The following is a 72,089-nucleotide window of genomic DNA, read 5'->3' as shown; positions in this document are numbered from 1 at the left end:
AGAGTGATCACTCTCAGCCTGTATATTAAATGTATTTTCCCTTTGGAAAAAAAACCAGCCAAAGTTATGTTTCTACATAAAGGCAGTCTGTGTTTCATAGCTATTCTAATTTATGGGCCGTACATTCCTGTGATTGTCTTGAACTGAAGAGCCAAGTAAATAATCACGGAGAGCCACAGGTAAATCACTTGGAGGTGAACTGAGCCTGTCCAGGGCCTCCAGAAATAGCACAAACATTTCCTAATTTTGTAGATTTCTTCATCTGAGCCCAGAAAACGCCTTCTCTTGTTGGCTTTGAGGTCTGACTTTTTTTCCACTTACATCCTGAAGAGACAGCAGCAAGGTGAAACGTGAGACGTGTTAAAAGCATTTTCAAAGAGTCCGCTTCTAATTTTCCTTCTCAATTTCGAGGCAACAATGCCATTCGCTTCACTTCCACAAGTATTTATCCTGCTACTACAAGAGCTGGAAATGGGAGGCCGGGAGAGGAATCCAGAGTGGGGAGACATGGACCACAGCCTTCTGCAGCTTGGGACCTAGCTGATTATTTTAAATTTTGTTAAAATGCATGCGACATGAAACTACCATTTTAACTGTTTCCAAGTGTACAGTTCAGTGGCATCAAGTGTATTCATGTTGTTGTGTGATCATCAACCACCATCCATCTCCAGAACTTTTTCCTCTTTCCAAACTGAAACTCCATTTCCATTAACCAATGACTCCTCATTCCTTCCTGCCCCCAGCTCCTGCCACCATCATGCTACTTTATGAATTTGACTACACTAGGGACCTCATGTAAGAGGAATCCTGCTGCATCTGTCCTTTGGGGACTGGCTGATTTCCCTTAGCATAACGTCTTCCAGGTCCATCCATGTCAAAGCACCTGTGATTTTAAGAAGGAGAATATTGAACCAGTGGAAATAGTGGGTTGACCCAAGAGTTCAGTCGGGTTTGTCCATACGATGTTATGGAAAACCTGAACAAACTTCTGGGCCAGCCTAGCAAGTCGACCAGAGCGGGAAATGCATATTCAGTCATTTGTGGTTGTTATAAGGAACTGTGAACCTAAACTGCAATGATAAATCGAATGTACTTTTTGAGCTAATACTCTGGGCAAGGCCTCAAGGGGTAAAATGAAGCAACGTCCTCAGCTGCATGGATCGCATCCAGCTCTTTGTGACCCTATGGACTGTAGCCCACCAGACTCCTCTGTCCATGGGATTCTCCAGGCAAGAATACTGGAGTGGTTCTCTATGCCCTTCTCCAGGGGATCTTCCTAACACAGGGATTGAACCTGGGTCCCCTGCATTGCAAGCAGATTCTTTACCATCTGAGCCACTGTGGATGCCCAAATGAAGCAACAGAAGATGTTTTGCAAGGAGCTTATATCTAGCACAGGAGACCAGGGTGCAGATTCAAATTCAGATGTTAAGTGATAATTAACCTCAGAGTACAAATAAAAACACAGAAACATGGTTTTAGACAGAGAAGCCATTTCAGACAGATGTGATTGGAGAAGAGGTGGATCTTAGTGTGACCTTGAAGAATAGGTAGAATTTAGTACAAAAGGCATGGGGAAGGAGAGAGAAGACATTGCAGACCAGCATGGAATGAAAGTATGTTCACTGGCAAACTGCGTCTTGTTCACTGTTTGATGTCCTGTGCCTGGTACAATGTGTGTGTCCCAGGAATGAAGGAATGCAGAGCCCAGAGGCTGGAAAGACCAGGGTGAGTTTGGGAAACAGTGAGTACACAGTCTGCCTTGAGTAAAGGGTCCCGTGGGGGAGCTAAGGTAAGAAAGAAAATGTTGGTAGAGATCAGAATGTAGAGAACTTTGACTGTCAGACTAAGGAACTAGAACTTTCTTCTGTGGGAGAAAGGGGGCCATTGAAGGTGGTTGTTCCAAGGGAGTTCATAGTGACCATTCCACACCAATTCTGATCATAAGTGTCATCAAAACACAAATTCTCCCCGAGAAGCTAAAAGTGGCAATAGCTGGGTAAATATCAATAGAGCATAAGGGTCTTCATTGGACATATACAGACTGGGTAATGTCTCCTTTAGAAGTATCAGTTTTTGGAAGCATTTTGACAGAAGGTAGAGAAAGCTGGCAATCACGAGTCTAGTAAGGACAACATTCCCCTAATCAAACATAAAAATGACAATTAAACTGTTGAGATTAAGAGGGAAAAGGCAGATCTTGAGGCCATGAAAAGAGAGAGGATTACAAAATTAAGGGATCTTGAAATTCCCTTAGGAGGATCAGAAGCCAGAGACCATGACAAATGGCAGGCTGGCCAGTAAGGGAAATTTCAAAAGGAAAGAAGAGAAGGAAGGTTTTTGCTTTATAGAGTGCAAGGTTGGGATGGTTGCCCAGCTTTCATATTGAAAAGAGAAGGAGAGCTTCAGGATGAAATAGTTGGAGAGAGTTGATCTGAAGCAAGGCAAATGTGGATAGTCTCAAGGCATAGTCATAGGGTCATAAGAACATAAAACTTAAGGAGAGGAGAGATGTGGACAAGAGAGAGGGAAGGAGAGGAGAGAGATGGGAAGGAGGAGGCTGACTCTACATTTAACAAGAAGTCACTCTAACTGGTTAAAACAAAAAGGGACATTGATTACAAGGTCACAGGGGTGTTTTATGGACTCTAAAAGGGCAGCCAAGATTGAGAGAAGAATGAAAGCAGGGACTGGAGAGCTGTCCAGAACCAGCAATGACCCTCTTTGTCTCTGTCCCTTCCAAGGCCACCTGCATGCAACTCTCTGCCCGCCTCTCCACTACTTTATTCTTTGTTCTCTCTTCTATGCTTGATAGCTGTCCCCATGACCACCAAGATGATTTACCCCCAGTTCAAAAGGCCCACAGAAGCTAACTAGTGGCCCTAACTCCCTTTCCAAATATCTGAGGGAGAAAATATGATTGGTCTCTTTGTGCAGTACCTGGTTCCGTCAGCTATAGGCCAGGTGGGTAGAGGCACTCAGTGTAAACATGGCTCCTGAGACTGGGATGGCGGTTTTGGAAGGCATGGGCCAGGCTAGGCAGATTCCATAGAAAGTCTGGACTAAACTGAATTGATCAGGAACCATGGAACCCTGTTAGGTAGGAAAGGCCTGAAGGACCATGAGCTGTTTCAGTCTAGAGAAGCAAGGGCCTCAGTGGCCATGAGAACAGCCAGATGAGGAGCCTGCAGGTTTGTGCATGGCTCTGCAGTGACAAGGCGGCTGATTCCAGTAGAAGAAGGGGGTAAAAAGCTACAATTTAAAGCCCCAGTGATTTGAGGCAGTGTACAATAACAGTGAAATAGAGATGGAAGTAGGGAACAGAACTAAAAAAAGGAGAAAGCAAATATATTAAAAAAAAAAACAGTGGGTTCTACCAAGCTGCTATGGTTAAACTTCAAGTTTGATTTTGATCTCCCTGGTGGCCAGAGATATCTGTTACCATTTGCAGGACTAGAAGAAGCAGCAATTCCTCAAGACATAGGAAGTACTTCTGACACAGATTCCTTAAGGAAATTTCTCAACAAAAATATCACAGAAGTAAATATGATAATAATGAGGAGTAATAACTACTACTTGTTCAAAATTACTTTGTGGCAGGAACCAAGCTACATTATATATGAATTATGTATAATTATATATATGAATTATATATATTATATATAATTCATTCTATCCTGACAGGACTCCACTGGGTAGTCACTATTAAGCTCGAGTGACTGGTGAGGAAAATAAAGGGGCACAGAGGGGCCAGGAGACTTGCCCACATTCTCACAGCTGGTAGGAACGGTAGCAAAGGCACTGCCAGACTTTAGGGCCATACACTCAGCTACTACAAAGAATACTGTTCTTTAAAAGGAAAAGGTGAGACGTGAATGAGAAAAATTTCAGCCATGACCAGCACTCTCAAGTAGCTTTCAAGTAGTTGGTGGAAAGAAAGACATACACAAATAAAAAGCTAAAGATAACACACTGTTGCCGTTTTTGAGAGAGAACATGCAGTGAGTCAGGCTTTGTTTTATATGTTTCTTATATTTTATCTCTTGATTTTCTAAATAAGCCTAAGAAGTATGTATAAGTGCCCTGGTCCTCTGTGTTTAGAGACTAGTTCTAACTGGGCCAAGTCCAAAATTCTTTGTCTGGCTGTCAAAGTTCTGCACAATTTAGCCTTTTTGTATCCAACATAGTTTCTCATGACTGTCCTAAAAGTGGCAGCCATATAGCGAATGAAAAGGCACAGAATCTCAGGCTCTGCCATTTTCTTATTGAGGGAATTTGAGTGAGTTCTTTAACCCATCTGAGCTTCAGTTTCTTCATATGCTCAATGGAGAGAATGATAACTATTTTCAAGATTTTTAAACGAACAAAAGGTTTAAGAATGTATCATCCAGGGGATCACAGGATATCTGAAGGAAGGAGGGACTGGGGATGAGGAGTTGAAGGAACGATCTGTCTATTCATTTCTTCATCCCATCAATATTTACTGATACTGGACATAATTACTTCTGTGTTTGGTACCAAAGATCCAAAGGTGAAAGGGATGTGTCCACCCTTGAGGAAGCTACAGCTTCCTGGCGAAGGAGAGGAAGGGCACGTTTAACTAGTGACAGCATCATGCATAGCGAGAAGTGGTTAGTGATGAAGATCTGGAACAGACTTGCAGAAATACGAAATTTATTTTATTTTTTCAGAAATATGAACTTTAAAAACAGAGAGCGAGGGAGAGGTTCTGATTCAAGACGGTGGTATAGGAAGATCCCGAACTCAGTTCCTCCCATGGACACAGCAAATGTATAGCTACTATGGAACAATTTCCTCTAGAAAAGAACCTTAAAAATGGCATATCAGGCCCTTCACATTGAGCAAATGAGAAGTAAACCATATTGAAGTGGGTAGGAAAGACTGAAATAGTATCAAGCATCCTTTTCAGACTATAATGGTATGAAATTAGAAATCAATTACAGTAAGAAAACTGGAAAATTCAAAAATACATGTAGACTAAACAATACACTCCAGAACAGCTAATGGGTCAATGAAGAAATCAAAAGTGAAATTAAAAAAATACCTTGAGACATATGAAAATGGAAATACAATATACCGAAACTTATGGGATGCAACTAAAGCAGTTCTAGGAAGGAAGTGCATAATGATAATGCCCACCTCAAGGAACAAGAAAAATCCAAATAAACAACCTAACTACACCTCAAGGAACAAAAAAAAAAATGAAGCCCAAAATTAGCAGAAGAAAGGAAATTACAAACAACAGAGACAAACTAAATAAAATAGAAACTAAAAACGGAAATAAAACAAAGAGCTGGTTCTTTGAAAAGATAAGCAAAATAGACAAACATCTAGCTAGACTCACTAAGAAAAATGAAAGTTCACATAAATAAAATCAGAAATGAAAGAGGAGACATTACAGTTGATAACACAGAAATTCAGAGGATCATAAGAGAGTACAACAAACAGTTATATACCAACAAATGGGGCAACCAAAGAGAAACAGATAAATTCCTAGAAACATATAACCGTACAAGACTGAATTATGATGAAATAAAAAATCTGAACAGATCAATTACTAGTAAGGTGATTGAGTCAGCAATTTAAAAACTCCCTACAAACAAAAGTCTAGGACCAGGTGACTTCACTAGTGAAATCCACCAAATTAATAGCAATCCTTCTCAAACTCTTTCCAAAAAGAGAGGAAGGGGACATCCTTCCAAACATAGTTTTCAAGGCCAGCACTACTCTGATACCAAAACCAGACAAGAATATCCAACAAAAAAAGAAAGAAAAAAAGAAAATTCTAGGCCAGCATCCCTGATGAGAGCTTCTCTGGTGGCTCAGTGGTAAAGAATCCACCTGCCAATGCGGGAGACATGGGTTCAATCCTTGGGTAAGGAAGATCCCCTGAAGGAAGAAATGGCAACCCACTGCAGTATTCTTGCCTGGGAAAGAGGAACCTGGTGGGCTACAGTCCGTGGTGTCACAAAAGAGTCAGACACGACTTAATGACTAAATAATAACAACATCCCTGATGGACATAGATGCAAAAATTCTCAGCAAAACATTAGCAAACCAAATTCAACAATACATTACAAGGATTATATGCTATTATCAAGTAGATTTATTCTAGGGATGCAGGGATAGTTTGACATATGCAAATTAATCAACATGAAACACCACATTCACAAAATGAAGGATTAGAATCATAGGATGATCTCAATATATGCAGAAACAGCATTTGAAAATCCAACATTCATTTGTGATAAAATTCTCAACAAGGTTAGTACAATGGGAACATACCTCAAGATAACAAAAGCCACACAGGACTAGCTCACAGAAAACATCATACTCAACAGTGAAAAGCTGAAATCTTTTCTTTAAGATCAGGTACACAGCAAAGATGTCTATTTTTGCCAATTTTATTCAGCATAGTATTGACTGTTGAAATTTTATCCAGATCAATTAGGCAAGGAAAAAAAAAAAGGCATCCAAATTAGAACAGAAGAAACAAAACAGTCAGTATTTCAGATGACAGGGTACTATATATATAGAACACTCTAAAAACTCCAACAAAAAATGATTCATACGAATAAATGAGTTCAGTAAAGTTGCAGTATGTTGTTGCTGTTTAGTTGCTAAGTTGTGTCCAGCTCTTTTGTGACCCCATAGACTGTAGCCTACCTTGCTCCTCTGTCTATGGGATTTTCCAGGCAAGAATACTGCAGTGGGTTGCTACTTTCTTCTTCAGAAAATCTTCCCAACCTGGGGATCAACCCCCCATCTCCTGCATTGGCAGGCAAATTCTTTACCACTGAGCTACCAGGGAAGCCCCAAAGTTGTAGTATGCACAGTCAAAATACAGAAATCTATTGCATTTTAATATAATAATATCAAACTACTAGAGAAATTGAGAAAACAATCCCATGTACAATTGCATTAAAAAAAATAGCTGGACTAAATTTAAGCAAGGAGGTGAAAGGCCCTGTGCACTGAAAACTATAAGACACTGATGAAAGAACCTGCAGAAGGCACAAATAAATAGAAGGATTTTGTGCTAGTAGATTGGAAGAATTAATATTGTTGAAATCATTACTACCCAAAGCCACCTGTAGATTCAGCACAATTCCTATTAAAATTTCAGTGACATTTTTCACAGAAATAGGACAAATAATCTTAAAATTTGGATGGAACCACAAAAGACCTCTAATAGTCAAAGAATCTTGAGAAAGAAGACTAAAGCTGGAATCGACATGCGCCCTCTTTGCAAACTATATTACAATGCTATGATAATCAAAGTAGTATGGTACTGGCATAAAAACAGACACAAAGATCAATGTGACAGAATAGAAAGCCAAGAAATAAACCCATGCATATATGGCCAATTAACTTCTGACAAAGGAGCCAAGAATGTAAAATGGGGGAAGAACAATCTCTCCAATAAACAGTATTAGAAAAACTGGACCGCTGCTGCTGCTAAGTCGCTTCAGTCGTGTCCGACTCTGTGCGATCCCATAGACGGCAGCCCACCAGCTCCCCCATCCCTGGGATTCTCCAGGCAAGAATACTGGAGTGAGTTGCCATTTCCTTCTCCAATGCGTGAAAGTGAAAAGAATGAACAGACCGCTATCTTACACCATACACAAAAATTAACTCAAAATGGATTAATGACTTGAATGTAAGACTTGAAACCATAAAACTTTCAGAAGAAGACCTAGGCAATAAGCTCCCTGACATAGGTCTTAGCAGTATTTTGGGGGATTTGACACCAGAAGCAAAGACAAGAAAGCAAAATAAATAAGTGAGATAACATCACACCAAAAGCTTTTGCACAATGAAGGAAATAGTCAACAAAATGAAAAGGCAATTTCGTGAATGGGAGAAGATACTTTCAAAGGACATATCTGATAAGGGTTGATATCCAAACTACAGAAAGAACTCATACAATTCAATATAAAAAGAATGGAGAAAGACAATGTGGTATACACACATGCAACACACATACATGATGGAATATTATTCAGCCATAAAAAGAACAAAATCTTGCTATTAGGTTGGTGAAAAAGTAATTGCAGTTTTGGATCATGAATTTTAAATCATTAGAACTAGGCACAAATACATCTGTATTAATCAAAATAGGAACCATTATAATCATCACGTTTTTGCTAATGAGAAGTTTGTTTATTCCTGTAGTGTAAAAATCCATGCTTCAGGATTTGACAAAAAGTTGGAAGGCATTTTCGGCATCTTGCTGATTGTGGAAGTGTTTCCCTGCAAAAAGTTGTCTAGATGCTCTTGGTTGGTGAGAGGTCAAGTATATATGGTGAATGAGGCAAAATTTCATAGCTCAATTTGTTCAACTTTAGAAGCATTGGTAGTGTGACGTGAGTTGGATGTTGTCATGGAGAACTGGGCTCTTTCTGTTGACCATTGCCAGCTGCAGCATTGCAGTTTCATTGATTTGCTGAGCATAATTCTCAGATGTAATGATTTCCCCAGAATTCAGAAAGCTGTATCAGACCAGCAGCAGACCACCAAACAGTGACCAGGACCCTTTATGGTGCGAGTTCGGCTTCGGGAAGTGTTTTGGAGCTTCTTCTTGATCCAACCACTGAAGTGATTTTCACTGGTTGTCATATAAAATCCACTTTTTGTCACACATCACAATCTGATCAAGAAATGGTTTGTTGATATTGTGTAGAGTAAGAGAAGAGGAAGCTTCAAAATGACGATTTTTAAAAAAATTTTCAGTCAGCTCATGAGGCACCCACTTATCGAGCCTTTTCACCTTTCCAATTTGCTTCAAATGCTGAATGACTGTAGAACAGTTGACACTGAGTTCCTTAGCAACTTCTCGTGTAGTTGTAATAGGGTCAGCTTCAATGACTGGTCTCAGTTTATCGTTGTCAACTTCTGATGGCTGGCAACTATGCTCCTCATCTTCAAGGCTCTCGTCTCCTTTGCAAAACTTCTTGAACTAACACTGCACTGTATACATTTGTTAGCAGTTCCTGGGCCGAATGCGTTGTTGATGTCGCAAGTTGTCTCCACTGCTTTACAACCCACTTTGAACTCTAACAAAAAAATTGGTCAAATTTGCTTTTTGCCTAACATCATTTCCATTGTTTAAAATAAATATGAAATAAACAGCAAGTAATTAGCCAAAAAAATAAAGTGAGAAATGCACATTAAAATGATGTATAACATAACCACATTTAAGAATGTATTCCAGTATCATATATAGCAAATTTCAACAATGCAAAAACCGCAATTACTTTTGCACCAATCTGAATATTTGCAACAGCATGGAGGGACCTATGGGGAATTCTGCTAAGTATGTCAGACAGAGAAAGACAAATACTATATTATCTCACTTACATGTGAAAGCTCAAAGAAAAAACAAAACAAGCTTATAATACAGAGAATAGATTGGTGGTTGGCAAAGATGGAGTAGGGGATGGGCAAAGTGGGTAAAAGAAGTCAAAAAATGCAAACTTCCAGTTATAAACTAAAGAAGGCCAGGAGATATAATGTATAGCATGGTGATTATACTTCATAATATTATATTGCATAATTGAAAGTTGCTAAGAGAGTAGATCTTAAAAGTTCTCAGCACAAGAAAAAAAATTCCGTGACTTTGTATGGTGACAGATGTTAACTAGACCGACTGGGTCTAGTTATTGTTATTTGTATATATTGCAATATATACAAATATTGAATCATTATATGGACTGCCTATAGCCAATATAATGTCAGTTATGTCTCAATAAAATGAGAGAGAAAGGCACCTTACATGAGCAAAACTTTATTGAAAATGCTGGTAGCACTTGGTATCTGAGTAAGTCCAAGGGTGAAGAAGATGGAGAAAAGCCTGGGAGGAGGAAATTAGATGGAGACGTTGGTTTGGTTTAGTGGTGAGACATTCATTCAAAAAATATACAGGTGGCAATGACATGGACCAGAACTGGGTGTGAGGAAAGAACAGGATCAAAATTTAGGAATAAGAAGTAGTGATGTGATAATTGTAATCATAAAATGTGGCTTTCTGAGGAACTGTATAAGATATAAGAAGAGAAGTTTAATGAAATAACCTTGGAAACGTGAGGAGAAGGAGAAGCCAACAAATAAGGGAATAGAGAGGTAGGAGAGAAGACAGTTGACTCAGTATAGTGCAATATCCCAAAGTCATTTGTGGAGAGTTGAGAAGAGCAACAGAATTACCTAAAATGTTTCGTTTTGTTTTGTTAATCAGGATAAGAAAAGGTAAAATTTTTTTAGCCACAAATCAGAAAGAGCAATCAGTAAAGAAAAATCCAGATTGTAGAACGTTTGGAAAGCTACAGGTAAAGATAAAAATAGAGGTAGTTGACATTAATCACTCATCTGAGAAATTCTACAATAAAGGAAGGAAACACACAAAATAGTGAATAAATGGGCCATCAGGGTCAAGTGAATGGTTCTTTTCAATTGAGAGAAAACTCCACTGAGAACAAAGCAACGCATGAGAGATATTTTGATGTAGGGTTTGGGAAATGTTCAAGAACTTGCACCAGGTAGGCTAAGTCTTCTCATATAAGATTAAACCAGAGAGTTTCTGATTGGAACATAGGAAGGGGAAATATTCTTAATCCTGGAAAACAAGTTGAATTTTGATAATATGAACTTTGGGGTGCTAAACCTTCATTTGTCTCTCTAGCAGGACGGCAAGAACCGAGGGAGACAAGGAGGGCTGGTGACCTGGGTTTGGGGTTGACACCTATTTGAAGCAGGAATGAGAATCTGGAGCGTGGGCAAGGTTAGGTGTCTAGGCTGGATAGTGAGGGCTGGGTGGGGATGGGAGCAGAGTCAACAGAATGAAATGGGTAAAGAAGGAGGTTTTGAAGGCTCTGGCTTAAGTGAGGTTTTGGAGAAGTCAGGGGAAATGACAGGAGAGCTTGTTTCCCAGGGCTGCCTTCACAGATTACTCCAAACCTGGCTTAAAACAAACAGAAATTCATTCTCTCCCAGACCGGTAAGCCAGAAGTCTGAAATCAAGGTATAGGCAGAGGTGTGCACCTTCCAAAGGCCCTAGGGGTGAACCCTTGCCTCTTCGACCTGCTGGTGGCTCTGGGCATCCCATGCTTTGTGGCTGCATAACTCCAGTCTCTCTCTGTCTTCGCGTGACCCTCTCTTCTGTGTGTCCCAAATCTACCTCTACCTTTCTCTTATTAAGGATACTTGTCATTGGATTTAGGCTACACCTGATAATCCAGGATTATCTCATTTCAAGATCCTTAAATTAATTGCATGTGCAAAGACTACCTAAAGAGACTTGCATTCACATGTTTGTGTACATACATCTTTTGGGGGGCCATCATTCAACCCACCCCAACAGGTAAGGAGGATGTAATCAGAACTAGGAGCCCACCCTGAAGGAGGGCAGAGTTGCACCAGTGTCTTTGGGTCTCTTTTGGCATATATGACACATATGCTGATATATGGTGCAGAGGGGGATTGAGAAGGTCAAGTTGGGGAATAATGATATTAATAGTTGTGACAGCCAATGTTTCAGGAATGGATTCCTTGAGAAGGATGGATGAAATGGTTAAAACTAAGTGGCCAGTGGCAGGTATTTCTCTAAAGTCAGTGAATTCTGGAGGTCTTCTGCCGAGGGTGTTAGGAGACCAACTACCAAGACTTTAAATATTGATGAGAGAATGACACTGCAATGATCTGGAAGTTCCATTAAGACCCAGGAGAAGGCTGACCCTCTTTTTTTATCCCTCTCAGCCAGGGAGCATGGGACCTATGTGGGAAGATAGTTTCTTTCTCACTTCTAGATACTACTCATGGTTTCTCTACCCCACAGAGAAAGTACCCCTCCACACACCTCAAAAAAATTCTTTAAGCCAATGGAAGATAGGGCAACTGGATTTCAAAATTTTTACCTCCCCCCTTTAAAAAAAAAAAAACAAGACAAAATTTTTCTTTTTTATGTTTCTGGATTTTCTTTCTTTCAGATAGCTACATGTCTGTATCTATCCAAAATAGCTTGCTTGAGAGCAGGGACCATGTCTATTTGCTTCTTCTTTTATCTTTGGAGTCCAGCAAAGAACTCAATTAGCAGAGTTTGTCAAAATGAATGAGTGGATGAAAGAATATATAAATGAATGTGTGAATGAAATTGTGTTTTCCTAGTTTCATATGCATGGAAACCACCAGCAGGACTGTCTTTTAGCAAGTGTTGAAGATGGGCTCACTTGATCTGTGTCCCGTCCTTGAATTCCTGTACCAGTATGGATAATAGCTCAGCGCCTTGTCAATAAGTACAGCGTGTTCCATCCGCAGCTGCCAAACTCTTAACAAGCCATCTGACGGAGGTGCTTGTGTGAAGGTGACACTTGCTCCCACCAATGTCATCTAAGGAAATACCCATCTTCCCTTAAGTGTCTCTCCTCCCTGCCTTCACATATCAGTGCACTGTAAATGATGATGAGGAGGGTTTGTAAATCAAGAAAAAGGCCCTGCTTTCAAGCACTCCTTAATTAGGTAGGATGGATACAGCATCCTAGTTCATTTGGACGGGACAGTGGGGAACCGTTCCATCTCTTGCACGTCCCCACCTGGGCCCTGCAGTGTTCCCAGGGTGATTGCTCTGTGCAAGAAGTTTATACCTTCTAAGCTTCTTCCTTCTTATGCCAGGGCTGGGAGGGGTATCATGCAGGTAAAGTCTGCCACCAGTTTAATGAAAAGGTTTGGAGCTTCAATGTGAAGTTAAACTTTCGGTTTATTTAGTAACATATATCATCTGTTTCTGAAAACAAGTAAAAGTTTCTTCTAAGATTACATACATTAGGTCAGGGGAAAATAAACTATAAATAGATGAGAAAAAAGAAGTAGAGTTTGGAATCCAAAACCAAGCCAGGAAGGAGACTATAACACAGCAATGCCGACTGAAAGCCCTGCATCCTCTGTCTGTGTGGGATTCACATTTAGATCTGAGTGTTCTACAACCAGCACGAAAGGGAACCCTGATCAACCATACAATTTACAGCATCCATGACACAACGTGCTCACAGGTCAAATACTTAGTAAAACTCAGTTAATTCTGACCTGGGACCAGGCAGGAATTTCTCCCAGGGCTCCTCATAATGAGGGCACTCTGTGATGAAATAAAACACGTCAATAAAATCTCCACACAAACAATGCATTCTGCACAAAACTATTCCTTAGTAGAAACTCACAACATCAACATCCGCCCAAAAGGTGAAAACTATAAAAGCAATTCTTTGTGGACCAACATGAGGGAACCAGTTCAGTGCTGGCCTGGCTTAAACTGGGAATAGACTTGAGAGAAGCTTGACAGCTGGATCCAGGTAAAAGTGAATAGGTGGTTCAATGAGTAAAGAATCCTCAATTCAGGAGACACAGGAGATGCGGGTTCAATCCCTGGGTTGGGAAGATCTCCTGGAGAAGGAAATGACAGCTCACTCCAGTATTCTTACCTGGGGAATCCCATGGACAGAGGAACCTGGTAGGCTATAGTCCATGTGGTCAAAAAGAGTTGGACACAATTTAGAGATTAAACAACAACAACGAAAAGTGAATTTTAATCATTACTTAATTAGCTGTGTGCTCTCAAGGTGTCTGCACCTAGGTTTACTTATCTATATAATGGTTTGATATGATCTCTTTTGTGCAGACTGTTGTTAAGTATGAAGGGCAGTGTAGATGCAGGGCCCGGCACAATGTCTGAAACAGAACAAGTCCATAGAGAAGACTAGCTATAAAGGCTTCTGTTGTGTCCTTGGGCAAGGTGAATTTCTTGGGTCTCGATTTCTTCATCAGAAACTAATGGTGTTGATTAGTTTGCATCTCTAGCATTCTACTTTATGATTCCATGAAATGTAAAATATAACTTTATATAAAAAAACAGGAATACTAAAATTATGTTGTTGCTTTTGTGCAAATTTTCTCCATTTTAATAACAGTTCATACTGTACACATGTTCTCAGACCTACTATAGAAATGTGATAATATCAAACAATTTATTAATGCATGATATAAAAATAGGGAATAGAAGTTGGTAGAAAAGTCTTAAATGCAGGTAACTACTGGACTCCTATCCCTACTGCTTGCTGGATAGAGTCTCATTTTCTTAGCAGGGACCTGGAGACCCCTCAGCATGTGGCCACTGCCCCATCCTCTGGCCTTGCCCCTGACCTTGATCAAATGCCAGTGGTGGTCCAAACCCACCCAATTTCCTTAAACTGTGCTTTACAGTTTACAAACCAGTTCTTCTGCCTCCAGTGCTTCATCCCACCCTTCCCAACTGGCATCCAGAAATCCACTTAAAGAAATTTCTAGATGGCTAATACTAACTCCTAAGTTATCTTCTTAGAAAGATAAAGTGTGAAGGAACAAAAATAATATCCAGTGCTGCGGTTTCTGTTTCTCATTGTGCCAATAGCAATCCTAAGATTTGTTAAGTACCTACAATGTCCCAGGCACTGCCTCATATACACTGTCTTTTCATTCTCATAGCATCCCTCAGAGGTGAGAAGTGTGCCCATTTTACAGATGATGAAACAGAGGCTCAGGGAAGTTAAGTAATTTTCTCAAAATAAAACAACTAGATGGTTTGGGAGTGGAATTTGAGCCCAGGTTTCTGAATCCAAAGCCAGTGTTCTTTCTGTCCCACCATACTCCCAAAGGAGCGAACACCATCTCAGGTGGAGCTCTCTACACAAGAAGTGGGGCAGTCAGATACATGAGACACAGTGACTCCTGAAGGGGTGGAAGGTAATTTGACAGTCTATTCTATTGGCTCCAGAGGGGACTATTCTCAACTGTCTTTCCCCAGTACACACACTCTCTCATACACACACACACACATACACACACACACACACACTCTCAATCTCTTCATCAAATCAATTGGCAGTATGTACAGAAAGTCACAGGACTACCCACGTGGTGCTCCTGATAAAGAACCCACCTGCCAATGCAGGAGATGCCAGAGATGTGAGTTCAATCCCTGGGTTGGGAAGATCCCATGGAGAAGAAAATGGCAACCCACTCCAGTATTCTGGCCTGGAGAATTCCATGGTGGGTTACAGTCCATAGGGTCGAAAAGAGTTGGGCACAGCTGAATCAACTTAGCACACACATTCTAATTTGAGAGCTTTCAAAAATCACGATGACCCAATTACTTTTCTTCTTCTTGTAAATTTAAGGAAAACTTAGAAATGCTAGGACATGAGACAAGGCACAGAAAGGCAAGGAACTGAGGGAATAGGAAATATGTATCCTGACAAGAACTCATGGCATGTCATCTCTGTTTTAGGCAACAATTGCAGAATTGCCATTGGGGGGCCAGAATATTGTTTTTCAGCAGAAAGTAGTTTTCTGTGTTTGAGCATCCAAATGCAAAAAGAAAAATACCAGTACCACAGGCCAAATACAAAGAGGGGGGGATCCAATTTTAAAAATGCTCATGGCAATGAAAAACTATAACTTTCCATGTGAACCAATTCATTGAGGCCTTAACATTCATTTGTTGGGAATGGAGGGGGCAGTAAAATCTGCCGTCGGAGCCAACTGGGGAGCGGCAGGCTGGAAAGGTCAGCTCTGGCTAGGGATGCGCAACTCCTCAACTTTGTTAAAATGATGGTATTCGACAGAAGTTACATCTGAGGTCAAGTGACCGCAATAACAGGGGACAAGGAGTGCTCTCAAATCATTCTCAGGGATGAAAATGACATGAAACTGACATAATATCTGAGGTGAGATGAAACTCAAATCCTCAGCAGCTGAACACTTCACCTACTGATGGGCAGCCTGACCCTCACCAATCTCATAATCATATCCGTGTCAAGAGGGGAGCAGAGTAACAGAAGGCGTCGCTCTGGCATTTTGGGGGAGGGAAGGCTTTGTCTCTCTGCTTCTGAAATGATGTTGTTAAAAGTTTCAATACTCAGCTCTAAACCTTTCAAATCAATGTCTTATTAGAAAAATTGGATTCCACATACACATATGGAACCTCTTCCCTTATGTAATATTTCTTCACTCTGGGTATTTCTTGGCTAGAATTTTCAGCAATAAAATGTGTGTTTTAGTTCAATGACTATCTTGATGTCATTTAAAGATTCAAGCCAACGGCAGTCAAATCAGGAGGACGATCTCTAATCTGGCTTAATCTTCTAGCTTCAAAACTACTGTGCACTCCGCAGCGCAGTGGGTGCAGGAGGGGTGGGGTGGGAAGAAGATAATTATAAATTATAATCTCTTTGCCCCCAAATAACTTGTGTGAAAGGAGGGTGTTCTGGAGACTGTTGAATATATTAACCCATGATAAAGGACTTTAGAAAAGGGAAGCCTAAACCACATTTGAATTTAAAGCAAGCATTAAAAACCCAAAAGGAGAAATATTACATTTAGTCAGATGTTACAAAAAATACTTCATGCTCTGCCATCTGTCCTGTACTTGCTGTAATGTGAGGTTCAGTCTCACAGACTGTACCCCCATCTATCGGTGTGTTTAAAAGAAGTTTTGGTGTATGTTTGTTTTTTTCCCCTGAGGAGAGAGAGGATGAATCAAGGTGTGGCTGATTTGCATAAACACAAGGGCTCTGACTTCCAAATACACCCTATCTGTTCCCTGCCAATGAGAGTGGGCTCCCCCAAAGCCAATAAATACAGTTGTCAGCAAGGGGATGAATCAGCATGTATTTAAATCAAAGACAGCCACGAAAGACTGCATTAGTTCTGTTCCCAGGACCTGTCAAACCACAGAAGAGATTAAACATCTGACCCTCTTCATCCCCATCATTGCTCCACAAGAGACATTTCTGTCACTATTCCTGCCACTTGGGTTTCAAAGATGCCACAAAGCCTAGGGCGACCTCTGCTACATTTCAGTGTTGTTTATTGATTTCTGACCCAGTGCTTAATAGTTTTCCCAGTCCCCCTGAATGGCTTTTGTAAGCAATGGGGTTTGTACATCTCACCGATCAATACCTTTTATATTTACAATAAAATTGAAACGGCTTCTGCTGGGGGCGCAGCCCAGCATTTGTCATCCTTCAGCGAGGGAAAACTATGTCATTATCTGAATTAAAACATTTATTTCTGATTAAGAGAGTGTCCTATCTCATTAATTTTTCCCTTTCCAATAGAAGGCGAATAGAACCCTATTGATTTTTGCACTTTTACACATCTCCACTGCTGGGAAGATAATTGAGAAGTTAGCCAGAATAAATGAAGTTTCAAGTCTAGTGGGCCAGCCAATACCTTCCAAATTCAAGGTGTTTTTATGAAGCTGGATTTTAATTTGTTGGCAAGCTGAAGCAGTGGGACTTATTCGGCTGAGTAAATTGGATTAAGAGTAGAATCGGCTCAAAGCATGTCTTGGGGAATGCTGAGGGCCTGACTCCCCCCTGACAGTCAGAGCCTTGCTTTAGATTTATGCTAAGACAGCTTCCAAATTGCCCTCCTTCAAAAATCCCAGCTCGCTTCAGGAAGTGTGGATCACTGACCTAAAAGCCTATTAACTCATGTTTCCCTTCTTCATGCCCATCATCTTAAAAACAACCAAGATCTAATCGGAGGTTGAACTAGACCTTTGGATTGTCGGCACCAATTGATTACACTTTATTAGAATAATGGGACTAAATCCAAGTTTCATTAAAAGGAATTCCCTTTGCTTAGAACCCTTTTTTCCGAAGACCTTTCAATTATAAGCCCTTTTGGCACACATAGGGAATCCTACTCACTCTGATATTTTTCTCATTTAGGAATTAACAGTCATTTGTTCTTATTTCCATATGCAAAACCCAAGCATTGTTTCTCCTGGAAAGGACAGAAAATGTACCTGGTCTCTAGGGTTAGAATACAGGGGATACAGACAATTTAAACCATAGCTATCTTTGTTAATGCCTTAATTCATTACCTTCTCTGTAATTTATTTATCATTGGTCCATTACTTTTAGCATTCACATTCACTTCTACATATCTTTAGTCCCTCCAGGAAAAACAGGTTTCATCCTCACATTAAAGGAGAATGAGAACGAGGTTACAACTAAAGCTCTTCCAAGTTATAGCTAAAGATTCTTCAAAGGAAAAAAAGTTGCCAGGTGACCTGAAAATAGAGATATGCAGAGGTAAGAGCTCATCTAGAAACCAGGTTGAGAATTTGAATTCGTGGTTAGAACCCCGCAGTTTGAGGGGAACATGAAAATCATGCTTCCTTTTAGAAGTAAAATGAATCAGTGAAAATTAAGGAAACTTTTACAGAAAAGATTTCCTGGATTTATGAAGCTGAATTTATGTAACATAGGACAGCCTGAATTTGGTGGCATGCTCTTTGGTATATACATACACACACGCACACCTGCAGCGAAAAAGAAACAACCAAGGAAGCACTTCAAGAAGGCTTTATTGAAAAAAAAAAAAAAATCAACACAGCAGATTAAAAATGCTGTGAAAGTGAAGAACTTAATTTCTGACTGCATTTTAATGCATAGTTCGAAGTACCAAAGTATGCAAAAGGTTGAATACATTCATCACAAACAGTTCTGTTTTCTCTCTTTACACCAATGAGGAATTACAGGATTACCAATGACCTTCCTCCCAATGAAGCTCAGTAATTATGGTCATTTATTATACAACTGAGATGAATGGATGAGATTTACATAGAATAAAAATATTATTTAACAGCTGTGTTATTGATGTGTGAAGTGTAATTTTAATTTATTTAAATGCTATAAATATATTGTTAACGTATTCTTTTCAAATTAACCTCCTGAACCACACACTGGCAAAACTTCAATTAATAGTGTGCTAAAATCTATTTTCTCATGTTGTGTGGAACTGTGTATGGGTAAAAATATGTACTGCTGTGATGCCTCGGCATACTTTACCAGTGTATTTTACTTTTCTCCTTGATTCATGATTTCATTTTGAAATTGAATTTCAATTGGAATCATTTAGGAAAATATATCTTCCCTTAAATAAAGGGTCCCTATTTAACTTTGAAATTGTTTTTACTATAAATTCCAAATGCAATGATTTGAGAAAAATTCTATATATTTATGTTCATTTGGCATATTGCAATATTTTTAAATATTTAGCATATTTCCATTGAAATGATAAAATGGGAAAAATATTTGAGCCAACAGCTCTATCTAATTTACTTAGCATGTTAGCATAATCTCAACAAGCCTGCAAAGAAACCACTTGCTATATTTTATGTTGAATCACTTGGTACCAACAGCATATTGTATGTCTATATGCAGAGATAGACGTATGTATTTTACTTCTAGGTTTATCTCTTTTGTATTCTGTCCATTTGCCCCTGGCTGTCATTATTCCATGCTCATCGACAGAAGAGTTATAGTTTGCAAAAACCTATCAGGTAGGCTGGACACTAGATAATTGAGGTGATGATCATCCCCAGCAAAAGACAATTGATAGTGATAGTGTCAGAGGCTGCACCTAACAAGATCTGTACCCTCTGTCTCCTTTAGCCTTTCTCTGGAATGGACCGAATATGGAATAACATGGACATGGCTGATGAGCACCCCGAGGTAGACGGCAGTGCATAATACTTCCTGGAACTGCAATAGGATGGGGGTGTCTTTTGACACCGAGGCAGGTTATTAAATAGAAGTGTGAACTATTAAGAGATGATCTTGACCCTCGGTACATTTTTATCAAGTCAAAAAATATTTGACGCCACTGAACAGCTTACCTCTGGTACAAGGGGAGAAATGTTTTATTATGGAAATTCGTACTCCGTTCTTCAAAAAAGAAAAACTCAGAATACATACATTTCTAAATTTAAAACAGCTTATAGGACTTCCAATAATTAACAGTAGTCATACATTAAGTATGCTCTGGAGTGATGTTTGTAAGTGAGATGGTTGACCAACCTTAATAAGAACTTCCTAAATTGAAAATAAAAAATTTTAAATTACGTTTTAAAATAAAGATGATTTTAAGTCTCTTTTGTGCTAACATGATTTAACACAGCTTTTCCTAAAAGGCTTTTCCAATCTACTCTCTTTAAATGCAGAGATGTCTTGGGGATGAAGAAGATTTTCAGGTATATACAGAACACTGTAAATGCAGATTTTTTACACAGAGGGTAAGATACCTTCTAGATTTTTTGGTCAGCAGCTGCCATAGCCTCTTAGGCTGTTTTCTTACACCCTATTTTATCTGTTCTGACCATTTTTTAAACTGAGGGACCACCACAATTCTTACAACCCTTACCTTCTCATCAATTTAAGTCTAAGTACTGCATATTACAACACTCTAATTGCAGGGACAAAAGCTAATGTAGCCCAGTGACAATGGACTTAGGCCAAAAAGGATGAAGAAAGTCTTAGTTTTGCATGGCTATTAAACACCCTATAGTCTATATAAAAATATGCCAAGTTGAGGCTTAATAGTAATAAAATAGTATGGGTAATGCCCTCCATCCTGGCTGAATGAACAATGCCCCCTGATTGGGTAATTGACAAACTACACACTGTAACACACTCCCGAATAGCCCTGCTTTTTCATTATGTTGAACAATAGGTTAACTAGATAACTCTGCACTTGGCAAAATTACTTTCCACTGACTTCAAACCATCTTCTTTTCTCCTCAAGCTACTGCTCCCTGTGATATTTCGGCATTCTTCTCCCCAGCAGTGCACTTTCAAAGCCAGTTATATGCTAGCTCAGTGGTGCTCAGATTCTTTCTGTTTTACCTTTCCCCAGGGTCAATTGCCTTTGGGAGGGAACCAATATAGATTAACAGGAAAGATATACTGCCTGATTCATGGCATTTAGAGAGGCCTTCAAATGCACACTGGCTCTTCTGGGATTGATGCTGTTTCAGTCAGAATCCTGTCTGCAATTAGTAAATAATTCCCAGTTCTGGAAACGTAGTTCTTTTAGACAAAATGCAAGCAAAAGGCATATCTTTAAACCCTTGGGTACGTCATTCATTTTGTAAAATGTTTATAGATCTGGCCACGTTGTCCGGTGGACCAAGGCATTTGGAGTTCATGCAAGAATTTCTGAAGCATCTCTTTTCTGCCTTCCTGTCAGCATGAGTCAGCATGGCCGGCAATACCTTAAACAAAGCTCTGAGGTCCCCCTGCCACTCCCCTCTGTGCAGCTGAGGAGGCAAGGACTGTTCACTTAATACAGGATATCGATTGATTTATAACAAAATGATAGATATAACTATTGTCTTTGGAATTACACTGAGTTATAGCGACATAGTTTTCTATTCTACAAGCCACTCCCCATATGTACCATAACTCAAACCCTGAATGACAATAATACTATCTTTGAAATTTATATTCATGATTATAAATTAATTCTTTTTTTGGCTGGACCACCAGCAGTATGGACTTGTAATTTCCAAACAGCATTTATGGCATTAACTTGGGAATACTATCCATCAAGTCTGATGACAAATTGTGGAAGATGATGGTCTTGCCCGCCTCTGGCTCAAGCAGCCAGTTGTTTTCCAGAGGAGAAGGAACCCTGTAACAGAGAAGATGAGGGTGGTCTCCTCTACAGCCTGCCTCACAAACAGTGACAATAACTGGCTGTGTGGCAGACTTGCCACTTCAAAAGAGGAGGAGGGACTTGGTAAATTTTTGCAGAAATTCTCTAGATACTGCTTATAATAGCAATGTCTGCTATTTATGGAGATCTGCCACATTCCAGTGTGCTATATTCATTATCTCAAATCCTATCTATAATCCAGCAAAGGGTATTGCTGTACCCATTTTATAGATGCAAAGACTGAGAAACAAAGAGTATGAGTGGCTTGCCAGACATCATAGAACTAGCAAGTCAGGATTTGAATCCATGCCCACATAACTTCACAGAGCCAAGAGTTCCCACAGATACAGGTTTCAAGACTGGATTTTCCAAGTACAATACAGAGTAGCCACCACCATCACCAACATAAAGCATCTTGGTTTGCTTAAAAGAAAAAATAATGATTCTAAATAACTGGGAATAGTTGAAACTCTAATAACTCACTGTCTTAACCATAGAACAATAGAACAAGTTGCAAGCATCAAGAATTCTGAGAGCCAAAGAACTGATGACTCAATGGACATGCTTGCTTGCTAAGTCACTTCAGTCATGTCTGACTCTGCATGACCCCATAGACAGCAGCCCACCAGGCTCCCCCGTCCCTGGGATTCCCCAGGCAAGAACACTGGAGTGGGTTGCCATTTCCTTCTCCAATGCATGACAATGAAAAGTGAAAGTGAAGTCGGTCAGTCGTGTCTGATTCCTAGCGACCCCATGGACTGCAGCCTACCAGGCTCCTCCATCCATGGGATTTTCCAAGCAACAGTACTGGAGTGGGGTGCCATTGCCTTCTCCGTCAATGGACACGAGTTTGAGCAAACTCCAGGACATAGAGAAAGACAGGGAAACCTGACATGCTGAAGTCCATGGTGTTGCAAAGAGTCAGACACGACTTGCCGACTAAACGACGACAGCAGCAGAACAACAGTAGCTGGTTCAGGTTCTGGGGTCAGACTTACCTGGGTTAAATCCTAGGTTGCTGCTAACCTGGCTGGGGTTTGATTGCCAGGCGGGTAAAATAATGATGGTTATAGTCTGTAGCATTTGCCAACACTCATGCCATGACCCTGCCCAGGAATGCAGGCAATATTATTGCCCTGTGACTGTGTCCTAACCATCTTGCTGGTAGGAAAACAACCATTATTTTTATATTGATTTTGCTACTGAAATACTATATCATATTTTGGTTATTAGCTACATAAAAATAAAATATTTTAAAATTAAAGAAAGCAATGCTGGCACGAATGATAATAGAATATGTTTACACAGACTTATGTGACAAAAATCAGTGTCGCCTGACCATATAAGTGGTCTCCTTCACAAATGTTTGCATCTCCTAAAAATTCTGAAACTCCACACTGCCTTTGCCTTCAAGACCTTGGAGGATCCTCTTAGGTGGTAGAGGGCAGTTCAGGGAGAGGGAAAGGAAGGCTGACTAGGCACAGCAACCCTAATGCCTAAGTTTCCTCGCCTGTAAAGTAGGAACAAAATGCACCTACTCCATATAGCAATGATGAGAATGAAATACACTGATTGATGTTTGTAAGGGGCTTCCCTGGTGGCTCAGATGGTAAAGAATCTGCCTGCAACACAGGAGACCTGGGTTCAGTCTCTGGGTTGGGAAGATCCCCTGGAGGAGGAAATGGTAACCCACTCCAGATTCTTGCCTGGAGCATCCCATGGACAGAGGAGCCTGGTGGGCTATTGTGCATGGGGTCACAAAGAGTCAGATATGACTGAGTGACTAACATTGATATTTATAAAGCACTTAGAATAAGTCTAGAAGGTAGGAAGTGTTCAATAAATGTAGGCTAAACCTATAATGTTTTCCAACCTGAGAGCTTTTAACCACATCACAGCTGTCCTCTGGAATACTTCCACCCTCCTCCCCACCCACCCTTCCTTCAAGATCAGCCTTTATCCCCTCAAATCACTCTTATGCACCTCCCCAACTTTTCTCTAACCTACTACACACATCTTCTCTACCCTAGGCATCAGGATGGCTGGCTTCCCATCTCTCCTCTAGACCTCTTATTTCTATTTCATTTCTCATACATTGACATTATTTCCATTTATATAATACGTACAATGTTGCATGCAATAATTAAGTACATACATATGTAACTTAACAAAATGAAAATATGTAATGTTATACCATATATAATAATATGTATAATAACTTATACATATTAATTTCCACTTTTTTCATCAGGCCGTGAGTTTGCACTTGCTTTTCTTTCCGACAGTACCTAGCTCAGAGAAGATCTTCAAAAATGAGGTTGACCTGAAGCCTAGCTTCCACCCACAAAGCCAAATAAAAAGTGAAGCCCAGAGACCTCCCTGGCAGTCCAGTAGTTAAGATTCACCGCTTCTACTGCAGGGGCTGCGGGTTTGACCCATGATTGGGGAAATAAAATCCCACATGCTGCCAAAAAGATTTTTTTTTTTTAAGTGAGGCCCAGTTTTTCCCACTTGCTGCTCAGTTTTAGAATGCCTTGTTTTATTCTTTTCTAGAATCTGTTTAGTTCTTTGTTTCAAGATGCTATCTGGCACATCCCCTCCCCGCCTCTCCCCCTTAACACTCCAGCCAACCAACCAGCCAAGATATTTGGGATCTTTCCTCTAGCTTTTCCCAGCTATGAGCTTGTTCTCTTCCTTCTCAGATTTTCTTTTATCTCATCTTCTGTTTGCTTTGGTGTTTTTGTTGTTTGTTTGTTTGTTTCTGTTATGAAGGATTTTCTGATCCTCATTCATTCATGTATTCAATGACTATTATGCCATTTACCCACTTAAAGCTCTCCATTAACTTTCCATGAAGCTCAGGATATATATAAACCTCTTCACGTGGCCCACGAAAAGGGTGAGCTTACAATTTATAATTCAAACTGGGAACTTCTGCGGGTTAAAGGGGATGCTATTAATAACCACCCAGGACAACAGGTGTCAACCACAACTGTCCTGGGCAAAGTCCTCCCAAAGGCCCTGATGATCTGGCTCCTTCTCGCCTTTCTGGCTTCCATGCCTCTCTCTCTTGCTCATGCTACCTCTGTCCTCTTTTAGCTCTTCCAGGAGGCCCAGGTCTGCCTTCTCGGGCCCCCTCACCTGCCCTTCCCTCTGCCTCTTTTCCCACCTCCCACACCTGGACCTTCCGGTACCCCTGATAGTCTTACTAAACCCCTTGTCCTTGACTCTCTTAACCTCCCATTGGTACCTTTAGCACCTGCCCCAAGTCACACGTGTGCATTTATTTCTGTGCTTGGGAGTGTTCGTGGTAGCAGGCCCATGTCTGTTCAGTGCACTTCTGCATACACTCCCAGCACTTGGCACAGGCTCAGGGACACTCAGGAAGTATTTATGAGATGCTTATTTCCATCCTTCAATTCAGTCAATACATCAAATATGTATTAAGTTCCTACTGTGTGTCAGGCTCTGTGGTAGAAATACCACAATAATAATAAGTAATAATAAGTTCAGTCTAGGGTGATCAATCAGTTCAATTCAGTCTCTCAGTCATGTCCAACTCTTTGCGACCCCATGCACCACAGCACCGCCAGGCCTCCCTGTCCATCACCAACTCCTGGAGTTTACCCAAACTCATGTCAATTGAGTCAGTGATGCCATCCAACCATCTTATCCTCTGTCATCCCCTTCTCCTCCTGCCCTCAATCTTTCCCAGCATCAGGGTGTTTTCCAATGAGTCAGCTCTTTGCATCAGGTGGCCAAACTATTGTAATTCAGCTTTAGCATCAGTCCTTCCAATGAACACCCAGGACTGATTCCTTTAGGATGATCTCCTCAATAGATTCACATAAAAAGAGTTCCAAAACAACAGGTTTTAACTTGGAAGGGTACCAGGCTAGGAGCAGGGAGAAGAGAGGGTTTCACCTCAGTGGGGGCAGGGAGGGGTAAGAGGGTGCTCATCGTGGAACACAGAGGCTGAGCTCATGAGTGGGTTGAGTCCACAAGGAAAGGCAAGCTAGAGGTGCTCTGAGAAGGGGTGCATGGGAGATCTGATGAGGGTACAGGTGGGATAGGGGACCAGAGAGGTGATGGGGAGGTGATGAGTGATAGTCTTCCAGTCAGCTTCCTGCTACAGAGGTGCCCCTGACCCCACTCCTCCGCAGTGGACCAGGCGGTGCTCAGGATCGTCTCCCTTACTCCTCGCCTCCTTCCCATCAAGCCCTCCCTGACTCATGGCCAGATGGCCTTCCTTCCTCCTGCCCAGGGTCATCTCTCTCAATGCCGGCAGTGGCCTACTCTCTGAGCATGTCTACCTTAGACATCTTCTTGGAAGCAGACACCTGCCCTCTGGGTCACATCTTGGGAAGTAGCCTTACTACCTTGCAAGGCTCCCAAACAGGGACATGCATTCACTGGAAAGGTGTCTGCATGGTTCTGAGCAGGCAGGGATGCCCTTGTAAGATGGCCTGGTGAATCGACTTAGACCGCTGCCCCTAGCTAGAAGGCAGCGCTTCCCACAGTTATCCTGTTAGGCACGGTGGGACAGGGGCTCTCCTAGGCCACCTTCTCAGAGGGGATTAAGGGAAAGCTTGGGTCCCTTTGACTCTGCCGCCTGGGGCCCGCAGAAGCCTCAGGAATCCAAAGACCCCCTTTCCTCGGAGAATCTATTTCAAGGGGGGCAGAGGTGCTGTGAGAGATGCAATAAACCATCTACAAAACAAAGATCTCCCGGGGGGAGGGCGGAGGCCCAAGCCACAGAGGAGAACTAATCTTCTTTGGTTCAAGGAGATGGCTCTTTCTCCTAAATATCTGTGCTCCAGACCCGGAACGTACTGGTTAGCAGTGCCACGTGGGACCCCCGGTGTCCTGTGGAGCTCTTATGCTGCTGGGGACAACCTAATCTGTTTACCCAGGCTCTGACTCAGAGAGATGCAGGAGGGTGACAGCCTGAATGGGGCCCACTCTGCAGGAAGGCCATCTTTAAAAGTAATAGTAATAACAGCTCCAATTTTATTAAACGCTGGTGTTACTCACTCTGGATGGCCATTTACATCTATACTTCTGGTCCTTAAAATCAAACTTCCTGACTGGTAAACAGAGTCAGAAGTCAAATCCAGGGCCGTTTGACTGACAGGCCCTGTCCACTGATGGCCTCAGAAGGGGGTACCACCACCACCTTTGATAGAATGTGACCCATAGGTGTTTACCCCGCTCTGTGCGTACTCACAGGATGTTGATGGAAGAACGTGGGGCTCAAGTGCAACCTTGGACAAGTCTAGCATCAACTGTAAAATCAAAACAATTTCTGTTCGACCTGTCTTGGAACTAAGAGAAAGAAAACTAGTGAGTTTACAAGCTATGTTCCCTAGAACCTAGCTCAAGCTTCAGTGAGCATAAAAAATTCACTTTCTAGGGCTTGTTAAAATGCAGATTGCCTGGCCTGGGCTCAGAGATTCTGAATTAGCTGGTCAGTAAGAGGCTGGGGCACCTGCATTTTACCCAACAACCCTGGTGATTCTGTGACCAATGAGGGAGATGTTGAGAAACCCTGGCCTGGCTGGCAGTCAGTGCCTCCCGATGGGAATTTGCAGGTGGAGAGGTTGGATTCAAAGTCCCCCAGTCCAGCTTCACCCAGACTGCTCTGCTTTGATCTTTTTTATGTACTGGGTTTTTAAATCAGATTTCATTTGCAGGAGACTTACACGATTTAAACTCTAAAATAAAAAATAAAATAAAGACAATCACAGTGCACTGCTACATGTGAAAATGCTTTGGGTAAGTTAAAGATGCTTTCCAGATAGGAGCAATTTTAGTCTTACCTAGGCCATCTGCAGCCCTCAGGGAATGAGCCATTCTGGCCAGCCTAATTTTCCCCATGGCATTAAAGCTTTTTATTAAATGTTAATCGTTTTGTGGGGACTATGTTACACCCTTCCCTGACTTTTAAAACAGAGAATGAGGAACACAATTTAACTGTTGTTTGAAAGTTTAGGACCCTTGGATATGGTGTGGCCATCCCAGAGGGAAGTCCTGCCAAGCTTAACAGGGAGGGTAGATCCCTTAGATGCTGCTTTCAGCCTCCCTGACACAAGCCAGGGTTGACACAACATCTTAGGAGGTAGAACAGAGTGGTGAAAACAGGAGAGCATCCGGGATTCGGGTGACAGGAGGAGCTCTGTTGTCTCCTCTGCCACCTGTGAGCGAGGGAACCAAGAGCAAACGCATCCACTTGGGTCTCACTTCCTTCATCTGTAGGATAAGAGGTCAAACAGAGCAACCTCCAGAGTAGGGAGCCAGTCTCCAAGGTGGGGGTTGCAAACTCCACTGCCTTCAGGGGCCGAGCAGGAGGGGCTGGTGGGGAGTCGGAGAACAATGCCTGCCTGAAGCACAGCCACACAGTGTCGGCAGACTGGGAATGGAGTGTGAGCGTTCATGGCTATCAGGTCCTCTAAGTTTTCAAGAAAAGTTGAAAATCTGGATTTTTCGGAAATCTCTGGATTCCATAAGTGTTGGCCCCTGCGGTGGTTAGGGCTTCCCAGGTGGCCCTAGTGCTAAAGAACCCATCTGCCAATGAAGGAGACATAAGAGACACAGGTTTGATCCCTGGGTTGGGAAGATCCCCTGGAGGAGGGCAAGACAACCCACTCCAGTATTCTTGCCTGGAGAATCCCATGGACAGAGGAGCCTGGCTGGCTAGAGTCCACAGGGTCGCAAAGAATGAGACACAACTGAAGGGACTGAGCACGTACGCACGTGGTGGATAGGGTGGGCGAGCTCACTCATTTTTTATCCCATTCTCCTTCTGAGAGGCCTCCTGTCCTTCAGAGACCAGATTGTGAAGCACTACGTTTCCCATTTCTTCGTGGTTTAGGTTTGGGATGTGATTTAGGTTGCATCAGCAAGATTCAGTCACAGTTGTGAAAGGCAGATTGGTGCCAAGGCTGTGTTCCAAATCCCCTTCTGGAGCCCTAGCTGCAAGGAAGTCTGGAAACACAGGTCAAACGGAATTCATCTGTGGGCAACTTCGGGCCTGAGGTCTCTTCTGCCTCTAACACTTGTTAGACAGCAGAGTAGCAGCTGCCAGAGTGGACACCCTCAGGGGCTACCCTAGTGGGGAGAAGCAGCCAAGTGGCCACCTACACTCACCGTTTCTCATCAAAGGTCTCCCTGCTCCCCTCCTCCACTCCTGAGGGACCCTTGGATATTCATGGACTCTGGAGAATCCGGGACTCTTGAATCCTCCTCTGAACACAATGCTTGTGTCTTCTCCCAGCACGAGGATTAAGGGCACGCTCTTCTGGTTTCCAAAAAGGGGACTGCTACTCTTCAGGAGGGGTCCTGCCTGGATGGTTGGCACTCAGAGTTCTCTGCTGCTTCCCTCCATCTCTTTCAGTGTGTTCCAAAGACAGCAGCTGGGGGCTTCTAACAAGGGTTCAGGTTTCCAACTCTGTTACCCTTGAGCTGCCCAAACTGGATTTTATCTGCTTCAGTGTATGTGGGCAGGCAGATTCTAATGACTTTTAAGGACATAGAGGAGCTGCCATTTCATACATCATGATAGCTGTTATTTTTTGCTCAGTCTGACTCTTTGCGACTCCATGGATTGTAGCCCTCCAGGCTCCTCTGTCCATGGGATTTCCCAGGCAAGAATACTGGAGTGGGTAGCCATTCCCTTCTCCAGGGGAATCTTCCCGACCAGGGATTGAACTCACATCTCCTGCACTGGCAGACAAATTCTTTACCACTGAGCCACCTGAGAAGCCCAGCTGTTATTTACCAAGGGCCTATTATGTGCCAGACATCATCTCGAATCCTCACAACAACCCTGAGGGGCAATTGCTGCCGCCCCCGTTTTACAGATGAGGTAACCTAGGCTCAAAAAGCCTGTGACTTCCCCAGGGTCCCACAAATAATAAGTGGCAGAGCCAGAATTCAGAAACAAGCTCTTTTTTTTCCCCCTTAATCCCTATGAACCAAGGTCCTGGGTTACTCCTGGACACAACAGATTCTTATTTCAAAAAGTTGCTCAGACACTAGAGTGAGCCGGTAGGTGGGTTAAATAATGTGATTCTGCCTCCTAGTGGTCAGGTGTGGCATGGCTTTCCACAGGTGGGGCGGGGAGGCCTCTGTCCTGCTGCCCCAGGGGCCCTGGCAGCTGGTTGTTTCAAGAGTGGGCTTGGCCACTCTGGGACAGTAAGGCCTGGGAGTGAGTGAAGGCAGTTAGCTTGCATTCTCAGGCCTTCTCACCTTTCCCCGGGGAGTGGCAAGGACCTGTGGCTCTCACTCTTACCTGGCCCCAGGCATATAGAACACTGATCCACTGACTCTCCTCCCATGTGCCAGGCACCTGCTAAGCTTTTACGTCTGTTGCCTCAGTTCCCACTCTTTACCCAGGTGGTGATTACCCACTATTCCTTATTATTCAGGCCTTCAGATCTGTGCATGAGAAATTGTTCCCCAGTTATACCTTGGAAGGTGGTGCTGAGAACACTATAGTTAACCTGACCTGAACAGCTTCATCACCTTGAGGGCTTGCCTTTCATAATAATTATTATTGTTAGATACACTGTGTACATAGTTCCTTTTAAACCTTCTAACCAACTTTTTCCCAATCAGCACAATTTCAATTATTTTTTTCCAATGCAAAAAGTAACATGAACACCCTCAATAAAAACAGCTGCTTCTGAGACCTTCTTCTGATCCCCTGCACTGAGGATTTTGAGCCCCAGACACCTGACACCTTTCTTCCAGGAGCGCATGTATCCCACACTCTGACGTGCCAATTAGCTAAACAAAAGGTTTGTCTCTCCCTCTCCTGAAAACGCACGTTTCCCTGTTCTGAGCATGTGTGTTGTCAGATGCTGTGGGTCTCAGTGGGAGCTCTTCCAGCCCCTGGTGACTTTGAGTGGCAGCAACATTCTCTGCTGAGAGTGAAGAGCCCCTGCATGGCCGGGCCATGTGCTACTGTTCCTTCCATAGTGATCTCACAGCACAGAAGTCCTGATTTTTTTTTTTTAAGTATTCACTTTAGTGGCTCTGTAATAAGCCATTAATTTGCATATCCCTTGCCACCCCAAAACTGTATGTTGCTTAAGCCTAGAAAATAAATTACTTTGTGATAATTTGACCTTTTATTTAAGAGTATCTCCTGTCTTACTCTCTTAATTGCGTTTTTCTCTCATAAGAGAATAAGCCTATCTTATGTCTACCCTTACACTGGTGCTCTGCTCAGGTATTGCCTCCTCTGGGGAGCCCTCCCTGACAGTTTGGGATGAGGTATGTCTCTTCCTGCCCTGCCTTCAATAAGCACAGGGGCTTATTGAGAAAAGCCAAACAACATAATTAAGGTGGAAGCACATATATATGCATCTATGTATAAAGTTCAAAAAGAATCAATAAAACCTCAGATAAGTAACTTCTAATTTTTAGGGAAAGCTGTCATTCATATGGATGAGCATCACACCTTTTTGAAGCCATTTAAGTGTTTCATTGAACTAAATTAATAGTTGTAGCCCCTTTCTAAAAATTGGCATTCTGATAACACTCTCAAGAACCATATTGAAAAATGTTACTTGCCCAAGGGACCACAAATAAATACATACTTAAATAAAACCAAAGAAATTTAATTAAGTGTATGAACAGTTATACTAAATGATTTCTCCGGGAAGCCAATGGGAAATTATACCTCACAAATAGCTACAGAATAAGGTCTGTTGTTGAGAGGTTATTAAGCTAATCAGATAATCAAATTTCACCACCAACCGTAGCCATCTGATTTGCCCATGTCAAAATAAAGCCATTGTTAACCCTTCCTTAATGAAATCTGAATGGGGAGGAGGAGGGCAGCTAGTTTCAGAACAGTATCTTTCTTTAAAAGTAAGGCTTACAGACATTTTTCTTCTCCTAACTCCAAAACAAGATTTTACTATTGTTCAGTAAAAATCTGAAACTATTTAGATTTTTTTTTAAAAAGGGAATAAAATTGAAAATTAAATTCATAGATGTTTTCACTAACGTCATCGATGGAGAGGGAAGTAAACAAATAGGCTTTGCTCTCAAAATTTGGTGAAGCAAATGTGTTCCAAGGCTGAGGTGTTCCTTGCCAGTTTTAAACCCAAGATGCATTTTTATAGCCAAGAACTAAAACCCTGAAACACAGTGATCCACGGAATAATGGAAATGCTGACACCACCTTCACTTCGGCAGCGGGAATGGTGCCACTATAATTTATGGAGAACACATTTTGGTTTTGTCAGGTTTTTAAACATAGACTGTTATAAATTTGAAGGAGGACTGTCTTGTTAAAGCTTCAAATGGCATGTGTTAGTATTGGGGTATGCATCATGTCCTATATTTGGAATGGCATTTGTGGAACACAGCTTTTTCCAGTGGGAAGAGAGGACACTGAATCATGTTTCGTTTTCCAAACAATATTCTCTGATTAAAAGCATCATGGTCATCCTCAGTGCGCTCATAACCAGCTAGAAGATTCTAGGAAAATTGTCCATCCACAGACAGAGTTCCTTTCCTCCCTTTCTTCACTCGTGCGTTCATTATTTGACAAATATTTATTGAAGGTATTCAGTGTCATGTCTTGTCTCAGACAATGGAGATAAAATGTAATTATGATGCTGTCTCTGCCCTCTAGGATCTTATATTTTGTGGAAAAAAAGATTAAAAAAAAAAAACCACTGTATGTGTACAGATGTTGTGCGTGTGTGGTGTGTGTGTTTAGTATTCAAACCACACATCCTTAACCAAAGGGGAGAAATCTTCCTGACCACTCCCACAATGCGGCGGGGAGGCAGCGGGGGATCCAACGGTAGATGATAAGCCTCACTGCTGTGGGAGCTACTGGGTGGTTGGTAAAGAATATAAAAGTTAGTCTGAGAGGTCTGGATGGTGAACATAGATTCCATTCTCTGGAGCTCTGGAACTGATTCCTTTAGATGAGGGCGTAGAGTACGGGGTTACCCTGAAGACCAATGTGTCTTTTACTGTATCATCCTTTTGCCTTACTTATGATGCCTTTGTACAGAGTTGTCATTTTTGTGATTCTCTCTAAAAGGAATTACTCATGTTGATTCTCTTTGAGGTGGGGTTTTCTTTGAGGCAATTGTCATTACTATAAAACTTGGTATAGGTAGAAACTACGATAAGCATAGGTGGACTTGTCTGTTCATTCCATCATTTTCTAACAGTATGACCTTGAAGCCTCAGGATTTGTACCCTGTGAAATGGGGATGAGCCAAGGCCATCCCTGTGATGAGTTGGGACATCACAAGAGTCTCAGTGAGGACCACTGGGGAGCAAGATTCATGGCTCAATCTATCAATTAGGGGCAGGAGGGGGAATGGAGGGAGGAGGAGAGGGAGAAGCACGAGAACACTGCAAAAGGATGCCCCTAAGTATGACAGGAACTGCAATGTGTCTCCCAGTGGAGTATCACGCAGCCATAAAAAAGGATGCTTATAAAGGCCAAAAGAGTAGCCAACATCTATTGCACACCCACTAAGCTATGTGCTATCTTTCAATTATGTCATTTGAGTGTCACAATAATCTTTTGTTTGGAGAGGAAACTGAGCCTTTGTTGGGCAACTTTCCATTCTGGGTAGTCTCACTTTGTGCCTGATGTCTTGGATTAATCGTGAACAGTGTCCCCCTTCACTCCCATAGGTGTTCCTATTTGGGTGATGAGTTGTATGGTTACCCAGTGTCACACAGCTAATAGGTGGCAGAATCAGGATTTGGACCCCTACAGTCTGACTCAAACCAACATTCTTAACCACTATGGTATAAATATGTTTGTCACAAAATTCTCATGGGGAAAAAAAAAGTACAAAATTATATATGCATTTTATCATTGTTTTTGAAGCATTCTGTGCAGAGAAAAAACTCTAAAAGGAAATGTCTGAGTGATTAGGTATGAGTGTAGAGAATGTAATAGATTTTTAAAATAGTTCTTCCTACTTTACGAGTTTTCTAAATTTTCTTCAATTAGAATGTATGACTTTTATAATGAAAATAGTATTTTTTAAATGCAGGCATAAAAAGTATCTCAAGTAGTATTTCATGAACAAGTATTATTTGATATTTTAGATGCTATCAAAGATTAAGAAGAATGAAGCCAAAAAGAAATGTAAAGGGAGGAGGAGGAGGAAAAGGAAAAGAGAAAGCCTCTAGACTAAAAGTTGTGAACCCAGAGACGGGAATCTGTGGTCACTCCAACTGGCCATGGTCTGACTTTGACCTTGTTTCCTTGGAAGTCCCTAGAGATTCAAATCTAAGGGAGAACATAGTGAAATGGTTACAAACACATAAAAGGCATGTTAGGGTCAACTGGGACGATTTTCATACAAACTAACAATTAGATGATATTATGGAAATATTGTCACTTAAAAAATTTTTTTTAACTAGGATGATGGTATTGTTATTATGAGTTATTTGAAAGAATGTCCTTCCTCCTGGGAATGCATGCTAAAACATTAAGGGATGAAATGTCATCGTCTCCATAACTTACATTCAAATGTTTCAGGAAAAAAAAGTGTTTGTGTGTGTAACGAGAAAGAGCAAATCTGGTAAAATATCAACAGCTTCTTCATCTATTTGGATGAGATATGGATGCTCCTTGTATGTTTGGTAATGTTCAACATAAAATTTGAGATGGATTTTTTAAAAAATCCTTTTGAAATAATAAAGCAAGAAAACAAGATTGAAAAAGTATGTCTTAAAATAAAAACTATGTATGGCAAAAACCACTACAATATTGTAAAGTAATTAGCCTCCATTTAAAATAAATAAAAAATAATGATAATAATAATTAAAGGATATAGGTATGAAAGCCAGAGATTTCAATAGTAGTTATATGGCATAAGTCCATTATAACCCTGGGCAAGCCTTTCTAACCTTCAGTTCTTCATCTGTAAAATAGTGATGATAATAATACCTACCTTACGGGCTTTTGCACAGGAGTAAAAGATTATGAGTGTAAAGCATTTATTACTGTGCATATCTGTAGTTCATGTGAGTGAAAAATAATCAAGTATCACAAAATAGGAGCTTCACAGAGAACTTCAGGCCTTTGAGGAATTTAAAACAAAGGAGGGTTTTTCCTCCTGTAGATCTGTTTTCCATGTAAATACATGGAAATACTTGACATTATACAGAAAATTCTAAGAACTCGGAAGTTAGAATAAGGTGGAATCGTGGAATCAGGTAAGCTAATGGTTTTTGTTGGCTCTGACCAAGTCTATTCAGCTACTAGTGGTTCTTATTGTAATTGTGTTTGTCTGTTTGGCTTTGTTGTGCTTTTTTGTCTACCTGTGACCTAGGGTTCCAGTGAAGGACAAAGGAACTCAGGTTCAACACATGTAGAGGGCTCTGCCAGGCACCCCAGCTTAGTCAGAGCACTCTTAAGTGGAGGATAACCCTGGATGTCATATATCAACATCCTAACGAGACAAAACACGACCACTGAATCTTAAAGGAAATCAAACCTGAATACTCATTGGAAGGACTGATGCTGAAGCTAAAGCTCCAGTACTTTGGCCATCTGATGCAAACAGCTGACTGACTGGAAAAGACTCTAATGCTGGGAAAGATTGAAGGCAAAAGAAGAGGGTGACAGAGGATGAGATGGTTGTATGGCATCACTGATGCAATGGACATGACCTTGGACAAACTCTGGGAGATGGTGAGGGACAGGGAGGCCTGGCATGTTGCAGTCCATGGAGCCACGAAGAGTTGGACACAACTTGGTGATTGATCATCAAGTACTAGTAATGATGATTATAATACTAAAAAATACATCTTCAATATTCTACCGAAGCACACATTTATTGAGTGCTTATTATATATGTGCTGAAGATGTAGAAATGAATTAAAGTCCTTGCTCATAATTTGATGGTGATGGAGAATGACATGTACATAATTTATGATAATGATATATTTGCACAGCATTTTATAGTTTACAGACCATTTTCCCTATATTGCTTCACCCAGCTAACTCCTGAGGTAGCATCCATGGTAGCCAAATATCTTCTCATTGATTCCCTTATTTAATCGTCACAAGGTGATGCCACGACAAACTACTGGGTGGAGAAAGCTTCAGTTTGGATCATCTGTATCATGCATATGATACACCAACCCTTATTTAACCTAAGACAGGACACACACGTCTTACTCATCTTTGTATCTTAATTCTCTGCAAGGAGCCCAAAATGTAGTAGAGATGCTATTAACACTTTTTGAAGGAAGGAGAGAGAGAAGGGGAGTCATTTTAAACTCAGAATTTATCAAGCCCCTACCACGTATATAACATGTGCTAAACACTAGGGAAAATGCAAAAAGAAGTTTAAGAGATGAAGTTCCTGTCCACAAATACTTTTAGGCTAATATCAGCAAAATAGGTTAAAGACAGTGAGCACAACTTACCTTTAATTAAGAAAAAAAAAATCTAACAATTTTTTAAAAATGATTGCCCCAGGATGTGCACTTGACAAATCAAAGTTGTAATTGTAAAGAAATACAGTATATTTTCAATTTAATTTATTGCAAGTTCATGAGAGTGACTTCTCTTGATCTGTAACATTGCCAAATTAAACCAAGGTTCAGTTGGCAAAGTTTGCACCAAATAAAAATTCCAATGAAAAATCTCAGTGAACTGAAAATCCCCTTTAAACAGGACCTCCAATGTCAGCATTACAATTTCACTTATATATTCAATAGCCGTCTCTCTTCATTACAAATAATAAACTAGTATCTCTTTTAAATATACAGGTATTGAGGTATATATGCATAAATTAACCTCAACTCACATAAAGAAGAAAAATCCATTTAAATCTTCATTTATTTTTTATTGGCTTTTCCACTTGTCATAAACAGTTTGTAACCAGAGATATATCATCATACTAAACATCATGTAAAACCTCTCACTCAATAATCCAATTGATATCCAGGTAATATATCCAGTGGCAACAGTTCTCAAATGGGCCATTTTATAACCTAGGCAAAGGTTAATCATCCTTAGCTTCCTAAGTGTGATCTTAACCGAACTCCTGCTGCTTAGTAGTGACTTTCAAACAACATCCTGTTTTATGGTTAGTTAATTATTCTTTACTAACATTAATGCATCCCAGAACTGGGAACATCAAACAATATGCTGAGAGAAATGTCTATTATCTTTATTGTTGCTGAATTTTTTTTTCCACACTTAAAAAATTTTGTTTATAGCATTCCTGCTGAATACTTAAATTTTATCTGTCCTTTACTGTGTTCATTTAGCTATACCTTTCTGTTAATTTCCAAATAGGTAAGATAAGCCTCAAAACTATATAATCTGTACAATGTAAGCAAATTTACTGAATAAATTAGGAAATTAAAGAGAAAGTAGGAGTAAAAAATTGAGAGCCTAGAGTGAACTTAGTGCCCTAAATGCCCTTCAGGAACCCCTGAACATTAAATGAAGCTAAACCACAAATTCAGCTCTGAATTTTCCAGCAACCAATACAATCAGGGAAATATAATTTATTCATTCTCTTAAATGATAAAATCTATTTAACATATTAGATGAAAGGCATTTTGTTGGACACTGCTTATGGAGTATAGGATAAAAAAAGACTCAAAATTTTCCCTTGGAGAACTTGCCATTCTGTTACATAGACAAATTTTCACAGATATATAGTTATAAATTGTGAAAACTTTATAAAGGAACAATTGTGTTCTAAGAGAGCAAATATTACGGAAGATCAAAATTTAGAATGGGGGAACTGAAATTTAACCTGAGTTCTCCCTAATTTGCCCTCTGGTTTGTATTCTTTCTTAATAATCAACTTCAATTTTTAGCTAGGCATATTGCTGCCGCAATAAAACACTACATTTTCCAGCATCCCTTGCAGCTGGAGATGACCATATGACTAAGTCATCACCAATAAAACGTAAATTGAAATACTGGGTGGGCTTCTGGAAATGTATTCAAGACATCAGCTGGGTGAAGCGTCATTTGTGGCCCCCACTTCCTCCTGTGTGCATGCTCGGTCACTTTAGTCATGTCTGACTCTTTGTGACACTATGGACTGTAGCTACCAGGCTCCTCTGTCCATGGGATTCTGTAGGCAAGAATACCAAAGTGGATTGCTGTGCCCTCCTCCAGGGTATCTTCCCAATCCAGGGACTGAACCTATGTCTCTTGCATCTCCTGCATTGCTGGCAGATTCTTTACCACTGAGCCACCAGGGAAGCCCCCCACTTTCTCCTACCAACAGCCGATAATGGCTCCTGTGGCCATTTTGGACAGGGTAGTGATCTTGAAAATGAAACGCATATCCCAACGATGGCAGAGAAGAAACATGGAAGTCTAGATGACACTCTGAAGATGAACACTAGACTCCATATCCTGGTTCAGTTCAGTTCAGTCCAGTTCAGTTCAGTCACTCAGTCGTGTCCGACTCTTTGCAACCCCATGAACTGCAGCACGCCAGGCCTCCCTGTCCATCGCCAACTCCCAGAGTTCACTCAAACTCATGTCCATCAAGTGGGTGATGCCATCCAGCCATCTCATCCTCTGTCGTCCCCTTCTCCTCCTGCCCCCAATCCCTCCCAGCATCAGAGTCTTTTCCAATGAGTCAACTCTTCTCATGAGGTGGTCAAAGTATTGGAGTTTCAGTTTCAGCATCAGTCCTTCCAATGAACACCCAGGACTGATTTCCTTTAGGATGGACTGGTTGGATCTCCTTGCAGTCCAAGGGACTCTCAAGAGTCTTCTCCAACACCACAGTTCAAAAGCATCAATTCTTCGGCGCTCAGCTTTCTTCACAGTCCAACTCTCACATCCATACATGACCACTGAAAAAACCATAGCCTTGACTAGACAGACCTTTGTGTGCAAAGTAATGTCTCTGCTTTTGAATATGCTATCTAGGTTGGTCATAACTTTCCTTCCAAGGAGTAAGCGTCTTTTAATTTCATGGCTGCAGTCACCATCTGCAGTGATTTTGGAGCCCCCAAAAATAAAGTCTGACACTGTTTCCACTGTTTCCCCATCTATTTGCCATGAAGTGATGGGATCATGATGCCATGATCTTAGTTTTTTGAATGTTGAGTTTTAAGCCAACTTTTTCACTCTTCTCTTTCACTTTCATCAAGAGGTTCTTTAGTTCTTGTTTTCTGCCGTAAGGATGGTGTCATCTGCATATTCATTGAGGTTATTGATATTTCTCTCTGCAATCTTGATTCCAGCTTGTGCTTCATCCAGTCCAGCATTTCTCATTATATACTCTGCATATAAGTTAAATAAGCAGGATGACAGTATACAGCTTTGACGTACTCCTTTCCCAGTTTCAAACCAGTTTGTATATGTAGAACATCCTGGTTTTCTACATAAGAGATATATATATTTCTTGTTCAGCCTACTGCTCTTTAGTTTTCACTATTTTATGTCGCTGAACATAAACCCAACTGACTCCATAGCAAAGAGATAGTCAGGCAAAGGGTTGAGAAAGGGGATTCCAGTTAGCAGTCATGAAGTTGGAAAGACCTTGGTTTACTTCGGGGACTGAAAGAAGATCAGTGTAAATAATGCCTAAGGAGTGACCATACATTATGAGACAAAGAGATAAGAGCAGATCCCTCAGATTCCAGGTTCGAGTTTATTCCAAGTACCTCAAGAAGTGTTAGCATAAGGTCGGTGGTTTCCAAACATTTTTGTCCGCCACTGAGTCCCTTCTTCAAATAAAATCTAATGCAGATGCAGAAAACAAATAAATGCAGAGCTGCTCAAGGTAAAAGCTGGAATCTGGGTCTCAGAGCCCTTTGCTCTCAACTCCCAACCTCAAAGCAAGCTCCCAGCTCCTTAAGCAACCCAGAAGACCCCCTCAGGCTCTTGAAAATATGGTGTAAAACACATAGAACTGAATGGTTCACAGTGTCCTTCAGGTAAACCAAGCACTTCCAGAGAAACATGAGACTTCCTAGTATTGAGACCAGAGAGAAATTATTTCTGTGGGTCTTCACAGAAAGGAGTTGGTAGTGACTTGTCAGCCAAGGCTTCATGCCAAAACACAATTCAGAGAAAGCAATTTTAAGGGTCAAGGAGAGGATAGCAGGAGTGGAACAAAGTAAAACAAAGCCACCCAGCTATTGTGTCCTCCTGTGGGCTGGCTTAATCCAGGACAGCCTGAGCCTGGCCCTGGGATGCTTTTTGTCTCTTTCTACCCAGCAGGCCTCTATCAAGCCCAGTCTCAGCTGCAGTCAAGGCTGCTGCCTGAAAGCCCACTCAACAGGGGCTTCTCACAGGGCGGGTACTTCCCCGCGCCAAAGATTTCCATCACACACTTGTTAGGGCTGCAAATAAATTGGCAACACAGCTGAATTTAATCTTTTAATTCCCCCTTGAGAACCAATTTCTCCAAGCCATTCCCATGTAGACAAAAAGATTTTGTCTCACTAAACCTGTTTATTGACCAAAACTGTCGCCTCTGCTCTGACCGCTGACCTTATCTGAATATTCAAATCTATTACAGATCGCAAGTTCAAATGATTTTGGTGCCCTCTGGAAGCCCTGTTTTCATAGTGAGCTGATTACGAATGACAATATTATAAGGGCTTTAATTGAGATTCTACAAACAATTTGCACCCTGGATTTACAAACTTAATATATTCAGAAGTGTGAATGCTGCTGACACTATTTTTTTTTTTTTTTTGGAAGGCAACGTTGGCTATCTGTCTTTAAATGCTGCCACTTCCCTTGACCAACAGACTTACCCCCCTCAACACAAAATTTATAACCCCTTAACTGGAATCTGCAAATAGTTCTGCACCGCAGAGAAAACCTTTTGTATTCTGGAGGCTTTGGAACTTCTTCCCCCAGCCCCACTCTTGTGATAGAAGTAAATGAGTCAAAAATATAGATTCTAGGGCTTGCATTAGCGCTGTAGTGTGCAATCTACTCAATTCCTCTTTATCTCACCCTTCTCAGCAACCAAGGAGGATAAAATAATGCTATGCCCAACTGACAAGACTGATGTTCAGATGGAATTAATTGCTGATAAAGTTTTAAAAGTCAAAGGAAAAACTTATAAGCTGTTTTTATTAAACAGACATGTGTTAAACAATGTAGATACACCCAAGAAAAATGTTAATAACATTAAGCTCTAACATTTATTGAGTATTACATGTCAGGCCCTGCATAAGTGCCTTAAATACACTATCTCACTGAATCTACAGAAAAAGTCAGTAAGGCGAGTGTGGTTACTATACCCGTTTCAGAGATGAGGAAAACTGAGGTTCAGAAGACTGTCGAACTTGCCTGATGACATACAGCAGGAAACTAAAACTGATCCTCATTATACAGAATTTGCAAATGTTATCGAATTTTCAGCCTTGCCCTTAAAAATACGAAAGAGGGAGTGATGTGAGTAGCTATAAACTGCCAGCTATCACCTCAGATGGGTTCAGCTCCTTGATTTACCAGCCGTGGTTGAAACAGGCTTGGTTTTCCCATTTGCTCAGTGGGAAAGAGCTTGCTTATTTGAAGAGACTGTTGTTCTTGTCTAAGAAGTAGCACATCATGGAGAACCTGTTCGTTTAGTTATCCTTTTTCTAATGTTTGGCAAATACCGTGACCTGGAAAGCTAGCTAACAATTAGTAAGTTTAAAAAAAAAAACAAACTTGGTTAAAGAGAACCTCTGATCTACCCTTTTATTGATACAGCTGACAGTAGAGAGGAAAATCTTTTCTTTCCACATACCTGTTGTTCCAGCCAGTAGAAAGAAGTTTCTGTCTCTTGTTCTTGCTCTGATAAAATGAAGTGCATCCATTCCAAATCAGCTGGTAAAGTATAACCCTTCTGAAAGAAATGGCTTGGCCAAGCAACTAATACTCCAGAATTTCAGAGTTGAGAACTCACTACAGGTGATTTACAGCCTAAATTTACTCAATGCTCTTCCAAGACAGCCTATTTAATCAAAGTTAACCAGTGAAAATTATGAAGCTTCTTAATTGAGCTCTCCTATGGTGGGCTTTCAAAACAGCAGTGCAAGCACCACAGAAAATAACAAAATGAATAAACTACACTTTTCTCTAGTTCCATTTTCAAATATGACGTCTGGAATGAAGAGTTTAGATCTCTAGGTGGTGATCTTCATGCATAGTATAGTGTTTGTCCTGAATTTCATTGCTTTGAAAAAAAGATATGAAAAGTCTTGATTTAGTTGGCATTTAATGTGATTTTTATATAACTTCTGTGATATAATCAGTCGCAATGGGAATCAGTGGGGAAACTTAAAGAGCAGTAAAACCTTCAGCTATTGTTCTTTCTGTGCTCTGATTGGCTTGCTTGTTATACAAAGCTGAAAAATCCCAGTTCACATACACCTACTCTATTTGTAGACACCCATAATGATGGAGTGCGGTCCAGCACCATCCCCTCTCCCAGCCAGCCAGCCAGTCAGAATGCAGGGAAGACAATAGGTATGTTGGAACAGCAACAAAGAATGTGTTGCTGTAAATCACGTTCCATTTCTGCATAGCTGGGAATAGTAATGCACAAGCCATAGGCAAGTATATTAATGCCTCCTGCTCTCCATAAATGAAAAATCATGCACAACACACTCTTGATTGTTATTCCAAGATAGCTTGTTTTAGTATTCAATTCTTTGTTTTATTTTTTTAAAAAGCAAAATGCATATTTTACTATTATTTAAAAGCATTTTCCCTCCTTTCATTTGGGTCCATAAGCATTTCTTTCCAGCAGATAAACACATTGTCTTTCCTGCACACTGACTAGTGATGTGTTTAGAACTCAGGGGTATTAAATTTCTGGAGCCCTTAATGATATCAGAAAGAAGGTGTCATATAAATGACCAGGTATTTCCCTACACCTAGTCAATTTGAATTCGGAAAATTATTAGAACAGTGTAGAAACATAAAATGGAATATGCTCCCAACACATTACATTTACATGTTTTAAATATGCCTAACCATGCATTTAATTTAGATTTAATGAAATAGTTATTATATGCAACCAAAACATCAGTGTTATTAAAAACAAATTTATGGAGGATTAACAGCTGTGTTATATTTCTATACCTACCTATGCCAGAGTCTTTCATTTTCAATAATGTGTTTTTAATCATTAACTTCTATTTCTTTAAATGCATAATAATTGTTTGAGTAATTCTTCAGAGTGAGATTGATTAGGGTGCTCCTTGGAGTTTGGATAAATACCGATTGATAATTTAAACAGTATGAAAGTGGCTCTGGAATCTATGCTATACCAACTCTTTGCATATTTATTCCATCTTTTAAGATTCATAATCAACCAATATGAGGATAATAGTATCACAATGTGAACACTAAGCTGCATATCTATGGGATGTATTTGACATTATTATCAACAATCAGAAAAGAAGTCAACATTTAGCAAAGGTTAAAATCTTTTTTTCGTTGAGTTTTCTTTTTCTTTCTTTCTTTCAATTTTTTTGTAGGAAGAGTCATTTGAAAAGGCTACAGTGCGAGGAAAAGCAATGAAGAACAAATTGCTGTATGTGAAGTTTCGTTTTGAATAGCTGGGGAGATTAATGCACTTGACTGCAACTGGTTCATTACTACCCCCAGCTACCCAAAAATGAAATATCACGTATGGTACCGTCTTTGCCCCATAGGTCATAATACTATAGTGATCACAGCAGGGCTGGGCTTGATTATAGAAAATGAGACCCCAGTCAGTGTTCTCAAACACCCTCTACCTGCCAAGGAGCTATCTGGGTGCTGTAATTGTGTTTGCCTATTACCATGCCTTTATTTCATTACTTTGGACTTGTGGGATGCTATAAAAGGAGACTGAATTTTGGAAGGTTCTGGAAACTCTAACCAATGAATGCTGTATTTAGGGAGACCTTCCTCCTATATCCTCGGAGAAAATCATTTCTGCCGGACTGCCTCCACTTAGTTTACGGCATACTCTCAAAGCCCTCACCAACGGAAGAGTCAGAGGAAACAAATAAGGAAATTAACAGCCTTCAACCTGAAACTGGTAGCACTGTCCTTCCGAGCATCACAGCCTTCATTGCTTCATCTGCCCTAGGATGGGTGAAGAATAAACTTGTGGGTTAGGGATCTTTGCTTCAGTCATTTTATTCTATCTGGTTTCTCAGCAGCTTCTTTTTAGGACACTGTGATCATCCTGTCTTCAGCTTATCACTTATAATAATAATAACTGTTACTATCGATTGAATGTTTGCCTGGCACTGATATTGTTTCATTTAATGTCCATAGCAAACTGTAAGGTAGGTAGTGATGAGACCTAACACTCATTGAGCAGTTTTTATGTACCAGGCATGGTTCAGAGAACATTTGTTCTCTGGATTCACAGGTGCCCACCAACCGTATTTGGTACTATTAACAATCCCATTTTAAAGACGAGGATAATAAAGCCAGAATAATTTGATGAGTTTCCCCCAAATCACAAAGTTTGTATGTAGAAGAGACACACTTTTTGGGTCCTAGGATCATATATTGCCATATCAGTAGATGTTATTTTTGTTTTAAAATTAGAACAAAGGCTCAGAGAGGTTGGAAAACTTGCCCAGAGTCACACAGTAACTTTAACGGAGTTAAAGATGGAATTCAAGACCGAGTATGCCTGATTCAAATCCAGAGCATTTAATCCAATAACATGTACATTATAGTCCTCCCGTTTTCCAGTCATCTGAGAAATTATCCGTTTGAATTTGCCTGCCTATATATCCATCTCCCCTGAGGGCTAGAATCGTATCTGTATTTCCAGCAATCTGCACAGAACAGGTGGCTGGCTCTTAGTAGCTGCTCAATAAACATTTGTGAAACTGACGTAATCAAGGCATTTCATGATCTCCCTTGATTACAGGCAGAGGGAGGCAGAGTGGCTCCCCCTTCACATTCACAGTGTTCTCACTGGCTCACCTTTATTGCTTTGTTCTAGCACATTCTACGAAGAAGGCAATGGCACCCCACTCCAGTACTCTTGCCTGGAAAATCCCATGGATGGAGGAGCCCAGTAGGCTGCAGTCCATGGGGTCGCTAAGAGTCGGACACGACTGAGCGACTTCACTTTCACTTTTCACTTTTATGTGTTGGAGAAGGAAATGGCAACCCACTCCAGTGTTCTTGCCTGGAGAATCCCAGGGACGGGGGAGCCTGGTGGGCTGCCGTCTCTGGGGTCGCACAGAGTTGGACACGACTGAAGTGACTTAGCAGCAGCAGCACATTCTATACAACATTACAATTATCTGTCCATATAGTGTAGTCTCACCCACTAGAGGAGGACCTATTCTAGGCCAGGCAAAGTGTCTGATTTATCTTAGTATCCTTGTTGACTAGCACTGAGCCTGCCATATACTAGACATTTGTGGGAGAGGCTGCAAGTGGTTCCCCTCAATTTCCTTCCTCTTCTTCCAGGACTCAGAACTATCTACATTTCCCAGCCTCACCTACAATTAAGCAGAGCCATTGATTTATGTTGTAGCCAATAGGATATGGGCAGAAGTGACAGGTGCTATTTCTTGACAAAGTTTTAAAGAAATGGGCTATGTCCCATTTCTATGTCCCAACCTTTTTTGGGTTGCCCAAAAAGTTCATTCGGGTTTTTCCATATGGTGTTATAGATGCCAATAACAACGATGCTCTGAAGAAGAGCAAAGTCCAAAGTGGAAGAAGTTTGTATCCCTGCATTACTCCATGGAAGAGAGATGACTATTGAGATGGAATACTTAGGACTATTACAAGAATGAGAAATAGATTTATGTCCTGAGTCATTATATATTTGGGGTGTATTTGTTATAGTAGGTATTATTATCCCAACTAAATGGCATTTAATCAGTGATGATGAATAATACTAATCCATTTTGAGTTTAAAGATAAGGCAGTTTATGAGGAAAATTTGTAGCTTTTTCTATTTCATGAGAACATCTTCATTAAATCAGGGTCCATTGGTCCCTAAACTGTCAGGTCTATTCCTGCCTAGACTAACGCATGGCAGGAATCAACTTCATTCTCCTTTTGGGAAAATTTAGCTTCAAACAATTGGATGACTAGCCCAATTGTCCAACAACTGGTAGAGGGCCTAGCCCAGGTCTCCTCAGTCCCCACTTGTATCAGAATTATAGTCAACAGCCAATTATTAAATATTTTTTTAAAAAGCCTAAGGTAAGTTCCAATTTGGGGCTAATTTTTACATTCCTCCTATATGAACACAGACTCAGACCAAATCTCAGCTGACTGACTGCTATCCTTGGGTCCACTATTTAGAACATCTTGCCATAAAGGGTTAAAATAAAAATGTTACATCCCAAGGAATGGTGTTTTCCAGATGGTATCTCAAATTAGAATATGCTGTTCATATGTGATGCTGTATATTAATCTTATTTTTTAAATAATTGCATTTTACGTAAAATAAATGCGGGCTTACTATAGAAACTTTAGAAAGTAAAAATGAGTGAAAAAAGAAAATTGAAGTCACTCCAATGTATATGAGAGACATTTTATCAAAACAGAGAGTCATTAAATATTCTTCTACCACATCACTTGTAATGACTGCAGAGAATTATGTCACACAAATAGATCAGTATTTATTGATTGAGGCCTTATAAGTATCAACCATCGATAAAATGGAACCACTGTCTAGGATGTGAGTGATCAAAGCAGCAAACATGGTAGTTTGGAGTTTTCATTGATTCATTCACATAACAAACATTCTTCAAGCGCTCTCTCAGGGTTGGGCACTGGAGGGCCCACAGTGAGAGATTAACAAAGCTTTTTCCTGTTGGGATAGCTGTTGTGCAGGTGAGAGTCACCTTGGTGTCACAAAACGTTCCTGACCCCCTCTGCCTTCCTCATCCCTCTTCCCACACAGCCCACATTCCCCTGGGAATAGAGAAGCACTCCACAGAAAGAAGGGCTTTATTTCCCTTCAAGGATCATGTATTCACATTGAGTACAACCCCCTACCCCAAACAGTAAGACCACAGGGTAGATTACATCATTTATTTACAACATTTCCTTCCCTCATTGCCCCTTCCTGACCTCCCTGGGACTAAGGTATATTTCTTATTCCTTTTGTTGATCTTGAGCTTAGCCACATAACTTGCTTTGAATAATGGGATGTGGGTAGATGTGACTGTTGACAGTGTTCCAGTTCCAAGCAGAGACTAAGGAGGCATTGCAGGTTTCTCCCATTAAGAACTGGGTACCTCCTCTTATGAGATTCCCTGGCAGCTCAGCTGGTAAAGAATCCACCTGAAATGCAGGAGGCTCCAGTTCAATTCCTGGATTGGGAAGATCCCCTGCAGAAGGGTTAGGCTACCCACTCTAGTATTCTTAGGCTTCCTTGGTGGCTCAGATGGTAGAGAATCCATCTGCAATGTGGGAGACTTGGGTTTGATCCCTGGGTTGGGAAGGTCCTCTGGAAGAGGGCATGGCAACCCATTCCAGTATTCTTGCCTGGAGAATTCCCATGGATGGAGGAGCCTGGCAGGCTACAGTCCATGGGGTCACAAAGAATCAGACACAACTGAACGACTAAGCACAGCACAGCACATCCTCTCTTGTGGGGCTTCTCTGGTGGCTCAGTGGTTAAAAACCCACCTGCCAATGAAGGAGACGTGGGTTCAATCTCTAGGTTGGGAAGAATCCCTGGAGAAGGAAATGGCAACCCACTCCAGTATTCTTCCCTGGAGAATCCCATGGACAGAGGAGCCTGGTAGGCTGCGGTCCATGGGTTTGCAAAAGAATCGGACATGACATTGACTAAACAATGGTAATGAACCCTCTCTTGTGCCACCTCCCTACACCATTACCTTCAACAGGTAGCTGTTGCTCCTTCAACCTGGGTCCCAAAATGAGACATGTATACCTGAACCTTGCCTGTAGTTTAAGGCAGAGCTTCCCCAGGGACCCACAGACCTATAGGGAACTTCTCCAAGGACGCATAGGCAAGAAATACACATTTGCTGTTATAAGCCACTGATATTTGGGGGTTGTTTGTTATATCACATTATCACAGCAATGGCTGACTAACCTAGAAGAATACAAAATATAGTGCTCAGTTGTGAAGGTCTAACTGAAATGTCATGTCCTCCAGGACGTGTTTCAAGATATTCCCTCATCATCTTGTTGCCTCACCCGTCAAAATCAATCTCTCCTTTGTGCTTCCTTAGTATTTTGCTTGCTCCTCTGATAAAGCTGACATTTACCACAGTCTGCCTTTTATACACATTAGTTGTGTCTGGAATTCCTCTTGGAATATAAGCTGTTTGTTGTCGTTACTTCTTAGTTTTCTGAGGACATGGTACTCTTCCCAGTGTCTCAAAACTATCTACTGCCTGGCATGAAGTATATGCTTAAAAGTATTTAATTGAATGAATGAATTAGAAGGTCTTCGGGAGTGCCAATAGAATGTAATTGAACAGTGGCAAGCTTGCCTGACATTGAGATGCACGTGGGGAACAAGTGCAAGCACAGAAATTGCATCCTACATTTAGCAGGTGCAGAAAAGAATAAGCAGACATTTAAACCAGGACAAGTTATACAGGAGACAGCGCCCTACCCTAGAAAGAGGGCTGCATCCATAATCAAAAGACCTGATTTCCAGTTCTGACTTAGATACTGGCCAGCTGTGTTACCTTAGGCCTCATTTTTCTATAGCAAAGGAAAAATAACAATAATTTTATTCACGATATTGTTATAAAGATACAGAAAGAGGTACATATATGACAGAAAAATATCAAGCCCTGCCCAAGTCCACACGAGACCTAGCAATCAACTTCTTATATTTTTTAGAGAAAGAGAGCCCACATTCCATACACCTCCAGGAAGTCAAAGGATGAATCATTAAAGGACTGCACAAGCTCACGCTGAACCATTGTAGGCATTGCTCACCTATAGTGGTGGTTACTGTTTTGCAGTGACTTTTGACAGGTGCCTATTTTTCATCTGGAAAACAAAACTGAATATTTTAAATGTTTTATTGCCAGGGACCACATTAAAATTGTGATTTTTTAAAACTTATCTGCCAGGCAAACTTAATTCCTCCTCTCAGCTCCCACTGGACTTAGTTTAAACCTTTTTACAATTGAATTGTTTACAGATCTGTATCCCAAACCAGTCTATGGCTCCTGGGGCCCGGCCCACATATGAGGTTTCCATGCTATGCTGCAGAGAAGTAAATACATATTACAAGAACTTTAATAAAGACGTTAGCGTTTGTTAGTGTTAGAACTCTAAAGGAAAGCTCAAATTTTCTGCAAAAGTTGTGTATGTTCATTAATACCTCATTCATCAATGATTCCAGTTAATTGAGAGATGATTGTGACTTAAACATATTCTATGCAAAAAAAGCATATAGTGGCAAATTCTAAATCAAACCAAAATTGTAGAGCAATTATCCTCAATTAAAAATAAATAAGTTTTAAAAAAGAGAAAAAAATATATAGTGGCGATTCTAAAATGCATTTCATTCTCCTTATTCCCTTTTGAGGAGAAAACCATGAATGATGTTTCACTTTCTTTTCTTACTCCAGGTGTTAATGATGAATTCAAGTCACAAAAATGCAAAGGAAAGAACACAGATTTTAGAGTCTGACCACTCGTGTTCAAATCCTCACTTCGTCTTTTAATTTTGGTCTTGTGTTCCTGGGCATGATTACCGACTTTTTTTGAAGTTCAGTCCCCTTATCAATAAAACAGGGATTATGTCAGTTCTCTTGCAGGGTTGAAAGAAATGATTCACGGAAATACTTAGCCGCACGAGTGCATGTGCGCTCAGTAGTGTCTGACTCTTTGCGAGCCCATGGACTGTAGCCCACCAGGCTCCTCTGTCCATGGAATTTTCCAGGCAGAAATACTGAAGTGAGTTGCCATTTCCTACTCCAGAGGATCTTCCCGATGCAGTGATTGAACCCAGGTCTTCTGCGTCTCATGTATTGGCAGGAAGATTCTTTACCACTGCACCACCGGGAAGCCCCACTGAGCATCATCCCTCACGTGTAATAGGTGCTCAATGAAACAAGTTACCATTATGAGTTATTTCTGTGTACTTTGAAGTAGGACAAAGACGCCCTTAGAAGACACTTTTGCAGAGCTTTCTGCCCCCAAAGGAAATGGTCCCGTATTACTGTACTTTTAGTCCTTATTTCTAGTTTCATAGTTTCTCTATCTGCTCCTTCAGTGTTGGGCTCTCAGCTGTCAATTCTAACGGCCATCAGTAAGAAATGACAGCTGCCTCTTCTTGTTGTCAGGCTGCTACCAACTAGCTTTCTGCTTCAAATCTGCTTGGAATTATATGTCAAATGGAATAAATAATACTGCATACAGCCTGAAGGGGCCCTCCACGGGGCCGAGTAAATGACAGTCAGCGCTCGGGCTTTGTTACAGCTACTTTGGGGACTCAGTCTTTCTTCCTCTGCGTCACAGTTTGTGTCTGTGTTTCTGAGGACTGAGACTGCTAGCCAAATAATATTCTGAAACACAAGGCTCAGCTCTGTTTCTTTCCTGGAAAAGAAAACAGTCTGGGAGACATGCTTCTAGGTCCCATGTTATAGATTCAGTACCTTTAAAAGAGTTACTGTTGTTATTACTACTACTACTATTATTATTATTCTGAAATCATTTTGCTCAGCAGTGTACACAGGAAAAAGAACATTAGATTATGAGTTTAGCTTTTGGGTTCTAGCCTCAACCCTATTAAATGATTTTAAGAAATTGTCTCACCCTCTCTGGGTCTCAGTTCCTTAATCTAAAAAAAAGTGAAAAGATTGACCGCGATGATCTGTGAGCTTCTGCATCCTCTGACTCTACATCAGCGTACCCAGACGATTGCTTGGCAAGAACTGCAGTATGTCTGGAAATAGACTTCACTTTATGGCTTTGGCCTTCGTGGTTTGCTCTAACTTGACTATGTCAGTCGATAGCCAAATTCTTAACACCGTTTCCTGGTCTCTTTACTATTTCTTTTTATAATGATTTTGTCCTTAATTTGGACTTATTTCAAGGAGAAAGATGTTAACTACTTAAAAGTGATGGGATGTTTTAATCTGGGCTGGGAAGCCTGTTCCTTGAGAATGGCTTAATTAACATTTCCAGGTTCATAACATTTTCATTTATTCATCTTTTTGTTTTTAAATGGTTTCTTAAGTTTTCCAGAGACAGCGATCTTACGTTCCTAATGGATTATAAGAGAGAGAGTGAGTCTGCTGGGATCTGCATTCTTATTAGTTTAAAGATTCACATTAGGAACAAAAAGGGAGCTTAAGCAGAATAGGTCCACCGTGCTAATAAAAAAAGAAACAGAACTTTAGTTCAACACAAGATAATGTGGCAAGATTGCTAAGCAGAAAGCACATTGAAGGAAGGGCCTCCCAGTGACCTTGGAACAGGACAAATATTTTTCTTCCCTGAGCTCAGTCTCCAAAGGCAAGGCTGTATCTTACACATCAGGAATGGATGTGCTGGGGCAGACTCACCCCAGTGCCACAGAAATGCAGATGCTGGTTCTGTGAAGGGGGACAGTGAGCTACTGAGTGAGAGTGAAAAAAACCTGAAACCCACAGTTGGATGGGCCCTGGGTGAACTGAGGGATGGTTAGCCTCCAGAAACTGGGACAAGAAGGAAGCACTGTGCCCTGCATGTGTGAGGGCCCCACATATTAATACTAATTAAATTCAGTTCACTGAGAAAGTACTGGACTTGGAGTCAGGAGGCCTAACTTCTAATCCTGAGCTATTTCTAACCAGAGTACGCTCTTATACAAATTATTTCATATTTTTGGCTCTGTTTCCACTTCTGAAAAATGGGACTGTCAGTACCAGCTCAGCATACTTTCTGAGACCATTGTAATGAGCGATGCACCAGATGAGCATAAAAGGTCTCAGTTCTAATGTGATCAGCTGACAACGTGCTTTGTTTTCTGTCTCCTGGTTAAGCCATGGTTGTGACAGCTGCCAAGCCTCAAAAAGCATATCTATTGGGACTTCCCTGTTGATCCAGTGGCTAAGAAAGACTCCATGCTCCCAAGGCAGGGGGCCCGGGTTCGATCCCAGGTTAGTGAACTAGATCCCACTTGCCACCACTGAAGACTGAAGATCCCACATGTTGTAACTAAGACCCACGACAGTCAAATAAATACATTTTCAAAAATTAAAATAAATATTGCAAAAATGTCATTAAAAAAAATAGCGTATCTGTTAATAACAAAACACTATACGTTACTTTGTGCACTAGGGAAATAGCTTGAATCTGGCTTTGCCCCAGCATTCAGCAATTCCATAAGGAATTAGAGGGGTATGAGACTTTATGCCAAGCATCTTGTGGGCCTGAGAGTTGGTGTCTGTGAAGTCCTTACCCTGGGCCACCCTCGCTGAGAGTGACAGTCAGAACAGGGAAAAGCTCCCTGGGAACGCTTCTATGGCATTGTTGCTTCTCAGGCTCATGGCAGAAGAAAGAATTGTGTGTCGGTATTGGTCCTTAATGGAAATTTATCGCATGTCTTTACAGTCCAGAAACTGAGCCAATTTTATTTTGTAATAAGGATAGGGAATGCATTCAGAGAGTGGGAGCATTTATCTAACATCACAAGCCAAACATGCAAGAACTCCAATTATCTACAGGCATTGGATAATTAAAATGCCTTATTATCTATTTGCTTTAATACCTAATATGTTTTCTTCGTAGGGAAATTCAAGGGTTAAGCCATCCCAACATGCCTCACTCCCAATTTATAAAAGGGAAAATCTTCCATAAATCAAAAGTTACAAACAGACTTTGTAATGTCATAACTCTTGTGACGGCTCTCACCTTGATTGATTCCTATACATACATTCTTGCTGATTACCATAATGTGCTCTTGTGGGGCAATTGGCACTGGATGGGGAGAAGGAAGCAGGCAGGGGAGTCAATAACAAATGGACCTGGCTCCTCCTCATCGAGAGTGATTTCGCTCCAATGTTCCATCATATCAACTGGGAAAGAGAGTCGTAGGGTTTAGGCAATCAATTACAGATATGTGTAGAGGCAGACACAATCATTTCACTGATTGTCACTGGTCTCAAGCAGTGACACCGAAAAGTGATCCGTCACTCCATTTTCTCTGACACCCTGAGAAAGATGGCAGACACTTATAGACTAACAGCCTCCCGGATTGGTTGGCTTATAAAATTGAAAAATCGCTGTGTTTCAAACTTATCCAAACCTTTAAATACCTCTGTTGCTAAGATCTCATATCTTTCTGGCAAACATTTAGAAAGATTACCAACAGACTGGTGACATCACACCAGAGCATTATGTACTGTCTCTCGTCACTTGCCAACGTCGTCATTACGTGCGCTGCGGGGTGTTGGAATCGTGATGCAAAGGAAGGAAACACGCACTTTCTTCAACCATCACAAATGCGGCAGCCTCCTGGTTAAATGTACCCCAGGGGACAATCCGTGGGAGGACCCATTGCACCTCTACTCCACCCACGTGTCCAGAGCTTCAGTCCGGCAGGTTTACTGCCATTGGATGTGTGGACTTGGTTCTCTCCCATTCAGTATGATTTTCCTGAGTCACCCAGCCTCCTCCAGCTAGAACTCTACCTTGTCTACACTGTAATCATTGGCAGTCTTTTAACAAGAGTCAGCTTATGAAAAATGAAAATATATGCATCGATTTTTGTATATATAATCTGCATCATTTTTTTCCCACTTTTTTCATTAAGATCCGTAGGTTAAAAAGGAAAAAAAGTACGTTCTTCCACATGAATGGCCTATTTAAACAAATAACAGAATGTCATTGAGAAAATGGACACTGCCTCTGAACATTTAAAACATTAAGTAATTTATGGGGATATTTGAAAAGTATCCCACAGTCGTCTTTTTCATTTTTTTTTTTCCCTGAAATGAGACTGCAGACCACTTTTTGAAGCTGGGGGGCGGCGGGGTGGGGTGCTCCCTGCGGGGCCTCTAAGATGAGGGGTGATGTACAGGACTTCTCTCTAAGGGGAAGCCACACACTGTCTCCCAGCTGCTGCCAGAACCAACAGTATTGAGAAGTGCTTGGTGGCAAGAAGAGGAAAAGTCAGTTGAGGCAGTCTTGTGTACAAAATTCCAAACTGCAGAGTCTCCCAGAAAGGGCGGAGAAGAATGGCTGATTCCACCATTATCGTCACTGAAATCGACTAGGTCCGTATTCTGCCATCTTTTCTGGCAGTCGCAGCCTTTACCAACCACACGGACACTATCCTCTTCCATCAGCATATTTTCTCTTGGCACTAGAGGATCTAAAACGAACCCAGCACAGTCTCAGCCTTCTCCGTGTAAATCATCAAGAAATATGACGACCTTCTGCAGAAATGATGTTCTGCATTTCAAAGTTCACCCACTTCCAAACTAAATCAGTGGCAGCAGCCTGGTGCTCTGCTGGGTTCTTCAAACCACTTGACCCCAAGCCCCCTTAAATCCTTTCCCTTACACTGGCAACCCCCTTGTAAACTGCCCTCAGTGGTTCAAGAAGTTCCCCTATGCTTATTGACTGTTCACAGTGGTCCACTTTCCACCTTTAAAAAGGCCAGAGAGCAGGTACCCAGGAATGATTAAAAATAATTACTGATTTTCCTACAGCACTCTGTATTTCTGAAAGAGCTTTCATATCTGTCCCTTCATTTGACCCCTGAAAAAAACAGCCACTCAAAGTAGCTGGACAGCCTAAGGACAGAGGAACAGAGACAGTAAGAGACTTGCTCAAGGTCATGTAGCACGCTAGCAACAATTTCAGCAAGACTTTTGGACTTGCACTGTGCTTATCCTGCCCCCTGGAAACAAAAGGTGTAGCAAAAAATAATATTAGTAATGACAATTAATTTGTCAAAATCTCTGACTGTTTACCAAGAAGCTGAGCTTCTCATCTACATCACCTTATCTGACACTCACAACCTACTTTGAGTCTTTCCTGCTAAACTGATAAAATCCTTAGAATCTCTCCATATGTTGTACAACTCCAGCATGGAGACCTCAGGAAGTCTCTGCCACTGCCAGCGGGCTGCCCTCAGAGTGGAAAACTTAGGTCAAAATCTGGGCATCACCAATGATTTCAGAGTAACTGCAGAAAGCCCTAGAAGAAAATCTTTAAACGAGTATAGAACTCTCATAAAATGCTACGGGCCTGGAAAATTATTTCATAAGTTATTTTGATGGCAAAAATGTATGAAACAGAATTGACTAATTCATAAATAACTTCAGAATCTCATCTATTATTTCTCACATCATAACTTACAATGGAATAATTGTTTCTAATTCTGCTGAGTATTTTCTCATGCTTTTTGGTCCCCTTGGTAAATCTTATTAGTCGGGTAACTCCTAAGACATTTGTAGCTTGCCTCTATTATGATGAGAACAAGTAAATATTAATAGCAATTTGTTTTTGGTACAATGCAACATTAATTCCACCATTGGGACCTCTTTTTTTCCCTTTTAATTTCTCATTTCAGGGAAAATTGGCTGAGATTCCCCTAAAGAAGGACTCACAGGAAAAACAACAGCAGCAAAAAAGAAAACCCAGTGTCCTATGATTTTATACAAATCTCAACTTACATTTTATTTACTATGTACATTACTGTAAACCCAATATGAACCATAACTCCACTTAGATAATAATAATCAAATTATCCAACCTGGGATAGCATGTTTTATAGATTTTGGTCTAAATTTAATATAAAAATGCAGTAGTCCTTGTTTGGAAGAGTTTATTAAGGGTTAGCAAAGAAAAAGCTTTTTCAATAGTCTATAACTCTCTAATGGCCTTTTTCAAATAAAATGGGAAAGAATTTGAAAAGAAACCTATATCAGTGAGCTGCAATTGTAACATTACAGTACAGGTCTATAAATCTTGACATGCTCAGAAGATTGCCTAAACCAGCAATACAATCTGTCCAAACCTCATTGTCTCCACGACCAGCCAGCCTCATTTTAAGAAATGTATGTGGTCTTCAACCTAATTTTATCACCTTCATTTGTAAACTAGTCAATCAATCAAAGCATCCTGGGAGTCTAAATAGAAAAAAGGAGTGCATTTTCATGCATTCTGGGCGACACAGTCAAAAATTAATCTCCACTTGATCAGACATTTCTCGCCCTCATCTCAATAGACTATCATTAGGGTCAGCAATGTATATTAAAAATAGAGTTACCGCAAACAGTGCAGCAGCTGGAGTCTGCAGGCTGCCTGCCCTTTCCTCAGAAAGCTTCTGCCTCCATGTGAGCCTGAATATGTTCACTAGTTTCATCTGGAAGGAAACAGGCTGGAAATAGTTAGGAAAGAAAATGCCCGCAGCCCTCAGGAAATGCTCATTGCTTCCCAAGTGTCTGGCCCTTGAAACCATCTTCAAGTGAGGCTGTTATGGAGAAAATATTTACTAAATATACAGTCTTAAGGGTCAGGCCTGGGGAGAGTAGTATTCCCTACACCCTTGGGGGTAAGGGTAGGAGCCTGACCCCAGGGCCAGGACAGATAAATATGAAGAGGAAAGGCAAGAGAGTAGCTGAAGCTCCAGGGGGAAAAAAATCAGTTTAGGTCTTCCCTAGTGGCTCAGTGGTAAAGAATCCACCTGCCAATACAGGAGACACGGGTTCGATCCCTGGTCCAGGAAGATCCCACATGCTGCGGGATAGCTAAGCCCGTGCGGCATAACTACTGAAGCCTGTACACCTAGAGCCCACGCTTCAAAACAAGAGAAACCACTGCAATGAGCAGCCCTCAAACCACAACCAGAGAGTAGCCCTGGCTCATCAAAACTGGAGAAAGCCCGTGTGCAGCAACGAAGACACAGTGCAGCCACAAATAAATAAATAAAACTTAAAAAAAATTCGGTTTAGAGCCATCCTCTTCCTCCTCCCCTGTCTCTCCATCCTCCACGAGTTCTGCTCTCCAGGCCAATGCCTCTATATTGAATGAGGCAACAATGACAGCACTTTGCCCGCAGTAACACTGCCAGGTGCCTCCTCGGATCTCTGGGTGCTTAGAAGGGAATATCCGCTCCTCTCCTTCACTACCTATTTGTTAAAGGAAGACAGTTGGTTGTAATGTCATTTTCAGACCCTTACCCTTGAAGCCATCCTGGACATCTCTCTCTCTCTCACCCATATTCCACAAAGCAGGAAATCCACTGGGCTTTACCTTCAAAATGCTACCATCACCTGATCACTTATTACTACTTCCTTCGCTATCAGGCCACTTAAAGCCACCATCATCTCTTGCCTGTCTTGTTACAACAAGTACCTGCTAGGTCTTCCTGTGTCTACCCTTCCTCCAAGTCTCAACACAGAAGCCGAGAGTTATCCTTTAAAAACATAAGTCAAGGGACATCCCTAGGGGTCCAGTGATTAAGAATTAGCCTTCTAATGCAAGGGACCTTGGTTTGATCCCTGCTTAGGGAACTAAGATCCCACATGCCATGGGGCAGCCAACCCATGCATGCTGCAATTACTGGTCCCACGAACTGTAGCCCACGCAGCACAACTAGAGAGTCCATGCACCGCAACTAGAGAAGCTGTGTGCCAAACTGAAGAGCCCTTGTGCCACAATGAAGACCTAGCACAACTAAAATTAAATAAATAAAGCAATCGACTATTTTTTTAAAAGTCAAAGTATCCTACTCTTCTATTCAAACCCTTCAGGGCACCATTTTGCCAAGAGTAATAGCTAATATCCTTAAAATGGGCTATTTAACTTAAAGCTACAAAAATGATACTTGAGTATCCAGATCCAAGATTTCCCTATAAATGCTTCTGTTTGTCAGCCTGACAAAATCCTATTCCTATGCTATTGATAACCTGGCTGAAATTATTAATAATCCTACCATTTACAGAGTACTTTCTGTGTCCCAAGTTTTTTACCTTTAACTCAATCTACCAACCTCTTTAGAAATTGAAGGCATTTAGGACTCCATGATGGAGAAGGAAATGGCAACCGACTCCAGTACTCCTCCCTGGAGAATCCCAGGGACAGAGGAGCCTGGTGGGCTGCTGTCTATGGAGTCTCTCAGAGTCAGACACGACTGAAGCAACTTAGCAGCAGCTGCAGCAGCAGGACTCCATGAAGGTCAGCATTCTCTGCCGGTGCAGGTGCGGCAGCTGTTAGTTTCTGCTTCTATCAACCATAAAGGAACTGGTCAAATGTATAGTAGACAGAACATGAGCCTTGTGTTCAAATCCTGGCTCCAACAACTCGAGGCTGGAAAAAGCTTAGACAAGTCATTTAATCTCCTCCCCTCCCCTTTTTAAGACATAAAAAGCCCACCACAATGCCTGGCGTAGTTCCTGGCACTTGGTAAATCTTCCCCTGTTTGCCAGTAATGAGCAAAATTGGGAAGTGAGCTGAGTCTGTGTTTGGCAAGATTCTCTCAAATCTATCCACAAAGGGGCCTTACCTGAGGATAGCCAAGGGTCAGTTTATCTTAAAAGAATTAGAAACATTTGCACTTCAAAAGGTAGAGGGTGGTGCTTCCCATCAGGGAATGGATCCCTCATCAGTGGGGACAGATGGCCTTCCTAAGGCCCCTCAGATTCATGCCATATGGACAACGCCCAGTGTCCCCTTTGGCTTCCACACAGTGATGCTGGCCTGTCTGCACACTCCTTCCATGCAGCTGCCTAGAACTCCCCAAGGACTAGCCCAGTGACTAGAACACCATGGTCCTGCACTGCCTATCTCACTAAAACTCGAAATGTCTTATTGACCTCTAGTTCCACAGCCACCAGTTCCATACACCTCAGGAAAGCTTTGGTGGAAGTGTAGAGACCATCTCCAGAGTTCCATTTGTTCACTCATAGTTTCATTTATCTGGCAAAGACGTCGCACTGGCACAGCGTGCTAGGTTCTGGGGACACAGGATGAGTAAGATCAAATCTGAGCCTTTGAGAAGGTGTCCATCCGAAGCCAGGTTTCCCTGAGTGCAGTGTGTGTGCCTCCTGCAGGGAGATAATTTTAGGTAGCACAGTGATAGTTTTTTTTTATATAAACAGTTACATATTTATTTTTAGTACATGTTGGAAAAATATATAACTAGCCCTTCACATTCATGGTTGCTGGAATCTTATTGTTTAGGGTTAACAAACTGAAAACAAACTGAATCAAATAAGAGATTAAGAAAGTAATATGTAGATGATGCAGAGATACACAGAAATTGTATGAGAAAGGCTGAGAGATACGGTGTAAAGTAAAAGATACATGACCATCCAGAATACAAAGTGTACTCAGATAAACAAGCCCAGTGGTGGGAAGAGGGGAGAAGAATCAGTGTTGTGGGGGGGGGCAATGGAAATGGGGATCCAAGTAAACCAGCTTCTCTAGGAGCTATGATTTGAAAGAAGAGTGTGATTTTTCCAGGGAGAACAGAGAGAAGAGGTACTGTAGTTAAATGGGTGACCAGACTGACCCTCTAAGTAAGTTGTTTATTCAGGGTCAACAGCTAGTAGAGAGATTTGAACCCAGGATAGCCACACTGTCAATGAGTCTGGAGTAGTGGTAAGGAGCGTGCACTTTGGAGTTGGACAGAATGGTGGAGAGAGTCAAGTCTCAGCTACACTGTTTATTACCTGTGGGCCTTTTGACAAGTCACTCAGATCCCTCGAATCTGAAATGGGAATAATCATAGTTCTTCCCATGCGGTGTTTTTGTTGTGAATATTACCTACAATAATGCAGCTAAAGGGCATTCTTATCATGTATCACATAGTAAGTGTTCAATAAATAGCAAGACTCATTCTTATTAACATGAAGCAGTTTCTTACCCCTCTGTAGCCTATCTCCTCCAGAGTGAATTACTTTGTCTGGCCTTGGTGTGTTGCAATTCCTGGCACATAAAAAGATGCAATAAACACAGGCTGATTTGTTAAATGAATAAATATCTGTATACACACTATATTAACTGGAATCTAAAAATAGAAAATAGATGCATTTAAACCTTATATATTATGATAATTTCTGCAGAAGATTTCCAAGACTCATTTTTTTAAAAAACCTAAAATCTCTCTCTGGCAAAACTAGAGGAACAGTAAAAAGATCAATGTTTGCCAGGGATTTAAGCATAGGAGCAGACAGGAAGGAATAAATAGGCAGAGCTCAGGACATATTTAGGGCAATTAAAATATTCTCTGTGATCTTGTCATGGCAGATACAAGACATCACTATCACATAATATCTGAACTCTGTACTTTCTGTACAACTTTCTGTAAACCTGAACTGTTCTAAAAATAATGTGTATTAAAAGGAAAAAAAAGAAACAAAAATGCTCCAGGGACCCAGAGAGATCAAACTGGAAGGCTCTGTTTTGACTCCATGGAGGCCCAGAGAGGGAATCCAGGTTCAAGGTGACTCAAAATAATGCTATTTGCAGCGACATGGATGGACCTAAAGATCGTCATACTTAGTGAAGTAAGTCAGACAGAGAAGGAGAAATATTGTATGGCATCCCTTATATGTGGAATCTAAAAAGAAATTATAAAAATGAACCTACTTACCAAACAGAAACAGACTCACAGTCTTAGAGAATGACCTTATGGTTGCCAGGGGGAAGGAGGTGGGGAAGGGATAGTTAGAGAGTTTGGGATGGACATGTTCACACTGCGATATTTAAAATAGATAGCCAACAAGGACCTACTGGAACAGGGAACACAGGAGCACAAGGAACACTCCTCAATGTTATGTGACAACCCGGATGGGAGGGGAGTTTGGGGAGAATGGATATGTGTATATGTGTGGCTGAGTCCCTTTGCTCTTCACCCGAAACTATCACAACATTGTTATTTGGCTATATCCCAATACAAAATAAAACTTCCTTTTTAAAAAGTGAAAGAGGAGAGTTTTTGTTCCCACTCTGGTCTATAATAAAAACTCAATCACGAAAAGAGCAGCAACAAAAACATGTGTGCACATTCCTGAGAGATGAGCCAAGAATCCTGTGCTTAATGTATTGGAGAAATTGCTCAAGGACAAGCCACCTTCATGTGAAGATTACATCTGCCATTATGCCAAGGTCAGCAAGATCTTGTGATGGAGCCTTTCCTACAGGTGTGGGAAGAGATGGACCCCTGGGAATGGCTAGTTCCTAGTCTTTAGGGGCCTGAATCAGAGTAAGGCCCTCCTCTCAACACTGGAAGTCTCCTTCCTGTCTTTGGGAATGGAGGCTCCTTGAAGGTCAGGAGTGGACTGTTTCCTATCAGATGTGTTTGAAGCCCTCAGTTGTGTTGGATCATCACACATAACTGTGTAGCCAGAACTGAGCCTCCCTCCCTCTTCTGACCTCTCAATGCAGTCTTCCTTGTCCTTTTCTTGCTAAGGATATCACTTCTCAAGATACACTGACACCCTCTTTCCCTTTCTCTGTGTCTATCTATTCATTGATATAGTCATACTTTTCCCCCACATTTTTCCTTTTAATTAAAGTGTACCTACATATAGTGAAATGTATATCTTTTAACTGCACAGTTGCTCAGTTTTGACAACTGCATATATTTACATAGGAAGTAAGAAATGGCAACCCCTTCCAGTATTCCTACCTGGAAAATCCCATGGACAGAGAAGCCTGGTGGGCTATATAGTCCATGGGGTTGCAAAGAGTTGAGCAAGACTTAGCAACTGAACCTACTTAAATAACTCCAAACCCCAAATGGCAACACACTCCAGTATTCTTGCCTGGAAAATCCCAAGGACAGAGAAACCTGGCAGGCTACAGTCCATGGGGTCACAAGAGTCGGACACGACTTAGCAACTAAACTACCACAAACCACCTATGAAGATACAGAACCTTTCCATCACCCTAGAAAGTCCCCTTGTGTCCCTGTCACAATCAAATCCCTTCTAGTTCAGAAATGATCATGATTCTGATTTTTCTCAACATATGTTAATATCTCCTTCTCAACTTTGTACACTCACCAGGAAAACTCTTTATTCCTCCCTCAAAGCTCAGCCAGATATTACTGTTACTTCCCTCTCTGGATTGTCTCAGCAACCTGAATATTTTATTCATGTGTCTCACTCTCCCACGAGACAATGCACTTGTGAAGAATCATATCATTATATTTATTCATTTTTGTAATCAGTGGCTATAATATAGTAGATAGTCAATAAATGTTCTGTGAATGAATGAATGAATGAATGATGAATACCAGAAAACATCTTCCTTTGTCTTCATCTCCCTAATTTCCATGCTATTTGTTTTTTGTTTTGTTTTTGCCTTATTTTTTATTATTATAAAACCAATAAAAGCTCACACAGAAGGGTGTAAAGTGCCTAGTGGAACTATTACTCCCTAGATTAATCACTATTAACAGCTCCTTGTGTATTCTTCTAGAGATGTCTGTGCATTTCTATTTTTATACAAGTGCTTTTAGACTCTACATACCTTCTTAAAACTTAACTTTTCACATAAAATATGTAACAACAATAATAATATTTAGAATTAAAACATAGTATCTTCTACATGCCAGTTAGTCTAAGAATTTTATATATATTAACTTATTTATTTTTCATAATAACAGGTACAGTTATTAGGTAATAGGTACATAATAGGTACAGTTATTACAGTTTTTGGTGTTTAATTCTAAATTTTCATATTTTATTATTATTTACCACTGAAGTTTATTACTTTACATATGGGAAATGGAGATGCAGATTAAATAACTTGCTAAAGGTCATACATGCTGGAAATTATTTCATATTTTTACATATGTATCTAACTTTGGGGGCTTTTTGATAGCTACAAAGTATTCCATTGTATGGCTGTACCGTGACATTTAACCAGCTCTTCTTATGGTCATTTAAGTATTTCACTTTTAGCAATTACAAGAGTAGGTTGCAATGAATTCTTTTATATATATATTGTTGCTTTCTTGTGAGAATATATTCATCCTGGCATCCAGTTAGGTCATATGTGTATATTTCACATCTTGATGTGTGTTCAGTCACTCAGTCATATCTGACTCTGCAACCCCATGGACTGTAGCCAGCCAGACTCCTCTGTCCAGCAAGAATACTGGAATGGGTTACCATTTTCTACTCAGGCTATCTTCCTGAACCAGGGATCAATCCATGTTTCTTGCATCTCCAGCATTGTCAGACAGGTTTTTTTAACCACTGCGTCATTTGGGAAGCCCCACATCTTGATAGCTATTTCTATATTCTCATCTAATTTAACACTGATTCTCCATCCACATTGCCAGGGAATGCCTGTTTCCCCACACTCTCTCTAACTCCAATATCATTAAAATGAAGTTTTATCTCTCCGATAATTATGCTATATCTTTATTGTTTTGATCTGCAAAACAGAAATTGACTGTCTTTTCCATATGTTTGTGACTATTTAGGCTTTTTCTGTTGCTTATGTTTTTTATTTCCCCCTTTTTTTCTATTGAGTTCTTAATTTCATTGTTTTGTAAATGTGTTTGTATATTAACACATTAGCCCTGTGTCTATGACATATGAAGCAAATATTTTCCCCCAGGATATCATTGTTCATGGTGCTTTTTATGATAGAAAGTTCTTAATCACTTTATCGTTTAACTTGTTCCCACTGGAAATTCCATTGTAAAATTCCAGCCCTCTTTTACTGTCCTTTCCTCTTCAGCCAGGGAGCTTCCGACATTGACACCACAAAGCTTTTCAAAAGGAGTCTGCTACTGCTAAGTCGCTTCAGTCGTGTCCGACTCTGTGCGACCCCGTAGACGGCAGCCCACCAGGCTCCCCCGTCCCTGGGATTCTCCAGGCAAGAACAATGGAGTGGGTTGCCATTTCCTTCTCCAACACATAAAAGTGAAAAGTGAAAGTGAAGTCGCTCAGTCGTGTCCGACTCTTAGCGACCCCATGGACTGCAGCCTACTGGGCTCCTCCATCCATGGGATTTTCCAGGCAAGAGTACTGGAGTGGGGTGCCATTGCCTTCTCCCAAAAGGAGTCTAAGTCATAACTAAAACCAGCCACCAAGGAAAATTAATCATTTGGAAACAAGGCCATGGGGCTTCATTGGATGCTTCATAAAATGATAACCATTGGCTGGATTTGATACTGGTTCAGGAGTGTCTCATTTTCATAGATAAATCCCTTCTTCTAGCAGATACAAAAATCCAATTTTTGTATCATTGGACAAGTTAAGGAACTACATAAATAACACTGCTTTGATTCCCAACTTCTGAGTTACAACACATGGATGGTTTAAGCACTGTTAATACACTGGCAAGGAGTGATTGATTTTGCCAATGTCAACTCCAGGCAGCAAACAAGAATAAAAACATTTCACCAGGGCAAGGAGGGATGATCAGGACCCTCAGGCCCTCAGAAAGGTGTTCACAGATCCAAACTCTGGAAATTTTGATGTAGAACACCTAATCTCTTGCTTTGCAGGGGAGGCAGGATGCAGGCAAGAATTTAAGGATTGATAAGAGCCTCTGTTTTTCAACTCCCATCAAAATAATCCCTGCACAGGTTTACAAAGCTCTTTGCTCCACCTAAAGGACAAAGGTGAAGGTCATAGAAAACTTCTTATGGGGACTCTTACCTGTGATTCTGAAGTGTCTCCTCTGAGACTGATTTTCTTATCTATTCAGGGTGGGCTCTTACTCTATTCAACTGTTTAGGATTTTTAAACTCTTCTCTCCCCCTCTCAGGAGATGAATGGTGTGCAAAGTTAGAAGATGATAAAATAACATGTTTCCCACTTGTCAGGCCTCTCTGTGATAAGCCTGTTCCCTTCCTCTTTTTCTTACTTTCCTTTCAAAAGGGGTCATTCGAGAGAGAGAGAGAAAGAAGAACAATAATTTTATTATTTTATTTTCAGAAATGCTGTTATAAACTTCATCAGCAAGAATTGTTAGAAAGTATTAGAAGGCAGGTTTCCCATCCCTGTTATTGAAACAGCAATAAAAGTATTACAAGGCTTTTGGAAGACAGGTAGTGGGAAAGTCTGGAAAGAAGCTATTTACCATCTGCACCCCAGAAACATCAACTATTTCACCTACTTTGAGATTCGTTAAGAAAAGACTAATGTAAAATAGAAACACCATTATCTTACCACCTTCCAAGAAGAAAGGTATATTTTATGTATTTTAAAGTATAATACATAAACTCTACATTGAACTGACTCAAGCAAAATAACACTAGGTATTTTTGTAAGTCATGAAACTAAGAATTTTTGAAAATAATGCTGCTTATACACAAAAGAAAACATATAAGAGTTTGATTTATAAAAAATCCAGTCTCACAAAAACCACTTATTAAACTTTGTAAACCTTTTAAATCAGTTCAAGAAAAATAAACCTTTGACCCATAAACTCCAGACCCAATTTAACAGATATTCTTAATTGACAGTATCAAGCTCAAAAATAAAAACATATTCTATCATATTAACTAAAAAAGTAATCACATAATTAATAGGTGAAAACAGAGAGAAATATTGCGGAAGATTAAGATTAAGCCCTGCAGAAGCGAATGTTCTAACTAGAAATTGGTTTAATTAATAGCACATTTTACATAATGATTACAGTGTAATTGCGCTGACTAGCAGAGTGTCATTAAATATATCCATGCTCCTTTACAACACCCTAAGGCTAAAAATAATGAGTTACATTGAAAATCACTGTGCAACAGGTTCATAAATAACATTTAAGCCTATACAAGGCGAATACTTATAAATAATAAATATTTGCCTTTTGTAATTGAAGAAAAAATGACAGCCTTCTTTTTCTACTACCTTGTAGATTGCCATGTTATAATGCTGAAAAGATTTTTCCCCTTGCTTTCTCTAGAAGGTGTTGAATAATTTATTCAAATGCTAATATTCCACGTAGCCCGACTTTGAGGAACAAATATTCCTACATAAAGAATAAATGCCAGGATGCTTATTACCTCTCTTGCTTTACTTTATGCCATGAATCCCCCCCAAACTACCACAGTCTATTACAGTTGTCAGAGGAAGTCAGTGGTCAAATTTTCTGGCAGGGAAGAGCATTTTTCTTTATTTAAAAATTACCCCATCTCCCCAAATGTTCAACATGCTCAGGGTTGTTATGAAGCAGCAGCTGCTCTGTGACTTCAGGAAAGAAGGCAAAGATGTCTGCTAACTTCTTAACTTCTCACTCTTCTGCTGAGAATCAATAACATCTGATCACAATGGCTGCAGTTCCTTATCCATACACTTGACTCTGGCCTGGGCTCAGGTGTACAAAAGGTCCATGTCCAGGAGCCTCATCTTCTTCATCTTCTCAGTTCCAAGAGGAAGTCGAGTTCCTCTGGTGCCTATGAGAAAGCAGAGAGCAAGGCAGCCTCTGGGAGTGTCTGAAAGCGTCCGGGAGCTGGACTTCGGACAGCGGCTCTCTCCAAAGATGGCAGGAAAGACAGTGTCTCTAGGTTGTAAGGCGAATGTGATTTGGTGGGGAAATGATCCTACCATAAGGTGTTCAGAAGCATTCTCAGCTCTGTAGAAAAGGACACAGGAAGAAAATGCCTCCTCCCCATGAATTTCAGTTTCCCCGTGAGTGTGAAGCAGGTCAGGCATCATATCTCCAGAGAACTCTAGAGTCCTTTCATGTGGGGAGTCCTTCAAGGAGGTCACCATTCAACTACTGCTTTCAGCTTAGCATGGCAGCTCATCTTCTGTGAGGTGAGGTAGTCTTGCTTAGTGATGAAGAAAGGGCTTTGACATTGACCAGAACTCAGTTCAAGTACTGGATTTACTATTTATTACTACTGTTTATTTACTAGGGACTTTCCTAGTAGCCTAGATGGTAAAGAATCTGCCTGCAATGCAGGAGACCTGGGTTCAATCCCTGGGTCGGGAAGATCCCCTGGAGAAGGAAGTGGCAACCCACTCCAGTATTCTTGCCTGGAGAATTCCATGGACAGACCATGGGGTCACAAAGAGTCGGACACAGCTGAGTGACCAACACTCACTATGTATTAGCTGTGTGACATTGGGTAAGTCAGTTAACCTCTCTGAGTTTCAACTCCCTAATCTGTAAACTGAGATGATGATAGTCTGTGTCTCCTAAAATGGTTGTGAGGAGTAAATGAAAAAAATTCTAAGGTCTGTAAACACTTAGTATACTGCCTCCCAGTTAGTAAAGCTGAATATATGGTAGTTATCATTTATTTTATGATTAGAAAGCTTTTTTCTCATACTTAGCCAAAATCCATCTCCTGACTACTTTCATTCATGGATCTAATTCCTTGGGAGGGATGACGGATTGTAGACCCAGAGAAGTCAGAGAGGACCCTTTCACATAATAAATCATATCTCTCCCCTGACTGAAGCTCATCACGAAGTCTCATGGGTATTAGGAATCCAAAGGGCCAGAATCCTTATCCTGCATGATCTGGCCCCTGCTGCTCCAGCTTCATTTCATGCTGCCACTTAAGCCCTCATGCTCTGTGCTCCAGGGATCTTCTTTCTATTCCCACTGGACTCAGGGCCCCTGGAGATGCTTTTGCCTAGAACTATTTTCTTACCCACTTTTTCTAGTTAGCTTTTCAGACCTCAGCTTAAACAAGATTTCTGCAGGGAAATTCCCAAAACTAGATCAGATTTCTACCTTACCCAGCTCTCTCTACTGTCTTTTCACAGGTTTTTATCATCATTTGAAGTAGTATTTGTGGGTGATTATTTGATAAATGACTATTTCCATTAGCAAACTACACATTCTAGAAGGCAGGGGCCATGGGCGTTTGAGGTTCATGATGGGCTTTGCTGGTACCCAGCATACAGCCCTTAGCAAATTCTTGCAGTGAAGGAAAAGGACGGAATGAACTAATGCTTATTTCCACAGAAGAGTCCTTCACATATTTGAAAATAATACTTATGCTTCTCTTCTTCATGATTTAATTGTTACAAAATTAATGATCTCAGTGCCTCAACTACTCTTCATCATGTTGAGTTTAAGATACTCCCACTCTCCGCATTGCCCTGTGCTCACACACGAGGGAGCTGAGTGCAGTCGGGGGATTGCTTCCTGTGATCTGAGACACCATCCTCCCAGCACACCCAGAAGCCATGTTAGCCTAAAATATGTGTAAAACACACACACACACACACACACACAGAGACACACACACTGTTTATTTGCTTAAAAATAATGTAGATTTACTGACAAAAATTTGGAAAGTATAGAATAGAAAGTATAAAGAAAACAATTCTTACACATACCTTGCAAAGTAAAACATAACAGTTTATAATAATTCCTGTGTTTTTTTCAGTGAAGGAGTTTTTGCCCAGTTTGAGGAAGGATTATGTTGTGGAATTCTAACTACACACACACACATCTTGCTTTTTTGCCAATATTAAATCATTAAGATATTTCTCTGTTATATTACAAATATAGTTTTAATTAGTGCTTTATCAGTTGGAAATGCTCTCTGCTGCTATTGAGGCTTAAACAAATGGGAGGTTATTTTTCTCACATAACACGAAGTCTGAAGATGGGCAGTAACTGAGGTGCTTTCAGTAGCTTTTTCCTCATGGTTGTGTTATAACTGCTGTAGTTCCTACCATCACATTTATGTGCAAGGCAGGAATACAAGGGAAAAGATGTGCCACTTCCATCCTTCCCTTTGATCAGGAAAAGCCCAAGCCTTCCCACTATCCTCAGCACACTTCCAATGATGAAGCCTTGACCAGACTCTGTCTTTGACCAATGCTAGGTCCAAAAACAGCTGGAAAAGTGACTCTTCATTTCTCCAACTGCTAAGGTTGAGGCAGGCAAAGAAACTGGGTACCTTTCCCACGTCCTATGAGGTTAATTCCATTCCATTTGATTCACAGCTCTTGAAAAAAAAATATCATGGGAACTTTCATAAGGTCTCTTTCCTCCTTTTGCTCCCTAAAAAGGTTGAAGATCAACCTCATAAACAAGCTATAGTTCAAATTAGGAAACTAACAGAGATGTTCTCAGTTTTCACGGTGTTTATAAAGGCGCTGTTGTCTTTGTGGACAAGAGTCAAGGCTGATGAAAGTCCTCCAATGCATAGGAAAGCTGCTCCATGAAGACCTGCCCAAATGCCTCTAGTGTCCTTATTAACTTCCATTCACGGGCAGTCATGGAAATCACTTCATCAGAAACAGGGAAGAATGGAAAGAAGGAAGGGACAGAGTGGGGAGGGAGGAGGAGAAAGGGAGGGAAGGAGGGAGGGAATGGGGGAAGGAGGGACGAACAGGAGCACTGTGTCATGAAACACTACCAAAGACAGAAGACAGATAATACTTCTCAGTGATGGGGTACAACCCCACACACACTACTTTCCTCTTCCTAAGCGACAATTTATATCATGTCAGTATATACAGATAAGATTGTTTCAACTGCCCTTCTAGAGAAGTACTTAAGAAAAAGAATGGCCATAGATCTTTACTCTTTCTGGCTTTCAAAGGGCTCCTCCTGGGGCTTTGGGACCCAATATTGTTTGCAATCTGTTCTTCCCTGGAGGATGTTAGGGAAAATAGAAAGGCCCAAGACAGGTAATGCTTGGTGTTTAATGATGATAGGCAGAGGTGGGAAAGCAGAGATCAGCTTTTTCCTCTCGGCAGAGCCTGGGCTGTTAGGAAGAGGGAATTTAGTGTTTGATTTGCTCATTCTCCATTCCTCATCGAGGCTTTGGTCCCAAATTGCTAAACCTCCATTCAACAGTTAAATTAAACATAACTAACTTTGTTGATATTATTTCACAGCCGAATAACTTGATATTCATACTCTTCGTGTGTTCAATAAGAACAGAGCTCAGACACATTTTTAAGTCTCAGCTGGTGATGAATTCTGCTGAGCTAAACTTGTGTTTCACAGGATTGTGCTCAGCTGAGACGGGGCACGCTACTGCACTGTAAAAATAAGCTTCGAGCCATAATTTTGATGGGCCCCTCACAGCAAGAAAGCATCTCTCTTCTCCTCCTCCCTCTTCTTAGTAGCAACTCCCAAGTGCCACTTGTACATCCTAAACTAAAGGAATGCTGGGCAGACAGCAGTCCTTCACTGCGATGCCTCCAAGGTGCGAAGAGCACTAAACTTGGACTCCCAAGGCCTCTGTATTTGCCCCCTCTCTGCCTCTTCATGGACTGGTGACTGTAAGCAGGTCACTTAATCTCTGATCCTCAGATTCTACATTTGGCAGATATGGAGATAAAAACCCTGCCTCTCTACCTCACGTATTTGCTGTGCAACACACTTACACATTGAGCACATGCTGCACACTGTCAGGGGCTAGTCACTATTATTTACATTTTCACCCATCATTGGAGTCCCATCCTCTGGACATGACAATAACTGCCCAAGAAGTATTTAAACTGAATAATACATTGGTGTGTTTTTTCATTCATCAGACAGGTAGTGGGCACCTTCCATGTCCCAAGCCCTATGCAAGATTGTTGTTGCTGTCTAGTCATTAAGTCATGTCCAACTCGTTTGCGACCCCATAGACTGTAGCCTGCCAGGCTCCTCTGTCCATGGGATTTTCCAGGCAAGAATACTGAAGTGGGTTGCCATTTTCTTCTCCAGGGGACCTTCCCAACCCAGAGATCAAACCTGTGTCTTCTACTTGGCAGGTGGATTCTTTACCATAGAGCCAGCTAGAAAGCCCCCCTGTGCTAAACACTATGGGTATAAAGAATGAAATTGTGTTCTAGTTTGAGAGATAAACAAATAAATACTTATGATATGGTGAGATCTGCACTGTATAACAGAGACATACACAAGGTTTTTGAGCATCTAACATTCTGTCTAGGTGAGCAAGGACCACTTCATAGAGGGGGCAATTGATGAGAAAAAGAGAGGGAACATCACAAATGCTGCTGAGAATCACACACCAATCACTCTGCCGAGAACATTCTTTCCTTTAATTGTCACAATGCCCTATGGAGTAGGTATTATCATACCTATTTTATAAGTGACAGTCAAGATTTAACTAACATAAGGTCCCAAAGCTGGTGAGGGAGGAACCTGGATTCCCAAGTTCACCTTTCTCTCAGAAGGCTGGGCCCTCTGCATACTCATCTCACAGGTGGAGGGAAAGCAAGTTGATCTTTCTGTACAACAAGAATTTAAAATTATATGAAAACATCTTATGTGACATTAACTATGAGTTACCTAAAACTATGCAAATTATCTCTCTAGAAAAATGAGGTGTGGAGGTGGTCTTAGGCATATGTGGATATCTCACTGAACCCCAAAGCAGGAAAAGCAGCCGAGTCTCCCGAGCGACAGGACTAAGTCCTGCAAGCACCACAGACAAGGCAGATCCTCCCTCTCCTCCCCTCTCCCAGGCTGCCTTCTGTTGTCTCTTCTCTGTTGTGTTTGTTATTCTTTCTCTCCAGACCACCCTTGCTTCTCCATTAAAATGACAGGAGTGGCCACCCGCTCCCTTGTTACATCCCCTTCAGGAAACCCCAGGAGACTGACTGGCAGTAGCAGTGTTAGTTGCTCGGTCACGTCTGACTCTTTTCGACTCCACAGACTGGGGTCCTCCAGGCTCCTCTGTCCATGGAATTCTCCAGTCAAGAGTACTGCAGTGCATAGCCATTCCCTTCTCCAGGGCATTTTCCTGACCCAGGGATTGAACCCAGGGAATCCTGCATTGCAGGCAGATTCTTCACCATCTGAATCACCAGGTAAGCCCAGGAGACTGACTAGCACCTCTAAATCCCACTTCCAAGTTCCCGGAAGAGGGAATCGAAGTGGCCTAGCTTGGGTTAACTGTGTTTAAAGTGTGACTGTATGTCATGACTTTCTTCCCACAGATGGGGTGGTGGGGTGGAGTAAAGAGATCTGACAAACACTACCTCCACCAGGTGACGAAGGTCAATGTCAACAGTGATAAGTCATGTTGATGGTATGTATCCCCAATGTGATGTGAGGAAAATGGCACCTCACCTCCATGGACAACTCCCCCAGAACTCATAACCTCAGTCTAGTCATCAGAAAAACATCAGACAAATCTCAGTTACCTGACCAGTACTCTTCAAAAATTGTCAGGTTCATCCAAACCAGGAAAACCCAAGAAACTGTCATATCAAGAAAAAACTAAGGGAAGATGACCACTAAATGTAATATGGAATCCTGGGACAGAAAAAGTAAAGAAATCTGAATAAGGTATGGATTTTAGTCAATAATAATGTACCTCTATTGGTTCATTAACTGTAACAAAAGTACTATCACAATGTAAGACGTTAATAATAGAGGAAGCTGGGTGCCAGGTACACAGGAACTCTGTGCTGTTTTTGCAATATTTCCCTAAATCTAAAACTCTTCTAAAATTTAAAAAAAAAATGAAAACAGTACGTTTGTGTATGCTAAGTTGCTTCAGTCATGCCCTACTCTTTATAACCCTATGGACTGTAGCCCACCAGGCTCCTCTGTCCATGGGATCTCCAGGCAAGAATACTGGAGTGGGTTGCCATGACCTTCTCCAGGCGATCTTTCCAACCCAGGGATCGAACTTGAGTCTCTTATGTCTCCTACGTTGGCAGGCAGGCTCTTTACTACTAGCACCACCTGGGAAGCCCATGAAATCATAGTA

The 72,089-nt window shown here is 41.0% G+C and overlaps 1 long non-coding RNA gene across 2 annotated transcripts; it reads right to left on the bottom strand.

Annotated features, from left to right (window-relative positions):
- Positions 1-12,762: 12,762 nt before the first annotated feature.
- Positions 12,763-41,555, bottom strand: LOC147375511 (uncharacterized). Of its 2 annotated transcripts, none has more exons than XR_015161562.1 (3): positions 41,295-41,555; positions 26,777-26,874; positions 12,763-13,449 (listed from the first exon to the last, which is right to left on the bottom strand). It is a non-coding gene; the product is annotated as an uncharacterized LOC147375511 (long non-coding RNA). The 2 variants fall into 2 exon arrangements; XR_015161563.1 differs by having other exon boundaries at positions 26,777-26,834; positions 41,295-41,554.
- Between the last annotated feature and the right edge of the window lie 30,534 nt (positions 41,556-72,089).

Source organism: Bos grunniens, chromosome 3 (assembly GCF_055505025.1).
Source record: "Bos grunniens cultivar Pamir isolate PY7600 chromosome 3, Bosgru_T2T1.0, whole genome shotgun sequence".
Taxonomy (NCBI): Eukaryota; Metazoa; Chordata; class Mammalia; order Artiodactyla; family Bovidae; genus Bos; species Bos grunniens.
The sequence above is the reverse complement of the archived record's forward strand: the minus strand, read 5'-3'. Positions and strand labels throughout refer to the sequence as shown.